General features: G+C 35.6%; 6 protein-coding genes across 6 annotated transcripts; 3 read left to right on the forward strand and 3 right to left on the reverse strand.

The window, feature by feature from the left end:
- Window positions 1-15,299: 15,299 nt before the first annotated feature.
- Window positions 15,300-17,617, reverse strand: LOC143180303 (uncharacterized). The gene is made up of 2 exons (XM_076379933.1): window positions 17,076-17,617; window positions 15,300-16,156 (listed from the first exon to the last, which is right to left on the reverse strand). Exons 1-2 carry the CDS (start codon window positions 17,531-17,533, stop codon window positions 15,742-15,744), a joined length of 873 nt encoding a protein of 290 aa, XP_076236048.1. The 5' UTR covers window positions 17,534-17,617; the 3' UTR covers window positions 15,300-15,741.
- Window positions 17,618-20,031: 2,414 nt separating this feature from the next.
- Window positions 20,032-32,283, forward strand: LOC143180065 (uncharacterized). Its single transcript, XM_076379591.1, has 6 exons — window positions 20,032-20,174; window positions 20,964-21,443; window positions 28,288-28,329; window positions 29,165-29,543; window positions 30,107-30,373; window positions 32,099-32,283. Exons 1-6 carry the CDS (start codon window positions 20,163-20,165, stop codon window positions 32,281-32,283), a joined length of 1,365 nt encoding a protein of 454 aa, XP_076235706.1. The 5' UTR covers window positions 20,032-20,162.
- A 731-nt stretch (window positions 32,284-33,014) lies between these two features.
- LOC143180066 (uncharacterized) lies at window positions 33,015-37,630 on the forward strand. The gene is made up of 4 exons (XM_076379592.1): window positions 33,015-33,046; window positions 33,636-33,679; window positions 36,614-36,942; window positions 37,340-37,630. The coding sequence occupies exons 1-4, from the start codon at window positions 33,015-33,017 to the stop codon at window positions 37,628-37,630; spliced, it is 696 nt and encodes a 231-aa protein (XP_076235707.1).
- A 5,487-nt stretch (window positions 37,631-43,117) lies between these two features.
- On the reverse strand, window positions 43,118-55,037 carry LOC143180067 (pupal cuticle protein-like). Its single transcript, XM_076379593.1, has 6 exons — window positions 54,903-55,037; window positions 47,578-48,005; window positions 45,535-45,539; window positions 44,480-44,505; window positions 43,666-43,937; window positions 43,118-43,378 (listed from the first exon to the last, which is right to left on the reverse strand). The coding sequence occupies exons 1-6, from the start codon at window positions 55,035-55,037 to the stop codon at window positions 43,177-43,179; spliced, it is 1,068 nt and encodes a 355-aa protein (XP_076235708.1). The 3' UTR covers window positions 43,118-43,176.
- Window positions 55,038-55,899: 862 nt separating this feature from the next.
- Window positions 55,900-56,880, forward strand: LOC143180069 (uncharacterized). The gene is made up of 2 exons (XM_076379594.1): window positions 55,900-56,268; window positions 56,683-56,880. The coding sequence occupies exons 1-2, from the start codon at window positions 55,900-55,902 to the stop codon at window positions 56,878-56,880; spliced, it is 567 nt and encodes a 188-aa protein (XP_076235709.1).
- A 247-nt stretch (window positions 56,881-57,127) lies between these two features.
- LOC143180300 (MYG1 exonuclease) lies at window positions 57,128-59,395 on the reverse strand. Its single transcript, XM_076379931.1, has 6 exons — window positions 58,943-59,395; window positions 58,624-58,719; window positions 58,307-58,540; window positions 58,034-58,235; window positions 57,544-57,716; window positions 57,128-57,461 (listed from the first exon to the last, which is right to left on the reverse strand). Exons 1-6 carry the CDS (start codon window positions 59,167-59,169, stop codon window positions 57,287-57,289), a joined length of 1,107 nt encoding a protein of 368 aa, XP_076236046.1. The 5' UTR covers window positions 59,170-59,395; the 3' UTR covers window positions 57,128-57,286.
- Between the last annotated feature and the right edge of the window lie 1,553 nt (window positions 59,396-60,948).

A 60,948-nucleotide genomic window follows, 5' to 3' on the forward strand; every position in this document is an offset into this window, starting at 1 on the left:
AAGTGTCGCTCTCCATACAGTCTTTGTACATTTATCTTTTTGATTTAAGTTATCTGTCCATTAATGCATCAATAGAAAAGTCTGTGATTTTCGTCTATAAGACGCAGGAGAAAAAATTTCAGAAAATTTCGAAAAAAACTGGCAGAAAATAGCACGATGTAAACGTCGTTGCATCCTCATTGGAGCATTTGAGCCTATCGCGCGCAGCTTCACTTCCAGGGCCCGCCCTCCAACGTCTTTCACGCGTCCTCCGACGCGAACGCCCTCCCCCCACCCTGATTCCTTGTTTGAACGAGCGTTCAACGTTTCATTCGTGTGTTCGTTGCGACTTCCGGTAATCTCAATCATTTACGTCGCCCTACTTTCTTAATTCTTACTTTAATGTTCTTTATTATCCTTTCATTTTTTTTTTTTCATTACTACGATTATTGCTGCTACTATTATTTACTACTTTTAATCGCCACCGTTTATCGTCTACGTTCGTTATATTATCACTCTAGCGCTAATTATTATTATTATTACTCATCATTATTCCCTAGTTTGTACCCTCTACTATTGCTACTATTACTACTATGTTTTATTTTTTATTTTTAATTTTCTAACTCCCTAGACATACGTTAAAGAACCGACGCGTTCAATTTCCGGCGAGGGGGTGCGCACCCCTGTCGCAGAGCACGAGCTTAGTTTTTAAAAAGTGAGCAAGCGCAAACGCAAGAAATAAAAAGAGACACATGCACACGTGCACTCAGATACACACACATATATACGTGAAAAATTTTGCGTAAGATGGAGCGTTTAGTAATTTTAGTTTTGGACCGTTAGTTTAGGCTCGTTATCTTTTTTATATTAATCGGCGCTACTATTATCGTTTAGAATCTACAGCTGCTCCCTTTCTATCGCCCTCACACACACGTTTCCCTACGAATTCTTCGTTTTCTTTTCTTCACCTACTCGCTTCATCTCTCGTAGCGACTATACTCTATGTCATTCTCTCTTTCTCTGTCTTTTCTCATTCTCTCTCTCTCTCTTCTCTCTCCTCTCTCTTTCTCTCTATTTCTGTCCTGTCTCTCTCTTTCTCTCAAATACGTGCATCGTATATCTTTATACTACTTCTTACTCTTATCGCTATTACTCTTACTATATCATCTCTACTATATCGTCTATCTACTATTACTGTTACTAGTAGCGCTACTATTTCCGCCTATCGACTGTGCTAATGTGAGTCGCCACGTTTCGTCGACGAAAGAAACGTTTTGGTTAAGTATTCATTAAATTATTGACACTTTCATGGCCACACTAAAAGATAATAGTAATCTTTTGCACTGGTACACACTGATAATTAGAACAGAAGATACCAATATGGGCGAATAAAGTGAGTGTAATAGTGGGAACGAGGTCAAGAGGCTATCCAAGGTCAATAAGAAACAGCTACTCCCACCATTCCACTTTTAGCTTCTGCGCACGCGCTAGCCACGCCCTCGTCTCGCGACGTAGGCACAGTTCGTCGTGGGGGCGTGGCTTCGAGCCACTACTTCACTTCGTTCCGACTATAACGTTCTATTATCGCGTCCAGTAGCCTCGAAAGTGTTCACAAAACTGTGTGAGTCCCTAATTTAAAAATTTTATTTAGAAACGTTTCTATTTCACAGTTCATTTTTAATTAACATTTTGTAACTAATTCCTCTTTCAGAATCCTTTGTAACCCTGTTTTCGTTCCACTTATCAACTTAAATTAATAACGAAGAATAATGATAACTTCGTGCCCTATATTCTTGACAAGATTTTGAAACACGATTTATGTTCCGATTAGAAAAAATCGACAGGTGGTTGCAAAGGGTGAAAGACCATCTTTCCACTCGACGAAGTCGCGGCGACTTTATTTCTCGCCACTAGCTGTAAACCATCGCGACTTTCGCAACGTTCTTTAGTTTCTCGCCTCATGCTCGCCGACGTTTATTCCCTGTCCACAAGCCTTCGCGCGTTCACACACCCCCAGGATCGCGAATCGATGTAAAACGCGAAAAATTCGAGCGACAAACCGTGTCCGAAGCTTCATGTTCTTTTTATTTTCCGAGCGTATCTGTACTTTTCTTCCCCGAGTTTCGTTCGTTTTTCTTTCACACGCTTATCCAGCATGGTAAAAAAAAAAAAGAAACAATACCCGAGTGTCGAAGGAAGGGAAGGAAACAAAGAGAAACAGAATCGAAACACGATGACCCCGAGAATCATTCGCTAGCGAGCGGGCAAACAACTATACCGTATACATATAGCCGATTTGTCAAGAAGATTAAAAAAAAGAGCAAAATGAATGGAAAGATAAATAAACCTGTCCGTTTTTTGTGTTCTTTCTGTCTGTGTGTCCAACCTAACCCAGACCTAACTCAACACCTAACCCTCACCTAAAATCCTCTGTCTATTTTTCTTCTACTGTTTGAGAATTAACGTAAGGAACTTTTTCTTTTTATTTAGTTTTTGGACGAATGACCGTAAGCTGAATGATATTTTTTTTTATAATAGATCCAAGTTCAAATATTTTTATTGACAAGTGAGGGTTTGTCGATATGCATTTTTTTTTTAAGGGTTAACGTGAACTTCTGAATTAGACATACGACGTATCAGGATTTCTCTACAATTCTTATTAAATTTTTTATTTAAAACTTCTCGCTTTCTTGAATGCTCTGTTCCTGTTCACTGTCTTTTCCGCCTACATGGGAACTAAATTTCGAAATATTCCTTTTATTCAGGATTTATAAATTTCGATTCACAAGAATTACTGTAATTTTTAGAAAGTTAGTAAGAATGTCTGCGACCTTAAATCGACCATAAATTGTAAAATAAAGTGAAAAGTTTCGCGAGGAAATTGCCATCTAACTAATAATAGAATTCTTTTGCGCTCCAGTTCGCAAAAATTGTTTCGATTCTCAAGAAATCGGAATGCAATTTTATTAAAATATTATTGACCATGTCTAAAGTCGACTGGATATTATAAAATAATAGGAAAATTATACGAATAACGTGCGAATGAGTAAAAGCTACGTTTCAGCTGATGTAAAATTTGTCGAAGAAATTCTTGCCACTATTCTATCTTATTTTTTAAAATCTTTACCTTTTTTAAACAAAACCCAGTTCTATGTTTAATCGTCAACTGAATCGACTTTTGAGAGCTTTAGAAACTTCCTTGCACATACGTTTCACCCTTTCATTGCGTTCCTCAGAACGAATATCCTCGGAGCCTCGATTTTCCAGATTCCTTCGTGAAGCTATTAAAGCGAGTCTAGTACGATTTGCAAGTTGTGAATTTTTACGAGCACAGACAGCTCGAGAGAGGAGGAGAAAGGAACTCCTCGCTTGTGAACCGTATCTAAATGGATTCGTTAAAATATGTTTGCCAAGCTTTTGGGCTTTTGATGGTTCATCGTTATGGACGAGAATTTTCAAAAGCTTATTTTCGGCAAGAAAAGCGGAAAATGTATTCAGATTTCACAATTTATTGACAGGAAACTGAAAGAAATAAACATCATTTCTTTAGAGCTTTAATACAGTTTACCTGATGGAAATTTAATTAGAGTCCAGTTTTATTCTTCTGAAAAGTAGAGGCTCTTGGAGAAGTATTGCTTTATAATTCTCAAAAAGCTTATACAGAGTTTATTTTCAAAATAAACTTGCTTGATGACAATGTTTCAAATGGTACATTTCTACTCTGATTTTTTAATCCAAATTTTTCAGCTCACATTTTTTAAAATCTAAAATATATTTAATTTTTATGTTTAAAATCTCACTGGATTCTTCAGTCTACATATATTTTTTAATACGGGTGCTGAAAAAATCAGTCAAAAAGCTGAGAAGATTATGGAGTTTTAGAAACAGAAATTTTTAGTTTTGGAATCGAATAAAATTCTAGATTAGAAAGTTCTACTTCTGAATAAAACAGCAGAGGAGAAAGTAATCCAAACATAAATATATAAAAAGAGAGTTATATCACAAGAGCAAAACATTCATTAAATTTTTTACGATATAAGGAAAAATACTTTGTGTATTAATGGATTTATTTGGTAAAAGAAACAAGTATTATTTATTAACTTCTCGAAGGATCTCGAAAATTAAAGAATCGAAGTTCTGAAATCGCAAATGAGAAGGGCGATACATTTCTCGCGCACAAGCTCGTCCAGAACAATCGTTAGGAATCGTGCCTAGATATTTAAAACGCGTATTCTATGGGATCAACATGATTAACTTTTTAGAGTCTGATGAGATTGCGAGAGAAAGAAAGAATGAAAGAGTGGGAGAGAAAGCGAGATAGAGAAGAGACATACGTGGAGAACAGTGGATTATTCAACTTGGCGACAGTGATCCACGCAGATCGAACAAACTATGATCCATCATAGATTGTGGATCGTCAAATAATTGGTAGCTCGTCAGCTTCGACAGGCAAAAATAAATCGATGTTAGCAAAAATTTGTTAGTCCATGAAACTAGTTGGGACGATTGGAAAATGAAGGTTTAAATTAACTTTAACATTATTTAGTTCATTAATTTGAGATAATGTTATGAAAGTATGTCTCATCCTACGGTCTTATTGAAAGTTATTGTTGAAGAAAACATTAGAAAAGTAAATTACTTATTGTACAATGGTGTGAGAGACCTACTTTAAAGCTGAACAAAATTTGAATTATAGCATCTCTCTGAGATTCGGCTTGTTGTTATTCCTGACGTGTGTTTCTGAAACGTCAAAAATGATTTGCATCTATTGGTAAATCAATGCACAAAGATAGTCGCGGCATAAATTACAATTTATTCGTCTGAAGGCACTAACATCTTTTATATTTCGTTTTACTTGTAACGATAGCGATGCTAATCGTGACTCTACATTTGCCTGTGTACATATATCATATACGTACTATTAGTATATACACTTATCTCGATGTACGCACATATACTGCACATATCTTCTTTTTTCTATTTAACGACGACTTTCATTCCCAGCACGAACTATCTTACAATTAGACAAAATGAAAAGACAAAATAAATCACGCGAATTTCGTGTTCCACGTGAAGCTGCATATAAGTATATCTTTAATTAATTTATTTGTCTGTCAGTTCAGACATTTTTTGGAATGATTTTCTCTTGCAGTTTCAATGTTTTTTCCAGTTTTTATTTCTCCAAAAATATGAAAAATGAACCTTATTTCTTGCAAGTAAGACTGTTAACATAAACCTTTTTTTAAATTTCAATTTAAACTAGAATCTAACTTTTTTCTCATTACTGAATGTATACTATTCCAAGCCTTTTTCGTTGTATTTTGTAGTACATTTCTCGCATTTTCTCTTTTCACTAACTTTTTTTTTCAGCTTACAATCGATCACCATCATTTCTGTACTCTACTGCCTACCATCGTCTTCCTCTTCTTCAACGTCGACTCACCAATGGCCTACTACTGCTACTGTCGATGTCTATATTTCTTATGTGATTCTTTACAACGAACTACCAATTTCCGAAACGAAAATCTTACAGAAACACTGTCATTTCTTATTCCTTAACATATTTTCTAATAATTATAATCCTACCTTCAGAAAGGAAGGAAATCAACATCTGAAAATAGTATCGAACGTTTCTCAATATTTAAAAAGTTCTTTATCAAAAATTTAGATTTCGTATTAGTAAAAGTAGAAGTTTTACTTTCTGACAAATTCTGATACTAAAGTTCCTTAAAAGCTTCTAAATATGTTGACGAAGTTAAAGATTTTCGTTTCAGAGGTAGCTCCCTGTATTCGGCAACTACTGTTAATATTCCACGATGCTTCGACCTTCTCAGCGTGTAAAACTTCACTGAAGCATTTTCCTGTAGTCGTTGATTCAATTGCGTCTCTTCCATCATCCAATTGAATAACGAATGTCACGAAGTAGAAATATTATGTACTTCCTATAAAATCAGTTAAAAAAAAACAACTTAAACGTACACACATAAAGACTTCATGATGAAGTACATCAGACGCATCATTATAACATCAAACCTGTACTAAACAGACATAGAACATCAATTGAAAATTGTACTACCGATACAGAATTGTGGATACTTTAAATCTTCACAAAATATCTAAGCGAGAAGATAAAGAAAAGAAAAAGTTAAAAAATTTCGTTTCACACAAGTAATTGCGTAACGTCAACATTGACTGTAAAGTACATGAAGCACAATGAAAAAAGAAAGTTAAAAAATTTCGTTTCACACAAGTAATTGAGTAACGTCAACTTTGACTGCAAAATACATATGGAAGCACGAAGAACTTTTCGATATATCCACATTCAGAAGATAAAGGAAGGTTTCCCCTTGATAATGCTTTTTGTTTCACGTCGATATCTCAATTAGTTCCCGAGATATGAGACTTCAAAGTTTGTGCGCGGCTGGTAAGACACCCGGAAGTCTGCTGACCTACATTTTACCAAAAACCGCTGACTCAGCGTCTGTCACTGACCAGCGCAACTGGCGCCTCGTGGGGTAGGTCAGTGCTGTGACGTGCGCGAGAGAGAGGTCCGATTGTGCGAGTGAGAGGGAGATAGACGAGCGCCAAAAATTAGGCTTCTCTTTAAAAAGCAATATCTCGGGAACAGGAAGTCGTATCGATGTGAATCAAACGGCATTTTAAAGGGGAGGCTTCCTCCTTTCTAACAGTATCAAATTTATTAAAAAATAAATGGTAGTTTTTTAATAACAATTGGATAAAGTTTTGGTAGTTTTAATCCATTTTATGTGTATCTTCGACAACATTTTTCAAATTATTTCTGTAGTTTCCTTGGATTTTGTTGTTTATTAGAAGGATTGTCGTGACTGTTATAGTATAATTGATAATAATAATGAGGAGTTTTGTTAATTAAAAATTAGAAATACGAGAATGGAAGACAGATGGTATATGTTGAATCAACGACGTGACATTGTTGATACTTTTGGTCCTGATTTCTGAGCGAGATCTTCTCTTGCATGTCGCTGCTCACTGTATGCTAACTATGCTAATTACGACGCACACATGTACAGGCATTGACAAACGTGTTTAGCGTAGCAACTTTAGGGAAGTATGGTTCTTTCACGTTTTAGAGCAAATTCTATTGTGGATGTATTGAAAGACCTTTTTAAGAGATTCTTCCAATGAAATGTTTGTTGTAATTGGAAATTACAAGAATTATAAAATAATTATTCTATTGTATGTATATTACAAGGTATTATATATTTATAGAATAATTATTTACACTGATTCGTTAGAATTTCTTCCGAAGTTTTCGTCACTTTCGTATCTTCCTCGTCTCGTTCTGAAGTCATTTTTAATTGAACAAAAAGAAGGAAGAAAAGTGGAGTATCGTCGAAGAAGACTTCTTTCAATTCAGTCTTTCAGTTTTTAGAAAGTAAAGAAAACATGCTGCGTGAATGAGTATAGACGAAGAGAGAATGATCTTTCTATTTCTACTCGATACATGGATATATAATGTCAATTGTTCGTAATTTATCGTGTAACAGAGTCGAACGACTGTCACTGACGATTAATCGGCGTAAGATTATCGATACTCACTACAGTATTGTTTAGATATACGTTAGATGAGGATAAGAGAGTCAGTGCTGGTTAATCAAAGTATCAGTATACTTTGATTTTTTTAAATAATATCGCGTTATTTTTGAAAAATCATTTACTAGTCTTATAAAACTGAAACTAAGAATCACAGACTATTTCATAATGTAAAAATTAACGGTCAAAGAAATTGTAAAAGCTGCAAGCGGTGAGCGTGTAATCAATCATTTATAATTGTCTGAACTAACCGTGTTCGAGATAACTTTATAAAATAAGAGAAAATTTTTATCTGAGGTATTAAAGTAACCAGCACTGATGAAAAGTTAAATACATTCGTGCAACTACGTACATGAACACCTACACGATAACATCAAACATGACACATATACTATAAAAATAAGAACATAGTTGTATAAAGTTTTATTGTCGCTAATGATAAGTTGACGTAGTTTGGTGATTTACCAAGAAGTAAAGAGAAAACAATTAAAGATCAAGCATATAAATAATCATGGAACCACTTTTTACGTGGGGAATAATTTGTTTCCTTTTTAATAATAGCATATAGTACAAAAAGTATTCAGTTTTCATTCTTTGGCTCCCTCTTAATTGTTAACTGAAACGAGTTAAAAAATGGAAAAAACTTTACACAGAATGTTTTCAAAATCTGGAGACAAATGTTATTTCTTCTGAGAATTTAAGATTAGAGAATTACTAAATTTTTCAACTAAACCAAAGAGCTTGCTATTGAACAGAAAAGTGGTTCAATGTTGTTTCTCTACCATCCACGTTAATTAAGCGAAAAAAGGAGACAAAGGGAAGGGCGGAAGAAGCTCACAGTGAAGGTTGATCGCGATAAAGGGAAGTTGTCGAAGCATATATCGTAGTGAAATTATCAAAGGAATTAAAAGAAGAGGAAGGGAGGAGATAAAAAGAAAAGTGCTCCTTGATACAACAAAAGTATCTATTTCCCTCTTCTTTATATTTTGTTCATTTAATTCCCTACTCGTGTACGAAAATTAATTTTACGTAAAGTAATAATAAAAACAAGAAGAAATAATAATGAATTAATACTTTGTAAACATTTTCTGTATCAATCGTACAAAAAAATTCAAAAGAAGCAGTTTACTAAAAAAAGATACATTATTAACAACTTTTGAGAAAATTTCAAGCACGTATTTTTCATGAAAAAATGAATAACAAAAATGGAGTGAGATATGAGAACAAAAATGTAGAGGGGATTAAGTGAAGAAGAGGAAAGGAGCACGAAACAGTTGCAAAAGAGATTTAATTGCAAATTAAATCGTGAAAATTTAGGACGAATATGTTATAAATGAATATGAATATTATAAATATAAATATATATATAAATATATTAATATTTAGATTTATATTATATGTATAAGGGGAATGTTGACGTGTTTGTGCAAGCAAGTGACACAGGGGACGTTTGCGTCTTTTATATTTTCCATTATAAATAATTATTCGAATTCCGTTATTGTTGTTCTCGTATAAATGTAATAATTAAAAAATTTTAACCGATAACGGACAACTGATATTCACTTCATTGCTTCGATTATTGTCGTGATAATTATCATTAATATTAAAGTATTGCTAGGAATTTCGTGGAAATCGAATAAAACTGTTAGAGTTGAACATTGTTGATCTTAAGGAAGTCTTCAGTATTAATTATAATTAAAATGGAGAAGAGTGCGTGTAAGAAAGTGTAAGGGTGATAGTGCAGTCCAACCCTTCACAATTTTTCATTTCGTCTTTCGAGTATACAGAATTTCACTTTTATTTTTTAACAAATGAAATTTTGTATACTTCATTTTTTATTAGATTTTTTACAATTTCCTTTTCGATCGAGTGTATATATTTTTAGCTTCTAATTTTGCGAAAAGATGCACAAGATTCATTTTCTCTTAATTCTAAATTTAATTTACTTTCAATTATATTCTTGGAAGGGTTGTTCTGTATTTTTAAAGAAACGTAGGCAAATTTACAGTTTTTGCATTCCAATTTCACTCAACGTTCCATTTTATTTTTCGAACATAATTTCGATGAAAATTCCACCTTTTTGCTATTTTACTTTCCACGCGAACGATGAATGAAAAACAAAGCTCATAGCCAATAGGAAGTCGAAGAGTCACAATATATCATGTAATAAATACACGAGAAGAAACCTTCTCAGTACCATCGCTTGCGATTGGTTTGCACTGTTAAAGCAGATAATTTTTTATCTGCCTCGCAACTTATTTTACAATTGTCGATATCGATTTTTGCGATGTAAATCGTTTTCTTGCAACAGTGCTGATGATTGCGCTAATTACTTCACGGTGGCTTTTGCATTAGCGAATTAACGATCGCGTTCGATTGTTTTTTATAACGCAACTTACGTGGCGACTGACGACGAATGGAATGGAGATTACAAATCAGTTTAACGATTGTTATTATTGATATCGATTGCGCGTCGATTTCCTTCGTTTCATTGTCCTACGGCAGCCAACATTATTTTGTAAAGAAGAATAAAAATAATATAAGTATAAGGAAAAGCTTGTGGCCATCCTTTCCTTGCAAATAGGTTTTCATTTTAATCAGGATTCTAAAACCGAGGTTCTATTCTGAACAAAAGTTATGTTATCAGAAAATTCTTTTTTATTTTTTTAACATGTAATTTATTCATATTAAAGTTTCATAGAATTCTTTATGATTTTTCTTTTCTATAGATAATGCTTTCTGGTTAGTAAGTACTGAAGAAAAGCTTCTAAAATTAATTAGAACTTGAATAAAGTAATATTGAAACGCATGTTAAACAGTCATCAATACTATAACACTTATCAATTTCTTTTTAATTCTATTCCATTTATAATTGCACACTATTCTAACTTAAACGTAAAACTACGTAAAATTTTTCTGTGTTATGTCACTTTAAGGTTTATCGTAAATTGTAAATAACAATGAATCGATTATAAAGACAGTAAGTATTTTATGGAAGGTGTTGTGACTTTTTATTGAGATTTTCTTTACTTGTTGAAAGCACTTATACTTTCTTGTATTTACTTCTTGAAAGCAGTTTACCCTCAGCTACTGTTGCATCCTTCTGCTGCAGTCTCACTCGGAGTTCTAGTATTTGTTTCAAAATAATCTTTATTAAAAATTAATAATATGTATGTGAATGGAGTACACAAATAGCGTAAGAAATATAATTCATAATTCTATAAAATTACTATTATCAAGGACGTAAAAAATATTTGAAGAAAAAGAAATTTCAGTAACTGTTATTTATGATATCTCTGCAACAGTCGCTTCTGCAGCCCTTTGAGTGTCCACTTCCTTCAAAGTTTTTGTTTCAATCATCTCCATCATTTCGTCCCCTGTATTTTCCGATTCCACAGGTATTTCCTTTTGTGCGTTCCTTTCTTTCAAAAATACATTGTTTTCTCCTCCCTGGAACGATTGCACAGGTATCTGTATTTCTGCACTTTCTTCTTTCAGAGATACATTATTTTCTCCTCTTTGGAACGGCTGCTCAGGTATCTTTACTTCTGCACTTCCTTCTTTTAAAAATACATTGTCTTCTCTTCTTTGGAACGGTTGCTCAGGTATCTTTATTTCTGCACTTCCTCCTTTCAAAAATATATTGTCTTCTCTTTGGGACGATTGCACAGGTATCTGTACTCCTGCATTTCCATCGCCTAACACTTTCGTCACTTCCTGAGAATGAGCTTCTTCAGCTGCAACTTTTTCTTGCACATCTTCAACCTGGTGATAAAGTAATGATTAACATAAATAGTGCCTTAATTTAAAAATAAATAGTAGTAAATAATAGAGAACTAATAATATTATATTGATAAATTTTCTTATTAAATTCTGGGACTTCTAATAAATTATTCAATAACAGTAAATAACATTAAACGAACATCTGTTACTAGTAGCTTAAAAAAAAAATTAGAAAGATATCTGTGAAAATAATCTTCCATACATTTTCCTGTGTTTTATTCTCTGTTATTACCGCTATTAAGATAAAAGTATTTACCGGAAATAACTCGATAGGAAAATTGGCAAATTTCAAACTGATTTGGCTGTCAGAGTTGTATATTATACTACTAGTAATGTTTCTGTCGTCGAGTTCACTGTAGATGTTTGATGCTATAAAGAGAGGAATTTTTAGTGATGTTATCTCCTCAGGTATGGCGTCAATACTGTATTCTTTCAAACTGTCTGACCAGTTGGTTAAGACTGTTGTTGGTTTTGTCAGGCCAGCAGAAACCAGACAGCAAATTAACAGCAAAATCTGAAAAAAATGTAATTTTCTTATTCGTGAGATTAGATAATTAAACTATATTTTTTTGAAGGTATTACTGTTGATATTCGGTAGTTATCGATCAAGGAGATACGAAGAGATTAAGAATTTGTTGGATATTGAGAATGTTGTAAATCTTAATATAACTATCACTAACCAATAATCATATCGCTCTTCCTCAAGTAGAAGATACAATTTATATAAAACTTTGAAGTGAAAGAAGTATTAGATAGCAAGGTAACATGGTTTTTCTATCAGCTTACTTAACATAATAAACTCTCAATATATTTACTTGTATGTTTTTTTCACAGACTTTTTAATACTTGGTATATAGGTACATATACATGTATAGATGATAGCCATAATGGCGATAAACAAGAACATTAATTGCAATACTGAATTTCAGGAAGAAAATGAACTTTCTTTAGCAACCTTAAGTGGAAATTACTTTCCCTTTCACAAATTTTATTACTTCTATTTTATTCACAATATGAAATATCAATATTAACCAATTACAAATGAACGAATCTACATGAAATACAGAACTATAGAATCAGGATACACAATCACTTCGAACATTCCCATTTACACTTCAACTAAAATTACTATCCACTAATTCATCAGAGGCTACAAAGTTTAAATTTATTTATTACTAAATTGACAATGAGATATAACACAGAAAAAAAATAGAAGAAAATGATCCTAAAACACAAACATAGAAATACAAAAGCTCTTACTATTCCTTATTACAAATATTTTCAAGCCAAATGACAGAATTATAAAAACAAAATTAAAAGCAATACAATTTCCAGTATTAACTTTCACACTCCTTTGAACTCTGAAATTTTCCCGAATACACCATTCCACACCCCCAGACTCTCGAAAGAAAACTTGTCGTAATCTAGACACTCAATTTCCCACACTCTATACCCAGGTCAACGAAACGAGTCAGCAGAAAACCACAAAATTTTCGTGAGGTATTCACGTGATCGACGTCGAGGCCATACATTTATTTACATCAGCAGACTGATCACATTGACCCAACTATAAGACCCAATATCCACCAAAGATCCAATTGCAATCCTCGAAATGATCAAGCTCGAACGCAATCGTGTAAAACCCCAGCTCCTTTAATGCACAATACCCATCACGCAGTGATATAAAGAGAGACAGGGCACTCGAGGTGAGAGCAAACGTCACGCCCACGCTCTCGATAACAGCACGATGCTCACTTGTAGACGCTTCATGGTGACACGATCCATGGTTGTCTTCCCAGTTCACCGCCTCTGGGATCGTTTATATAGACATGCATGGATGATGAATGCAGCATACTAGGATCCATCTAAGGATCCTCTCCTTTTCTGTTCAGAGAAGATGGTGAAAAGGGACGAAGGGAAGACGGTGGTACTGGTCATGCCTGCTTATCAAGGACGCTTCTTCCCGCGGAATCCGGCTTCGATACGCTTCTACTGGGGCTTTTTTCCCGACGACCCAGGCTGGACCAGTGTCTATGCCCTAATATGTCCGCTCCTCAGGGTCGCCTTTACCAACGAGATCCGTGAGTGTAGGTAATCGAAGAGAATTCTGGGTGCAGCGTCTCGTAGAAACCTGGAAGGCTCTTATCAGTGATATGGCTCGTATTTCGCGCTTGCTCGAAGAGAGGGAACTTTTGCTTATTGAGCTTCGAGGAGGTGACTGGAAGATGATACTTGGGGACTTTGGAGAGGGTTGGATGGAGTTTGAGATTACTGAGATGTGAATATTATTTTTGTATTTTCTATTGCGTGCTATCTGCATTTTGAAGTAAGTGTAAATGAAGTTTGCATTTCGAAAGTGTTAGGAATGAAATTTTCAAATTTCGGTGATCCTTGTTATTTGTAGAAAATTGTTATTATGGTATTGGTATCACTGTGTAGGTTAACCCTTTGCACTTGGAGGTTCTGATTCTCCATTCATTTTGTATCTTTAGGGGTAACATAATACCCTAACAATAATAATAATAGTACATTCATTATTAATATCTACTTTCTTTGGATATAATATACAGGGTATTTACGCTGAAGCAGACCACCTAAATATCTCTTCTTTTTTTAGTGATACGAAAATTGCCCTTGTCATAATTAGAATTGTTTCTAAGGAGAAATATCATGGAAGAACAATCTTCTGTCCAAGATCATTTTCTTTAGATTTTTAAAATTTCGTGTTATTAAAAACAGAATAAATATTTAGGTGCCCTGCTTCAACTTGGGCACCCTGCATAAAGTACCTCGTCAATGTCACCTTAATACATATATTCTGGTTTCTAGAACCTGAATACTGAAATAATAGCTTGAAAATACGTATCGTTAAACAAGAACAACAAATTTGTATGAGTGCGTCATAGAAATCAGCTGATTCTGTCTCATTACTGGACTCAATATGATCGTTAAATAACAGCTCTTATTATCCATACTTGTTAATAGTTTGCTTCATTTGCACATCGGAAACATATTTCACGTTAATGAAGATAACATTCTAGCTGTGCATATTTACAGACACGTTTAAGAAACACCAAACTAGTAGAACAGAATCAAATAATAGGTGAATGGTATTAAACAGCAAATGAGAATTATAAAAATTATAAGAACAGTGACCAAAGATAATTATTTTAAATTTCTGTTTAAAATAAATTTCATTTTTAACCGAATAGACAGTATAAAAAAGAATCAGCTGAAGAAATTAAGATTTTTTCTAAGCTTCCTAGTTACCAAATTTTTATCCACAAACATTCACATTTCTTTTGTACATATCCAAGCTTGTGTATAAAAAAGTAACTAATTCACGAATTTCTAGTTAATGAATAATTTCAATAAATCATTCTTGATGAAATCATATCTGGAGAAAACTAGTTCCTAAACCAACGATATAAAAGTATTACACACAAAAAAATTGATTAAAAAATTGAATTCATTTAGCTCGATAAATCGATAAACAATGAGTCACAACTGAAACGTATTACCACTGAATTGGAATTTCATGAATAACAAGAATATATTATGAATATTAAACATCTAAGCATCGAAAATAGTCTGAAGGTTTTGCATTCAGAGCAAGAACCATAATGATTCATAGTTGATTGGTTTTTCTTCCGTTTCTTCTCACGTCTCTTCCGGCACGTAGAGCAGAATCGCTCCTAGCACCTGCACAACTCTTCATCGCATTTGCATATTATCCTCGACCCGAATTTTACGCAACCGATCTTGACACACTGGTACAACTCGCTACGAAATTATGTCTGACATCAATATGTATCTGTTTCTCGATCGATCGCGTGTCAGAAATTCGAGCAGCAAATATTTTTTGCCTACTATCCTATGGATGAACTCGTGAAAAAATGTCAGCGATGAGATGGGCTATAATTCTCACGATTCTTTCGGGCACGGGGTCGAAAATCAAGGCACAATTTTCAACGAACGCAATTTTATTCTAGCGTACATTCTTAACACCTTGTGGCAGTTTTTACAAGCGTTTTCGATCCCACTGTTGCAATTTTCTCTGGATCTCAAGTCGAGGAGAGCGAAAGGTAAGTCCCTCGGACTGAAAAATACTCCAATCCCCAAAACCTGATCCACTTAAGCTATTTCCCCCAATCCAAACAGCAGAAATAGTCAAAGAGAAGGCGAGCCAATGATAAAAAAAAGGGTTCTAAAAATTTGTTACATCCGTCGTTACCTTTCATCCGCCTCAACCAAGCTGTGGACAACCAGGAAACGTGAACGCAGACATAAAGAGAAAGAAGATAGTTCCGATCGACTTGTTTATTCTAACTAGAAATAACTAATTATTATCGACTGTAAGCTATCGAGGTTCCCGCGTGAGAGTGCTTCCTTTTCGTTCCCCATTTTTTAAAGGACGAGCCTGCCCAACGCGAGTGCAGGGCCAGCAACAGCGAGAACGTCAGCCGTCTTGGTTGCCTCGGAGGCCAAGCTCAGTTTCTCGTTCACGTGGGCCGCCGCGTGAGCAGCCTTCGCCACTGCTACTTCCGGTGTGTCCTGGACTCTCCCGTCTGGCCCGATGGGAGCTCCTGGGACCACCACAGCGTTGGCCACCAATGGTACAGCCACTTGTCTAGCTGCCACCACTGCCCCTGAGGACCTAGCAGCTTCGTTCGCCAAATTGACTCTCTCGTTGAGCTGAGCATTCGCGTGGGCCGCCTTCGCCGCTGCCACTTCCGGGGTGTCCTGCACTCTTCCGTCGGGACCCACTGTTGCCGCTGCTTGGAGAACTGGGCCGACTAATCCGCTGGCTAGGACCAGTGGCCTGAGAAACGAGGAAAGGTTATTGAAATTGTGAGGAGATTAAAATAGGGGTTGAATGTTTGAGACTGAGTTGGGAGTAAGGGATGTTCATCGCAGGGTTGCCACATGAATTTCTTTCTAGGATATAATAGGGGAAATTGAAAAGTGGAGGAAGAAATGAGGGGCGTTCTATTGTTAAAGGTTTAGGCTCTAGAATTGAGCAAGACTTTAAGAACACAATACAATGGGGCATCTTTTATTCCTTCCTCTACCTCTCAAGATCCTTATTTTATTACCATATGTATGATTTCATGCTGTACGCTGTATTATCTATGCATAGTAGGGGGTTTCACCTATTTAAGATAAAATAAAATAAGAAACAAATAAAATATTCTTCACTATACCTAAAGAGGAACCTTGTGTGGCAACCCTGGTGATGATGAAACATGAGGTATTGAATCATTAGTTTATTAGAATAAGGCTTATCTAATAAAATTTACGTTTCTGAAGTGTCTATGCCACTAAGAACGATTACAACTACACAATTGCATATTAATAAAAATTAAAAAATTCAGAGGACTTCAAATACAAATTTAAAGTTACAGTAAAATCTGAACAGGAATTGGGACTCAACAGAAGAATTGCTCATACTGCTTATAATGCACGATTCGACATTAAAAATTACTGTTCTAAGCTTTGGAGGATCGGATTGGCCCAAATGTAGACCAATGCTTCGAATTTGGGCCACATCTAAAGACTATTCTCGATCTTCTAAAGGTTAAAATATTTTTTCGACAACTTCTCACTCCAAAATACAGAATCCCAAGCAGACCCTTAAACACTAAACCCCTCCGCCCCAAAAATCCTCACTCCTCAAATCTACTTCTTCCCAGATCCCCAAAACCCTTCAACACCTAACGCCCCAAAAATCGCATCCTCACCTGGCCAAATCCGCCGCCACAGACCTAGCAGCCTCGTTCGCCAGATTGATCCTCTCGTTAACCTGCGCAGCAGCGTGTGCAGCCTTGGCCACAGTCACTTCCGCCGTGTCCACGACCCTGCCATCCGGTCCAAGCGGGGCCCCTGGCACCAGCACAGTAGGCGCAGTGACCAGGAGCGTGGCCGCGTTGACAGCAGCCCGAGCCTGTGCGTTGGCATTGTCGACGGCGGCCTGAGCGTTGGACCTGGCTGCCTCCTCGGCGAGCTTGAGTCTCTCGTTCAGCTGCGCCGCAGCGTGTTCCGCCTTGGCGGCGGCTACCTCCGGGGTGTCGAGCACCCTGCCATCAGGGCCTACTGCCGCGGCAGGGGTGAGGGTGGCGAGCAGCGGGCCCGAGAGGATCCCCGGCTTGGCCAGTGCCACGGAGATCAGGCCAGCGAACACCAAGCCAAGTGGCGTCATGATTGGCGCGGCTCTGGAAGCAGCTGGAAGGGTGTCTCGACGATGAATCGATGGTGAGGTGGAGTCGTCTGGCTGACAGGAGAGGATCGACGCGGTCGACTATGAGACGACTTCGGCCTAGATCGGCTTTTATAGCCAGGCCTGGGATCGCGTAACACGATGACCCGAGGAAAAAATTGCCGCCTAGGTGACAGAAAAGTTCCCGCGCGGACACCGACGAGCACACCCGCGTTTCCGTTCCCCCTGGGGCAAGGTAAGCGTGTCTGTAAACCGAGCACGGTCTGCGGGTGGCGGTTCGCGCGGGAAAAATTCGCGGGAGGGCTCCATTTTCGTGCCTACGGGGAGGCAGGGAAGACACCCGATCCCGTTGTCATTTCTCCGACGCCGCGGCCCTGGTCGCCAAGGTCGACGCCGCCGAAGGCCGACGGTCGCGTAATCGATCGGCCAGCCCGAGATCTGGTCGCGCCTCGCCGCGCTGTTAGATCACGCCTGGCTTTTTTCGTCGCGCTCCGCGTCTTTTAGGACCGCTCGGGGATTGAATGACGATCGTTTTCGGCTGACGGAGTTTTGGTTCTGGTTCTGTGGACGTACGTAGAGGATGTTTCGTAAGATGCTTCGAGTGAGACGATTGGAGGGGGGAGTTACTGTTTTCGGAGGGTACTAAATGTTTCAGGGAAATTGAAGGTTTATTTGGTTGGGAAACGTGGTGAATTGATGAGTGCTGTTTGGTGGACCAAATTTGGTAAGTGTTTGTTGGGGGATTAGAAGGACGATTTGGAGGAAAGTGGGTGGAATGGAAAAGGTGGAGGTATATTGAAGATACCTTAAAGATATTTATTGAAGACCACAGGGAGGGAACTTGAGCAGTCCTTTTTTGTCGGTGCTCTGATTTTTATTTCATTTGGTAGCTAAACGGAAGTACTTTCGTATGTCAGAGTTGAGAAGATAAAAATCTTGACAGGTTCCAAGGTATAACTATTTGCATAATGGGTACGGGAAGATAATTGGACAAGTTCATGTGAAACAGAATAATTTGATAAATCAAGGAGAAATTCAAAGATATTAAATAGTTTCTAATAATTTTATTGAAAATCGTTGGCTACACTAATTGTGTGATTCGTTTTTTGTTATTTTGTAGCGTTTTGCTCATTTTTTAAAATTGCTCACCTGTAAAATTTAGGAAATATGACTTATCAAGTTCTCACCTTGTGATTGTTAACTGGTACTACTAAAAATATTGTATTATGATCACAGTAAAATTTGGATTTATTTTAAATTGTCTCATTCAAACTTTTCTTTAAAAGTATGAAGTACATACAGGTTCCTTATAGATTTAATTTTAAAAGACAGTTCGATCGTATTCTGTGGACCACTTCTTCAGTAGCTAATAAAATAAATGTTTTGGAAGAATTACTCCAGTGATCAAATTATTATAAAATTTGTTTACCTTTGTAAGTATTATATTTATCAATATCAAATATAATTACATAACTAAAATTTCAATTTAGAAATTAAAAATATTTGTTTGTTATTAAGAAAAATGCTGCCTTTGAAAGTAAAGATAATATTTAATACTATAGATTCGTCCAGAAAGAATATCTACCATAATGAATCATCACTTATCAGAATTGCAGATCAAGAGTAGTTTCATCAAAAACATAATACCGAGAAACATGACTGTAATAATCAATTCCATCAACATCACTTTTCTGAATGCATAAAACATAAAGAGTTATATCATTCAGTTCACTACATTTTGCATCCATTTATGGTCTTTTTTCATATAAAGAAATTAGCGTAATGATTATTTAAAAGAAGTGATAGAAAAACCAGTGAACGTTTCCTCCACGATCTTTTACTTTCAAATAGTAAAACCAAAATTAAGCTGATCAATTTCAAAAGTTGTTCATAAATTTTTGAATTGAGAACATTTACTGAAAACTATCGAACTCTTTGTAATACTTTATATTATATCACGTAGCAAGTCAAAATTTTGCATAATTATTTAATAAAACTAAATTTACATTAAGTTTACATAAAAAATGAAGAAAGTCTTAAAAAAATCCAAGAAACTAAAATTTCTCAATTAACATTAAATTCTGCTTCCTGAATTTCACAAACAGTTCAAACCAAAGAAACAAAAAAAAGCCTCAGCTTAAAATAAAAAAAAAAATTCTCTAAGATTTAAGATCGCAAGGCCATGTAAAACAGAAAAAAATATCGACTGTGCAACCGCGGCGCTAAGAAATTAATTTGCCCGAAGTCAGAAAAAAACTTGGAACGTGTCGAACTCAATCAGTGGCAATTGGCTTTGCGGCAGATTCGATCTCCTCATGGTTCCCCTCCCTCTGCTCTCCTCTCTTCGTTACCAATTGTTCCACCGTCGATGGGACGAAAAAGGCACCGCGATTGGACCAAAATGCCAATGTCAGGTGTATCGGATTTTATTGGGCAAGGCGTATCCCAGTCTCGCGTTCCCTCGACGATCCGAGATCCCATGGAGCAGAACCTTTTCGCCCAGCCACTATATAAGGACCATGAGGGAAGGTGGATGCCATAAGACCGGACCAAGGCACCTTGGCGAGTACTGTGCATCAGCTAGCGCGAAAGGAGCCCACGTCTACACGCCATGAACACATTGGTGAGTGCTGCATAATCTTCTTTTACATAATTTTACTTTGTGCGTACGTTAACGTTATATTTATTATTTATTCTGAGTCGTATGGAATTGTTATTTCATTGGATAGTAAGATGTAAAATAAGTATGTTACTTTTTGTGAAAATAGAGGTAAATGAAAGTGAACAGATACTTGATGGAAATGAATTCTTAAATAATTAGATAATAATAGATGCGTGAAATTATATGTGTTATTACGTATAATTTATTTTTGGAAGGTAAATGAAATTATTAGAACCTCAGGAATCAATGTTTTTGTGGAATTTTGAAATGAAATTATAGAATTTTGTTTTCGATTATTTTATAAAATTAAACGTTACTCATTTTAATTGTGTATTATTTAAAGTATATTATTATAACGTTATTCGCTATCTAAAGTGTAAAAGAGTAGAAATCTATTATTAATATTTAATTTATTTTGTACAGATGATAATTGATTTTGCACAGCAAACAGGCTTTCCACTTGGAAACTAAATGATATTTCATTACTCAGTCATCAAAACTAATTTAATTTTTAACGTTGCAACATATTCGTTATATTCGTCATGTTTCAAAGTCTCTTATCTCATCAACTATTCCCCAACAACCAGCTCAGAATTAAGTATATCAAAGACACCAAAAGTCCAAAGAAGTAACAAAACGAAATAAAGCTACCTACGTCTATATCAAAAAACGAAAACATTACTCCCTATCCAAGCCACCGTCTCTGGACTCCCCTCAACCCTCTAACAATAAATTCACACCCTCTTCTAGATCATTTTATCCAGCATCCTGGCAGCAGCCAGCGCGCGGCCAGGCTTACTGCTAAACAGCCCTCTAGCCGCATTGACAGCTCCACTGACCATCGCAAAACTGGTCCCAGGGGCTCCAATCGGTCTGGATGGCCGCGTGGTGGACACGCCGGAAGTGGCTCTGGCCAAAGCAGAACACGCCGCGGCGCACATCAACGAGAGGATTAATTTGGCGAACGAGGAGATAAGATCAGCTGACGAGGTGATCCTCACCGCCAACGTGCATCCACTGACCATAGCAACGAGACTCGTGCCAGCTGCTCCTCTGGGACCCGATGGCCGCGTGGTCGACACGCCGGAAGTGGCGCTGGCCAAGGCGGAACACGCGGCTGCTCACATTAACGAGAAGATCACGCTCGCCGCGGAGGCTGGGAGATCGGGCGAAATTGGAATACCTTTGCTCGTTTCGAACGGTCCTCTCGTTCATCAGAAGATTTTGATTTGAAGTGGAGGTCTCGGCAGGTGGCTCCATTGACGACGTTCGCTGCGTTACTCGTCTCCTTTTGTACATACCATGTGAGCTGAGTTAATAAATCGATGTTTAATAACCTATATTGTTTGTTATTATTTAACTTAACTGAGGGGTGTTAGTTTGCTTGTGAGTGAAATGGGAGTTACAGTGACTTGAGGCGAATTTAGGCTCTTCGCTTTGGATGATCATTGTGCATGACTCGTCCAGAGTGAAAAGCATGGAGACTTTAAACGTTTCAATTTGAATAAAGTGGAGATGAAAGTAGCCTTTATACTTTTCATTATGGATGAATCTTCCACGGTGATCACCCAAAGTGAAATGTCTAAATTCGCCTTTACTAATTTGTCTACAAAGAATAATTAAATCTACGCATACAAAAGCTTATAAATATTTTAAGTTTTTAATTGAAGATAAGGGAACTTAAATATAGAACTTGGAAACGAGGTAATATTTTTTATAATTAAGTCATTTTCAGATTATAGAGTTGATTAGAATATCATTTTGAGGAAAGAGGAAAATATATTTGGTGGATCATTGATAGTACGAGATTACACACAGGGAAGTCGATATTGCTTTGATACGAATCTATCGAGTTTAACACTTTTATTAAGAAGCAAATTTGTAGCTCAGAGTCAAAATAACCCAAGTTCTTTTTTGTTATTTTTCAGGAGAACCGAAACCATAGCATTCAAAGTAGTTTACACTATTAAATTTCTTTCATTTACAAGGTAACTTAAATAAACTCCTATTATTCTAATAAAACGAAGCGAAAGCAATAAGATCCTGAGAAAACTTAATTTTGACAAAAATGAACTTGGATTACCCTGACTCTGAAGTACAGAAATATTACCTTAAGTAACTTTGTCATTTAAAAGCATTTGAGAGAATCGTACGTGAGATATAATAGCGACTGCAGTTAGAGTTTCATAAAAATGATAAAACGAGTTTAGTGTTCAGGTACAACAGTGGGGAACCTCGAAATGTAATAGTGAGGCGTTCCCAAGTCCTGGCGTGGTGAAAATCAATAGCACTTTCAACGCGCTTACAATTAATCATTCTCTTGCAAACAGTGAGAGTAATAACATCCTTGCCTTTCTCGCCCCACCGCTGAATTATATTAAATTCGACGTTGGTCTGATTCAATTAATCAAGAAATTAATCTCCTTTGCAATCGCCTGTGCAATTATCGTAACATACTTGTCTCGAGGAAGGATTTTATAAAGACAGGTATCAAAATTTAAAATTACATGTACATTGAAATTAACATATGTAAACGTGGAGATTGCACCAGTGACTTCTTAAAAAAATTCTGTTTCATTTATAGTATCATTTTCAATAATATACGAGTAATAAATAAACCGTGTCATTGCTCCATATTATTTGTATAACAGCTAATAGAGATTTGGTAATAACTACAAACTCTCAAAATTAAACATTCAAATATATTTCTGTGTTTCTGCATATTTTAAAGAAAGGTATTAGTTCGTACCTGTTACCGCTAGATGTCTATAGTATTTCCATTTCCATGATTTAAAAATAGAACTTGGGATACTTCAATAAGGTATTGGAGTAGAAAAAAGGAATAAACATTTTTTAAATGATGTCTTATTCAGATAAGAACAAATTATAATTAATAATAAAAAAAGAAGATTTCTTTGATTTACTATCTTAATGAGAAGTTACATAGAACTATAAATATCTTAATAAGAAATTGAAATCTAAGTTCTAGGATGATCCAATATTCAGGATGATCCAAGGTCCAAGAATTCCTCCAGTGGATCTCCAGGAGGATCCTCACCAGCCAGAGGACCCACTTCGAGTGAGACACTCGAGGTACTGTAAGGGTATTTATACCCTCTCGAGTAAGATGGGGAACCAATGGAATCAGTTCTTCGTTTGGAAAGAATTACAACATCAATCGAACGAACAGAAATTTGCTAAAATTTTATTATGGTTCATAATATAATGATTATATTAACACATTCTGCTACACGTTTTATTGATAACAGTTTCAAGCACTGTCTCATAAAAATTAGTAACAATTATAATTATTAAATAACAAGATATAATGAAACTGACAGTATCTTAATTTTGGAATAACCTTCTCGTTCGGAAAAAATTGATCTTTTTTCAGTTTTTAATTGTTTGTTGTATGGATAATGATAATAAAAAGCATATATTATGTTATTTAAATATTTTGCAGCTACAAAGGTTGTTCTGAAATCATTTGCAGATATTTGTGAAAATTATTTAATTATTATTATATTCAATTCTATATTTTTATATTGTATGGACACAGTATATTTATATTTTACATATAATACACTATATTTTAGTCTATTATATATATATTTTAAATTTAAAACCTCTTCTTACGCAGTTCTCATATTGCTTTTATTGCTATTACTTCATTCGTTTTTTCTTAAGAATTTTATTATCTTCTCGCTTACGTTCCCTTCTAGTACTCCTATCCCATTTTCCAATCCTTCAATCTCTGTGCAATCCTCTATTAGATGCTGTAATATTCCTGACCTTACCTCACATAATCTACATCTCTCGTTTTCCTTCCTCCAACACTTCTTACTCTCTTCCATATTTCCACATCTAATTCTTAGCTACGAGTAAAGTGTTCTTGTACTATATTAATTTGTTCTTGTACTCTATTTCAGTATTTAGTATATGCAACACGCATTTTGTAGTACTAACACAGGATTAAACTTCCTTGGCTAGAACTCAAGTACAAATTTACTAACTTAACCAACTTTAGTAACTCAGTTATATTGATTCCCAAAGCCATCATTAAAAAGCACCAGGAAACAAATGGCTTCTCGCTAAATTCATGTTTTAATCAATGTATCACAAAATCCCATATCCTATCCCTATTCTATACCTCATTGGTATCAACACTCACGCAAACTCAGACTTCAGTCATCTGTTACTCGAAGTCATAGAAACACGAATGCAAGCTAATTGCATTCGAGATGGTGCACAAAGAGGGTGGCAATCCAACGAGTCACGCAAGCTGTGATCAAAGCTCAGGCTGGTCCAAAATGACTCCGTCGATCTGCAGTCGTTCGAAGTCGTGGAGATACGTTCGAGTGCCTTAATGTATACGAGAGTCCTAAAGCGTCCTAACTGCTCGACTTCCACCGACCGAATGACGACCTTTCGTCTCAATTCGGAAGGCGAGCGAAGTGATTGCTGGTGAATGGGAGGGGATAGGCTGGCAACCGCGGTTGTTTTGTCTTGCTTACAAGAAAATGCCAGGAACATGTAAACATTATCTGGTGCAATTTCGATGCACATTCCTCGAGGTAGGTCACGTAGAAAAACATGGGGCATAAAAGCAGAGGAATATTTCAAGCCCAAGTGACCTGCATGTCTGCGAAGGAGACATATAATATTTTATTGACGTTATCTCCATTTTAAGTGGCCATGATTCTGATTGTGAGAATTGGTTCTCGATGTAGTATAGGTACGTAATGGGGTATAAACGATCACAATGTATGAGTGTTAAATGTTACGCAGTGATAAATGAAAAAGGATACTATCGAATACCGACAGCAACTGATACTGTAATGTAATGAGTTCTCATGACTGCTATGAGGTTTTTTTTTGCAAGCCCTATGGGATAGGTACTGCTGAATGTTGTTCTTAATACTGCTTAGTCAGAAGTTGCAGGTTGCAGCATTCGATATTGTTCGAAATGAAACTGTCAATTGTATCAATGACCTAATCGATGTAACGATAGTGACTAGACCATGTCGATCTCAGATTGATAGGTCAAGACTGTACCACTTATACAAATGATACCTATTGTTTTCTTCGAAGACTAAAAGAATGAGACTTTTTGGAAAATATATAATTGAATAGTGCATTGTACTTACAAGTAATTAATTAATGATTAAGTATTAATTCAGTGACATTAAGTGAGAAAAAATATTTTTAGTTTATAATGAAGGACATATGTCCTCTTTTAAAATGATCTGCACTCCTTTCTAAAATAAGAAAAGTGTAGTTTTAATTAGTCTATATTTCCAAAAACCGCTGTGTTATGTAAATCACTTAATTGGTTAATTAACATTCTGGAAACGATTTTGTTGACTGCAGTTGTACTTCCGGTTCTAAAGGATCTTAGAAGAGCTTCTTTGTCCTTGGACAACAAGAACGCGATCACAAAATCACGATGTTCACGGTCAACAGGTTCATTTTTGAATCAGAGGCCGTGACACCAGTAAAAAACTATCACGACACTATTGTCGTCGACTGGTTTTTTCTGTAAATTGATTGGTTGCAACCGAGTTAATTTTGTAATGGGTTCAGAGTAGATGCAAAAATACTCGACGACATATGAACCAAATAATGCAAATTGAAAATCGATCGACTGAGAATAAACTGTGTTCGATATCCTTTAGCACTTTTTATGGCTAACAAATTGAATTTATATTTTGTTCTTATTATCTAAAAATAAAATAATGTATCTATTCCTGTCATGAAATTTGAACAAATATATTCAGCGTGCAATGACACAAAAAGCTTAATTTGTTACATAATCAAAGGGTTTCTCTTCAACTAAAAAACAAGACTTTTAGCTTTCTAATGTTACTCCTACACAGTCACCAAATCATTTTTACAATTGCGATTTCGTCAACTGAAAATTGTCGATGTCGATTGTGACACCTGTACCTACTATTTCGATATTTCTCAATTACACGCAACATGTAGCAGCAATGCTCACGATTGTTGCATTAGATCAAAAAATAAGAAAAAGTAGGTACAGTGGAAACGAATGTAACACAGTTATTGAAAATGAATATATCTACGAAGAGATCCAGAAATAAAAATAATTGTATTCAATAAAGTTTGAATTAATGCTACCTTTAAATAATTTCGCCGCAAAGAAATTCGTACGATCCTTGCTCCTTTCAACAAGCGACTGGACTTTATGCGCTACAACTGCACCGCGTGCTGCACAAAAATACTATGGGAATGTATTCCCAGTGCAGACTGTCCTTCACCATCGAGTCCTTCGTTCGTTCAGGGTTGGTAAGTCGTTTAACACTTGCACACGTCTTTGTTCAAAAGACGGCTGTGAATTATGTGAGAGATAAACTAAATTAAAAAATTTGTCGATACAAATATTAAAATCGATGCGTAAAATGATTGTGATTAATGTCTGAAAGCCAACCAACTGAAAGAATGAACCGAAAATGATGAATGTAACAAAGAAACGAATCTTGATGTACAAGTGCAATGGAGACAATTTCTCACACATTAAGTCTCTCCCATGTATAATTATAGAGAAAAGTGTCTCATATGTAACTTCCTCTGATGTGACGTAACACGTGTTCTTCTCACGTGGTGCACGAGTCTCACGTTTCTCTTATTTGTAACACGACAAGAATGCAATTCTAATTGTCTTCTCATTGCATTCTGTAGTATATTTTTCTGTAGAAAAGAGAATGAACACTAAAGTCGCAATCCTGTGATTTAGTAAATCGGGAGTTTAGCAATTCCTCTGTTTTGATATTTAGTAATTCGTATATTCAACCAGTCAGATATTTCAGCAGTTTAGCAATTCTCTTATACAGATGTTCAGTAATTTTCTTACACTTCTCAGTTTCTTCAAAACTGTTTCTCTGTTCTTAGGTTCAGTTCTTCGATGATCCTTATATTGAAAAAAAATTTGTAGAACATTTTTATTCAATAATCATTTAAATAATTAATACAAGTGGAAAGTGGTGAAGCAGTTGGTCTAATAAGCCTTACATAGAAGCTATTACCTCTCTAGAATAATAGGTAGTAATTGAGAAATGTTTCTATTTAGACATTTTTGAAGCAGGAATGTTACACTAATTCTACTGAGTGACATAAGAGATTTGCATTTTTTTTAATTGAATAATTGCACTAAAAGTTCTATAGCTCTACAATTTCTTAGTCTGTAAATTATAGGTATAGGTACCTACAGTTTTTAAAGATCAAAAATTCTTTTATCTCATTCTTCCGCAATTTGAATGCATCCAGAAGATGCGGCAACTTCACAGTTTCCCAATCCCACAAGCCAATAACAATAATGTTCCTCTGACCCCATGTACAATAAATCATGCAGAACAACCCCAGCTTTCCTCATCGAGCCACGAATAATCCCAGCATGAAAACCACAACACAGTCAATCCCAAGTACTACCTCGAGCAATACCAAAAAGAATCCAAACCTCACAGCATCCTCAAATTCCCCTGAAGTCCTCCTCGCCAAGCGTGTCCCTTCATCCCAAGCACCGATATACTCTCCACTCTACAGCCCATCGCCTCTATCAGCTAACGCACAACTCGCCGCTCGATTCGACTTTCCTTGGACCGAGTCCTCCACGCCTCTCGAAGTAGCCATAACCACGACACCATAAAGACACCGAGCCATAATCCAAGTATCTCCCTCGCGGTGGCCAGCACGCCCACGGAACCCCATCCTTCCGGTCCAGGGAGTACAGGGACCCCGTTCAAATGCCAAGGTCCTGCGACAGAGGAGTTGCCGCAAAGGAGGGAGTATCCTTTTTCCTGGCGCGCTTCCCAGGCGACGTGGGCTTAGCCGATCGCCTCCTTGGCTCCCTCCAGGTCGTGGCCAAGTGGTCCATGTGGGAGGGGGCGGATGATAACCGCTATAAATGGTACCAACCGGCCGTTCTCCAGGAACATAAAACGTCAGGCGGGCCAGGACACCGCGGCTGGAGCGGGAACCGAGCGAGTACTGGTCCATCAGCAGCGCTTCGACAGCCTGGAACGCAGGGGAGGATCCGTCTGAGGAACGTGGAAAATAGGAAAAGAGGTCGAGCGATCAGCCGGAGATAATGAGAGGCTTGGTGAGTCCTCGGTTCGATCTGAATTCGCTAGGCGGTCGGTGAACAAAGGAAAGTGAAAGGTTGGGGTAGGTCGGGTCGAACGAACGGCCCACGCTGGCCGACGAAAATCGAGACGACGAGGCGTGTCGAGGCGATTCTATCGGCGCTTGGGGAATTATGGGTGTATAGTTACTTTTGGTTTTGGGGCTCTGCGGTTTGAGATGTTGGTGAATCATTTTTGTACTGAGGGTCTCTTTAGTACTGTGGTTTAGTAGCATAATTGTACATGTAAGAAGTGAGAAATTGTATAGGTATTTTGTCTGGAAACTTAAGAATTTGTTTATTTAATTTCAAAATTTTGTTATTTTATATGTTAGCGAATCTGAGATTCAAGAATTTTCTTGGTTAAAAAGGCAGCAGTTTTTATATTTACTTAGATAGAAATTTAATATCTAAAAATTCAGTACTTCAGCAATTCTTATATTGAAAAGTTGAAAAATTGGATATTTTCTTTTTTACTAGTTGAGTAGTTTTTTATTCTTCCTCTGAGTAATCTTTCCATTTTATAATTCTGTAATATTGATCAGATTCCAGACTTTGGCGATTTAAAAATTCAGCATTATGTAACCCTACTCATAGTAGATACGAGATACATATGTCTGTGCATGGTTAGCTGAATCTACTAACGAGTTAATATTCAACAGCACCCGAGTAACTTGAAATTCCGTAGAACTAAGTACACTACCCAAAACTAATTTCCCCTCAAGTATGAAACTAAATTCAAGCATTCAACCCTTAACAATTTACTCCACCCTCAGTACCTAAATTAAATTTTGATATCTTAAAATCGTTTCAGATAATTGTGTTCGCCATGGCCGTGGGTTGCAGAGCAGGTTTCCTCGGCTCGCCCCCTTACTCTGAATCTCAAGTTCCCCACAATCTGCAGAACCCTCAAGCTGCACCCCAGAGGTATGCACCCCCTGCACCAGTAGGTCAAGATGGTAACGTAATCGACACGCCAGAGGTGGCTCAAGCCAAGGCTGCCCATTTCGCTGAGTTCGCGAAAGCGGCAGCCAGGGCAGCCGAGGAAAGGAAGAACCAACCCCAATCTTTGGAGTACAACCCTCAGGTGCCGCAACAGGCTTATAGTTACCCCTCGGTGCAACCTACAGCCACGTCTTATGTCAGGCAGCCGAGCTATCAGTCCCCTGCGCCCGTTTATCAATCTGCTCCAGGTAATAATAATTATATTTAATTATAAAATGTAATTATTGCACGCATAACTGATTGACTAGTGACGTGATAAAACCACAAAATGCTTAGATGTATGTGTATAGAAGGAGGTTCAGAAATAACCACTGGTTTGAAGTTTCATTTTGGAATTTGAAAATTTGAATGTTTCAATTTTAGAGGAAGTTCAAAATTTAATAGTTTGTTAGCAACAGTTTTATTGCCAGTTTGTTCTGAGTAATTTATTAATTTGTAGTTTTGGAAAAATTTACAGAAAATGGAAGATTGAAGTTTATCTAATTTTAAAGAATTTTTAGCATTGTTTTAGAGGAAATAGTAAAAATTATACTAAGCAAACTATCTTCATTATTTACTGCTTATCTCTGTAAAAATTCAGCAGAACTATCTAGTCCAAGTATTTCCTTCGAAATTGTGCGAGGACTTCAACTACCCTCCACACTAATTCCTCAACCAATTTAAACTTAAATTTCAATTTTAAATTTCAAAGAGTATTTCAGTTAACCTATCTAGATAAACAGCAATGAAAAACTATGTTTAAAAATTACAGTTCCTGCGCCTGTGTACAGTCAGCCGAGTTCCGTAGCCTATTCACAACCGCAGTACACCAACAACGCGAATTACATCGGCCAGCAAAACTACGCGCCGACTGCGAAACCCACCCCCTTCGTTCCTGCACCCCTCGCCGAAGATGGGACTGTAATTGATACACCGGAAGTGGCGGCGCTTAAGGCCGCCAGGTTGGCAGAGCTCGCCGAGGCCGAGGCGAGGGCGTACAAGTTCGCGCAGGAATACAAACCGGAAGTCCAAGGTCAAGGTACGTCCATGTTCGAGGGAGTCGCCTAAAAAATTGATCGACGTCACGATTTACATTGTGGTGGCATTACGAGGAGCTCTATTATTTAATATTAACATCGATGAATAAAATACTTGTTTTGTGATATACATTAGAATCTAACACGTAACGAAAGGGGAAAGTAGGAGTTATGTAAATGTTACTAATATTGTAGATTTAGTCATTTGAACTGTGACAGTGCATTCAAGTCTTCTTAAGTCGAAGCACTGACTTTAATCAATTTTAGGAATCTCAAGCATTGGTGATGGTAATGGTAGAACTTTGTTGTACAGTATTGATAATAGGAAACGTAAGACTGATACTGTGGCATAAACGTTAAAATTCGTAAGAGAATAAAGGCAAAGGAAATTTATGATAAACACTTTGAGTTATGCTCTGGGTATTGTCGGTTTATTTAATTTACTGTACATACTGTAGAAATGGTAATAAAATTTTTAGTATCTTGAGATTGAACGATTGCCAAATTTTGAAAGAAACGATTGTAAAATACGTATAAATAAATATGAAAGAATCAAAAGTCTAATTTTGGAATACCTAAATTTATTTTTGTTGTATTCCTGTCGAACATAATTAAACAATTTTATATTTCATGCTTAAGCATTCTTATACAATTGTATTCCTGTGTATAAAGTGCTGTACATAAAGTGTTCGAGTACTGAAATATTTGTGTGCACCAAATATTGAAGTGTGATGATTGAAAATATATGTAAATATTGGTGAAAGTCTTTCGTAGGTAGTAACATTTAGGCAATGGTAAGCCACGAATGCATAACGACCCGATGCAGCATAACAGCCACGTTCTTGCTCAACGACTTAATCGTTCGATTGTTCCTTGTGGGAATGACCCGTTGTGCGCTAATCGTTGCCAATATAATCGTGAACTAGCCATTCATCGTTCCAAATTGAACAAAGATATCATAGGTCACAGACTAGTTTTGCTTCGGAACAGAATTCACCAATTACAAAATGGTGTTTTGCATAGACTGTAAACAGCCAATGCCGAGAACACCAATTAGCAAAATTTATATGGAAGGAATAAAAGTCGATTTCTTATCTTTGAACTGATGATAATAATGTTTTTTGGAATTTTTATATTAAAAACAAAGAAACTTACATTTATGCAGATTCATGTTATCTAGTGGGACCCAATGTTATCGATGTCATTTATATTGAAATTTTAGTGGTAATTAATTAATTATATAATTAGCTTCTGATTGGTAGAAAATTAATTTTGGGTGGTAATTGATCGAATTTCAAATGGAAATGAAGTTCTTTGATGAGGAAAATAAATGCTCGGTTAGAGCCAGTATTTTCTGTTCAATGCCGACCCAGTTGCCACTCCCAAAAGAGGATTAATTCGTTTCGACACCTTCCTTATTACGTTCTATATTGAATATCAAATTGAAAGTGATAGAATTACCTATACCTGTCTGTAGTATGAGCTGAAAATTTAGATAACTACAAAAATTTTTGAACTCACCTATACCGTCAAATATTTAAATAATATTTTCCTATGTCCAAAAATTCTAGTTGAAACTCATAAATTTAAAAAGATATTATTTAATACATACAATTAATATTTTATGGTACTGCCTATTATATGTTAAAAATCTATAAAAAATTTGGCAACCCAAAAATGAAATCCTTTCATTAGAAATAATTTTATATTGCGTCTATTTTTTACAGTTTATGGTTCACCTGTACCTGCACCTGCCCCTATTTCTTATAATGCAGGGCAATATGGAGGTCCTGCTGCGCGAGTATTTCCTGCTCCAGGACCATCATCGTTTCATGCTTCTCAGTCAGCCTTTGGGAAGCCTGCCTATCAACCACAAAGTTATCAATCGCAGCAATTAATCGGCGCTTATTGATCTGGAAAAATTGGAATACTTGTACATAATTTAGGCCAATAAATTTTTCTTTTTTTTTTTAAAAAAGAATTCATTTATTTTATCTACTTATTGAAGTTTAACATTAATTTCCCTCCCCTTTCCTAAAATTGAAATCAGACTATAGAAGATCTTTAACTGAGGTAAAATAATTCAAAATGAATTATGAAATATGAAATTAGTAACAAATTTTGTGGTTTATTTGCATCATTTTTGAGTTAAAAAATGTGACAGTTTCTTTATTTTCTGCAGATTTTACAATTATTACATAAATGTAGTTTTTCTAATTATTTCTTACTGTTGTATAAAAATTTTACAATGTTTGCTACTTTTTTACTGAAGTCTTTTAATTATTTTTTATTAAAAAGAATTTATTACAAATCTCTGAAAGAGCTAAAAGTTTGTTCACTCAATTTATTGTAGTTACTTCAGAGTATTATAATAGATCATTTTATTAAATGTAAAAGAATTAGGTAACAGGTAAGATTAATAAGTAGATTATCTAAAGATTTGCTTGCAGCAAGGAGATTTTTTAATAACATGTTACTATGATACAATTTGTAGGTGGCATATTTATCAATCGTAAGTAGGTTAATGCGAAGTAAACACGTAGTTTTAAACCGAGAAGTTACCGAATCAATGCAGCACACGGACAAATTACCATCAAGTTTTGGTCGTGTGAAACCACGAGTTAACCTACATTTGATTTCGCTATGCATTGCGGTCAACGTAATCCAAGAATCAGGTATCGAATTAATTAGAGTAGCTCTTCATGGCTGTTTAGTGACAATTTCTTTAGCATACATCACATTCATACAGTCATCTCTTACACTTACTACGTTTATTACAGACTATTCCTTGTGTCTTTTTAAATTCTAAATAAAAAATAATGTAATTTCAAAAAGAAACTATTAAATCTATTTATGTACATAAGTATTTCATGGAATAATAAATCTGCAAAATTAATTTATTCCTGCATCATTCTTTCAAATTTATTCTTTAAGTCTGAAATTAATGAAGTGGTAATAAATTCACTTTTCCTTTTTTTATTCAATTTTGGGTTCTAATAATAATATTATTCACATGTCTATGATTACTAGAGCGTATTGAAGTCTAAAAAAGTTTCCTTCAGGCGTCAGAAGGCTCGGCGTCCCACAAGAAAAATTTAAATCATCGCTTAGCAGGTAGCATTGTTTGCCTATCCTCATAGCGAATTCTTTTTGCACAACGACTTCCCTCTGGGCAAAATTACTCGTGCGGAAACCGCAATCGCACGAGACAATCGTTACGATAGCGCTCATAGACACCTAACTTTCTTAATTTCTTCAAAGCAGAGTTTATTCGCCAGCTTCTCCGATTTTTCTCTCGATCTTGTTGCGTGATTTGCGCAAGCTGTCGCGTTGATTTCTTCTGCAAATTTTTCGCACTGGCGTCGCTGAAAGTAGACTGTTTCTTCTATAAAGTGAGGAAACTTTATTTTGCTCATACGATTGCGAATGATATTGTTGAAATTCTTGAATTTAACTATGATTCTGACGTTTATGAATAATGTAGAGAGTAAGTAAAAATCAGTTTCAAGGAAGCGTTTGCCTCGATTTCATGGAAGCGGAATTGCCTTTTAGTTATAAGCTATTTTCTGTCGGTGCAAATGTTGCAGCATAGGTCACCAGGCGTACGAAAGACGTGAGAAGAAACGAGCCAGAGAATGGGAGATTCGTTCCCGCCGAACGAACCCGAACATCGTGATTCGTGAGCCATTTTTACAAGCAGAAAGGTCGAGAATTGTAACTTATTCGCACTGGCATTCTTGAGCTTACATCATGCGAGAATATTAGTGCAGAATTTGATTCCTGATTATTGCATCAGTCTTCTTTGATCGTATTTTCTTTCAAAGAGACAGAAATATTACAATTTTAATACAATATTTTTATTAGAAATGTTAATACCTACACATCTGTTTCTCTTTTTTAGAAGTACCTTCAAAAAGAAGTGAAATTTAAGTGATGCAGTTTTGCAACTACGTGACATGAAAAATGTGACCTATGATACAGTATATTTATTTTAAAAAAATGGAAGAAATAATATTCAAATATTACATTAATTAAAGATTAATTATTACTAGATTTGTATGGAGTTGGAGCTAAAAATCTTGAGATATAGATTTCTATGAAAAAATCACACATTGTTTTCTAACCTGAATTGCAAATTGATCAACATCAACAATAACTTTGAATTTAATCAGCTATAAACATATAGTACACTTCATGGATTATATCTTAGAATACTTGGTTTGCGCAAAGCTTTGCGCAAGAGTTTCTGAACAAAAGTCACCGACCCAGTAGTGTTGATTACGTTGTAAACAGAGGATCTGAATTGGCGTTAATTAATCTATGTTGCTGTAGTATAGATGAACTTTGAAATATACAGAATGATATTTTTGCTACAAAATCTATAAATAATTGACTTTGACAGGCAATTTCGAAGAATGAATTCTAATAAAAAATTAAATAAATTACTTGATATCAGCTGAGTCACTAACATCTTATAACGTTATATGTTGCTTAATTTTTACTTCCACTTTCAAAGATTTTTCAGTATATTACACGGATAAAAATTAAATGAAATATTACAGAATATTACAACATCATATTTTAAATAATGAAAAATATGTAGCTGTGTTTTATCAATTGATAAAAAAATAAAATTCAAATTTATCAATTCTTTTTAAATTAGTGAGATATGAAGATTGGTTTTAGAAATGAAGATTTATGGACCTCGAAGTCAGATGGGAAAGTGATTGGCAAGGCGCTATCTGGGCCATCGTTTATAAGGGAACAAGAGCTTCATCGTAGAAAGAGGACAGCCTTGAAAGGATCATTGGATCGCATTGAAGATCTATAATCCTGTCTAGTCGTCCATGAATCGGGCGTGTTTTGAAACCGCAGAAAAAGTCTGCCGAAGTTGCAGCGCCTCCTTTGCGGTGTGGGGGTGAGATTGCAAAGCGTGAAAACTGACATCGAAAAGTCGAGACGAAACATCAGGGACATTTGAGGACAACTGTAAAATAAAACTTCTTGCTAAGGTGCGACTGGTGCCACTTACACGTGTGAAACATTTAAATCTTAACAATTTAAACAAAGAATTGTCTGTGTTTCTAAATCCTATTAAAGGTCTGATATTTTATGACCAATTCTATGACTAATAAATTGTATCACTGAAAAGAAAGTATGAATATTTCACTCTGTACACTAAAATTGGCGAGGTCTGCATCAATGATTAACAAATGTTAAATAATTTATTAGAGAAGACTTTATATAGATGAAGGAAGATATATTTGAAAAAGAGGAAATTTGAATTAGAATTCAGTGATCATTCTTTTCAGCGTTAATATTGGGAAGTGATGAAACAAGTAGTACGAGTCAATACTCATGTCCTCCATTCAGTTCATTCTACTTATTAGAAAACTGTCAATGAATTTTGAGCTTTATTTAAATGTTAGTCCCTGCCACTTGATTTTTACGTCACAGATAATTTTTGCAGGTTCAGAAGATAATTTATTTTATTAAAGAAAATATTTATTTCCTCTTGAAGCTTGTAACAAAAAATTACTATACCAACAATCTCCAGAAAGATTTCTAGAAAATTAATTTTACACATTAGGAGTGTTTATTCCACAGGGTCATGATCATAGATAAAACAATTAAGATATCGATTTCGTCTGCAGCGTGATCACAGTAACGTGGTTTCACAGGCCGAGACCACAACCCTATAAAAGCTGGATCAATCTATCTAATGTGGCACACTTGCAACCAAGACGTCCATTTCGCGGCTAGTGGTGTCTCTGCATCATGAGATCACTCGTAAGTGCCATTTTCACAATGAAAAACACGGGAAAGCAGAGATTAACAATCAATGAACTTCGAGATTCAAAGGACGCTCGTGGGGGAAAAAAGCATTGCTACATGGTGTCCTAAAAGTCAGTATGTGTTTCGAAATGCGTGCTTGGAATATGCCTAACTTCAAACGAACGACAAAATGGCGAAATTTACATTCATGGAAAATGCATTAAATCGAGAATACTTATACTGCAAAACTATGGAATTTCATTTGACAAGAATAAACAAAATCAGTTTTCAAATAAAATAAATGAACGAAACTGGTGATGAGTAGAAATAAATTTCCAACAAAATGGACTGTACTCTAAATTAGCTTGTTTCATTGTCGAAAATGAAATCTACAGGAACATTTATTCTATAAAAAGGCGTAATATCTTTACCAAACATGTGACTATTCGCTGCACTTTTTCAGACAGTCCTGGCTGCGTTGGTAGCGTCGACCGTCGCTGGAACCTACGAGGACAAGGAATATTATCAGTACAGGGGGCCACAAGCGCCACTCTCGAGCGATGGGATGGTAATGGACACACCGGAAGTGGCCCACGCGAGGGCTGCCCACTTAGCGATGCACGCAGAGGCTATGGCCAGGCTGAAGAAGGCCCAAAACGATTACGAGATGGAGGATAATGACGACATGATGTACATGCCCCAGATGATGGAGGAGCCGATGACGACGCAAAAACGCCAACGTACGAAAATGTTCGTCCCTGTGGAGCGAGAGTCTCGTGTCATGGACGCCCCTGCAGTGAGTACTATAATTATTACAACTGATTAAAAACATAATAAAATGATCATTTTAGTAATATTACTGAAGAGAATACAATTATGTAATTTTTATTTTCAAATATAAAAATCGGAAATTTTATTTAATGTCCATGAAGGTAGCATTTATTATGCTGTAAAGTAATCTGAAAATGAACTGAAATTTTATTTAATGTTTATAAGGTACCATTTATTATACTGTAAAGTAAATGAATTCATATCATATCAAGATATTCATCACACAAAGTCTATTTAAAAGTTAATTACTCTAAGTTGATCTTGTTTGTCGAAGTTCGTCAAATTTTGTGCAACATTTGGAAAGGTACATTTCTTCACGATAAATTACATACAGGTTCAATTTTCTATATTCTTTATTCAAGATGACAGATGCGAAGATTAGTCGCATGGGGACACACGCACGCGCTGCATCAAAGGCGTCTGAATTTTATGAATTCGATGTGTTCGATGGTCGAAAAAATCTAATTTATCTTACCCCCATTCGCGTTACTTACAAACGTGCACCAGTGATGGGATATCGAGGACCATTTGCGCCACTGGGTCCCGATGGCCGCGTCGTCGACACACCGGAAGTGGTTAGGGCGCGTGAGGCACACATGAAGGCCCACGCTCGTGCTCTTGCACTTTCTACACAGAATGATCTGTATTATTGAAGGGATCAAATTTTTTCAAATTTAATTCAATGATTTCCGGGTATGATAAATAGGTACGTAATAATATTTGTATATTTTTATTTAAATTTCTCCATTTTGAAACAGAACAATTTATTTTAAGATTTTCGTACTGTTATTGGAATCTGAATTTTTAAGAGTTTTGATTTCTTTGACTTCACTGAATTTTTTACACAAATATAGTTATAAATGAAATCTTTAGTTGTAATTGATTTTTCTGCAATTTCTCGTGACAGTAAAAAGCATACTGTAATTTTTACCTTATAAATAATTATAAGGAGACAGTTTTTATTGTACCTGATTTTCTATACATTTCATGAGATATTGATTTTCGTTTACAACAATTTAACGAAACTCGAATCATAAAATTATAATGTGAAGAGTATACATGTTTGTATATATTATAGTTTAACTCATGTAATGTTAATGTTATTTCAGTTATTTTATATACATAAGTATTAAGAAAAGAACATACTACTGTTTTGGATTAACGATGTTAGGGTTCGAATTTTATTCTTAGATGATAAGAATTAATAATAAGAAGTAAGAAAAATTAGATATTAGAAGACCTGCCGAAAAGTAGTAAAAATTTGTTTCGTACCACCGAATTGTATTCTATGTTTTGTATTGTATGTTTATAGCGAAGTAAAATGCGAATGTGGTTCTGTTCCTCTCATTTGTATTCTTCTTCCCTGCATTTTAGAAAACTTTTCATTCGAAAGTATCTTTCACTACTTATTATCGAAGGTTCCCAATACTAACTCAAACTGTTATCTATAAAATTTTCTATTATACTGCCCACTTGTTGCTCATTTACATGTTTTATAATGTACTGCACCACTTGCCTATTCATTAACTTATCTCATCTACTTATCTACCTACTCATCCATTATATTTACGACGCTCTATTTATTATACGTATTGTATTTTTCTTTACCATTACATAAAACTATGATGACATCACAGAATGTATTTCTTCTGTACAAAGTTGCTCCAAAGAAAGAAGCGTTGAACAGGCGTGAGTAGACCAGAATGTTTCAAACGTGACTAAAGTCACGTGGGCCCACCATGCACTTATTCTGTCATCCTACACTGTGCCAGATTGCTCACATACAAATGTAGGTAAATAAGCAAGCAGGTACAGTGGGCGTCGTCCAATGAGAAATCGAAAGGAAGAGTACTCCCAGCTTGCACTGGGCCTTGCGTAATGCTATAAGAACTCTCTGACATTAACCAGAATTCATGGTTGATGAACTTTGAACGGGTGGAGTCCATTGTATAACTCATATCAGCATATAATTTCATATTTGAAGGGAAAGATGAAATAGTACATTATTCGTAGGTAGAGTTTACTCACTCATCCATTATTGATATCTACATTAAAATTCCTTTGCAACATCATTTGAATTACAGTAATTTTTATTTAATGGTCGATTACGTATTTACCTACAGCACTGACAATTTTTCTTTTTGAAATATGAACCATTATATAATCCCTCGCCTAAACTAAGATTCTTCTCTAGAATTAAAGAAATTTTTAATATTAAACTAAAAACTCTTCTTTAAAATAAGACGAATAAAAAATAAAGAAATCTCTAAATAACTCTGCTTAAAAATTCCAGAAAAATTCAGAATATTTATAAGGACCATCACAACCCACAAAAATGGCTACTAATGATCTATGCAGCCTAATTTTCTCTCTCCATATCTTCCCAGTCGCAGTCACCACCTGCTGACCCAGGAAGCAAAAAATGCGATCGACGTATCAGCCACCAACTTTCGAGCTCTCGGTTGCCCACGAAGACAAGTGCTAATTTCAATATTCACCGCGCTTAAATAGTCAATTACGAGAGATCGAGGCGATAAGGATCACGAGAAATGGCTCACGATCGAGCAAATGATCCGTGAGTCGTGTCTGCTACCGGTAGGTCCACCAGGTCGAAGCCTTGCACTTATCCAACCACCAAACGCCGTCGACAGAACCGGTTTCTGGTCCGCTGCTAGGACAACGACAAGCAGCAACGGCTGCTCGAGCGTGCTAGACGGCAATTGGTGTTACTGGCAAGGACATGGTTGACCGTGCTTGACGAGGAATGCGACGGTCTAAGGGCCCGAAAGCTCGTGACCGACCATTGCTGCTTGTTAATAGGAGCTGCATGGATAGCGTACAGCTATCAAAGACATTTCCATGCCTGGTAAGGATTGAGTGTCTGGACTGAGCTCTGCTACATTACAGCCATTATTTATGACGCGAATTTCACGGTTCATAGATTCCCCTGTTTACCATTTTCAATACATGGGTCTAGAATGGGTAAAAATTTATTGTATTGGAGTAATTTAGTGAACTAGCTTTCTGCTTCCTTCAATTTAAGAGGTTGTTGGTTTCTATTTATACAGGGTGTCCACGCTGAAGCAAACTACCTAAATATCTGTTTTTAGTGACATGAAAATCGTTCAGGTAATAGTTTGAATGGTTTTGAAGGAGAAATATCGTGGAAGAACAATCTTTTGTGTAGGATCATATTTTATATTTTTTTTTAAATTTCGTGTTATTAAAAACAGAGGACGTATATAGATGATCTGCTTAAGCTTGGACACCCTGTTTATAGGAAATTGGTAGTTTGACGTGTACACTATATGGATTGTATATGTTTGTTTGCAGTTTTTTTAATAAAAAATTTAACCCTCTGTAAACACACTTTGATTTTTAAACATTTCCTCAGCACAAGCTTTCAAGAAATTCTAAAAAAATTCTAGGATACTTACTGAAGTCTGTATTTTAGCGCACCATCACTATTTGAGTCAAATGTCTTTAATGAGGAAAGATAAAAATTCGGAAGAAATTCACAAAAAAGATTGGAATTCACTGTGGACAAAATGGACTCAGCATGTCCACAAAGGGTTAAGTTCACTTGCGTGACGTGGAATACCTCTAGATGCATAGGAAAGTATATGATAATGTACCGTTCCTTTTACTCACACATACACTAACGTTAGTCGGGAACAAAGTTCTTTTTGTACATGGTACCATTTCTTATGGTAAGTTGACGTAACTGATGTTTTGAAGCGCCGCGCTGGACCGACACAAGCGGAGCATATTTTCATATTTTTAGAATACTCGTGTGATGAAATATTGCTTCTTCTATGTACATGTCCTCTTCCTGTTGTCGATCCAATAAGGCTAAAGTTCTTTCTAGTATCAATAAATGTTCTTATGGCCAGTTGACGTAACAAATTCCTTGAAACACTTTTTCAGGAATTACATATACGAATACTTTGATTACAGGATGAAGTAACTTTAAAATAACAGTAATGTGTGATTTAATTAGTCCATTTCGTTTCGATTTAATTTGATATGTATCGCATTTATGTTTCTTGCTGTTTACGTAAACTAGACCCTGAAGAAACCGTTCAGTGCCGTTTTCACGCCTATGTACACGTGTCTCGTCGCTCTCATGCACTCGGATTCCGCTGCATAATCAGATTTACATGCACCAGTTTAAACTCTCCACGCTGTTTTCACTACCGTGTTTTCCGAGCACGAATTGATCTGATTCGTGTCACGGGCATGTAAGTCGACCACAAGCGCTTGTTAGCTTATTACGCGATCGGTTAGAGCAGCGGTGCGCAACTCTCGTGGACCGTGAAAGCTTATCATCGTTTGAATCTTTTAAAAAGTTTCAAGAAATTTAGTTTATTATCGAATGAAGTAACAGTATTGTTTAATGTCGCTTACAGTGCGATGTGAAACATTTTCTGATGAAATACAGATATTTAGATGGGAAGGGTTATTTCAATTTTCTCTGAAATAATTTTTTAAATGTTCGTTAATACTTGGAGGGTTTCACAAGACGTGATAGAAATTTTAAGGAGTGATTCTATATGCTAAAATAAGATAGAAGTATTAATTGTTGAAAAATCGCCTAAAATCGTGTGTCTGACTTGGGACTCATTCTACTGTCAACGTATATTAGCCAGGTCAGACCCAGCGCTGTCAGGACAATCAATCAGTAGATTAAGTCAGGCCAGACGTACGAGCATTTCAACACTCTCACTCTAGGTACATGTATCTGTAACGATTAATAACTTGGTATTCTTATATTATCATTTATTATTATATTATATGATTTATTACTTATTATTATAATATTATATTATGACTATGATTTCTTTCCCATAATTTAGAACGTCATTCATATCATTCTTAACATAGTATAACATAGTTTTCTATAGCAGAATTGTATCAAAATATGTAAAATAAAAATGAAAGACTTATAATAAAATATGAAAACAGAAGATTAAAGTGCTTTTAATGAAAGCTGCTTTGTTTAAGGGAAAAATCTTTTATACAACTATGAATGCTTTAATAATTAATTATTTTTATTTCATTGCTTACTAAAATTCCGTACAGAACTTTTATGTAGAAAATAATCTCAATGATACAAAAATTCTCTCAGAATCTTTAATTACAATTTCCTTCTAATTTTTATATATACATATGATAATTTACAAATATACATACTAGGATAATAGCGAAAAAAAAAGAAAGAATAGTAACATTGTTAATTCTTAAATATAGACCTTCCTTGACTAACGAACGCGAAAGCGATAAAGAGATCACCTTGGAGGGGAATGTGATAAGACTTTTACAGAACACTCGATAATATCTGTAACGGTACATTTCATTTGCATTTCGTTTGCATTCTCCAACAAACAACCCACCAGTTCCAGTTTCACTTTCTATGTATGTGACACGTCGTTGATACAATGCCGCGATTGTCAATTAAAAAAATGATTTCACGGTAAATCCACGGTACAATGATTATAATAGACTCTATTGCATGTGTGTTCTTAATGTTTTTCGCTTGGAATTTAATAGTCTACAATGTAGTGATAAAATTGGGTAAAACTTGCAAAATCTATTATTTAACTGCTTTGTTGATAGCTCTGCCAAAAAACAAAAAACAAAAATAAATATTGTGACAGTTTTTATAAAACTGAATTGTAAAATTCATTGTTTCAAGGTAGATTTATCGACCCTTTTTTCTGTATTTTCATCAAATCTGACGGCTAGTAAAATTAAGAACTACTCTTAATTTCATATCAAACATAGATAGCAACGAAACTGCTGAGGCAAATGAAAGAATAATTCACAAAGCAAAATGACGTCATATAAATCTGACAAGAGGTAGCTAGACTGCAATGAGAAATCACAAGGAACAATCTTAAAAACAAGGACAATATGCATCAAGCAACGAAACTAAAGACAAATACAATAATCGCTACAAAATGGCGGGAAACAGACAGTGCGATGAAAGAATCTTTTAGGAAAAGAGAAGTGAAGGAATCGTCGCCATTTTGGAGAAAGGAGGAGGTAGAGAAGTCATTGAGAAGACTTAGCGTGCAGAGGTAGATCGAACTCGATGATTCGAAAGGATTTCTATCGATCCTCACGAACCATCGATTGCAATGAAGGAATGGAGAGTATTTCGTTAGTTCATTTGCGATTATCTCGAACGATTGAACGTCTAATAATGGTTCCAATTGTTTGGTTGACCCCAGGACGGATTATAGGCGCCAGAGTTCCATGAAGGGTTGGGAGCAGGGCCAGCTGGGCCAGCTGGGCGTTGAGCTTCGGCATTGTACAAAGAGAAGTGGACAGCCTTGGCTTGTTGCACTTCTGGTGTGTCTACCACTCGACCATCTGGTCCCAGAGGAGCTGGTGGTCCACTGAAAATAAATAAAAATAAATACATAGTACATAAAACAAATTAATAGAAATAAATTAGTAAAAAAAGATTAAAGAAAATTATTTTACTGAGAATTTGTCAACGTTACATTAGGAATTTAATTTATATTTCTAAATAAAAAGTAAAACAAATTAACCACTTTTCAGTCGAGCAGATAAATTCTTTCATAATATAGATATATTTTATTCTACATGTTATATATCATGTTATATATCTAGGAACTCATTAAATGCAGACATTTCTCCAGAGTGAGACAATATATCAAACCTGTAATGTGCTCCGTAACCAGCAGGTGCGTAGGCACCAGCAGGGCCGGGGTAGGGGCCAGCTGGGCCTGGGCCTCTGGGTGCTCTAGCGTTGGCGTCAGCCAGGGCTGCCAAATGAGCTGCCTTCAGTTGCGCCACTTCCGGTGTGTCCACGACTCTACCATCGGGACCCAAAGGTGCAGGAGCTGCATGGCCACCATAGGCTCCTGGGTGACCACCTCCGTACCATTGTGGTGCACAGAGGGCCACGTTCAATATTGTCGAAAGAAGAATCTGGAGAGCAGGAAAAGAAAGTTTGTATTTCTCAAAAAAAATTAAATTTAATGGAAGAAAATATTTTGTTATATATATTCTGTTTGGAAATAGAATAAATTTTCTAAGGAGTTTAAAAAATTAATATTTGTTCTAGGAATTTAGAAGTCTTTGTTTCGTGTCTCTTAGAACATTCAGTACTTAGAAGATGTGATTAATTCATAGACATAGACTTATTAGAAATTACAGCTTCATTTAACACATAAAATACTAATCAAAACTAAAATACACTTTAACTGACATAAAATTTACAAAATAATAAATAGATAATTTTAATTACAAAATAAACTCATAGGAATCTACTAACTTCTGAAATTCCTATAGAAAAAGCTATAAAAAGAGCCAAGAGCTACCTAATTATCTTCACAAATGAAAGAATAAAGTAAAACAAACGTTAAAATATTCATAAAACAATCCAGAAAAGTACAAAATGGCGTCACTGATGTTCGTCATTAAACCTGCCTAAATGGAAAGTGAAAGAAAGTAAAATACAAAGTACTCACGAGGTAGTGCATCATCTCGTCGGAACCTCAGGGTGCGTCGATCCAGCGACTACTGATAGAGGTTTAGATCTGCATTATGACTTCCACTATCGTCGATCGTTCAATTTATAGGGGTACAGCCGCGACAGTGGCCAATGCCCCACCCCTAGTAAGGCAGCCACCAGCGAGACGGGGTATAACCACACCCAAGAAAATGCTCTCCTTAAAGCTGGCTGCCCTGCCCCGTAACATTTACCAGGCTTCAACAATGACACCGTGTCCCGTAACCTCGCGAGGAATAAAACTCACCTCCCAGCGGAGCTATGCGACGTGTGGACGTCATCGCGGATGCAATTCCGACGTCCTCGGTATTTATCGGGAGTGACTTGGATGTGGAGACTTCAATGGCGGTATGACAAAAGGTTGGAGACTTCGACACACGCATAGGAAAGCTCACTAAATGCTGGAGGCTCTAGGTCTGCGAGAAACACTTAATGTAAATTGAGTAATCTCGTTTTACTTTGATGCAATTCGTTGATTCTGTTACTTCGGTCGGAAGTAATGAAGTAAACTATATTATTTTTATGATCTTTATTATTGTAAGAGTATTATACTAAATGTACTATAAAATATATGAAGATGTAAAGTTAGTGACAGAGTGATCTATATTATTTTTGTAATTTTTATTATTTTGGGAGTATTATATTAAATGTACTGTAGGAAGTTTGAAAATGTAAACTTATCATTTGTATTCCATAATATAAATTTGGAATATAGTAAAAGACTATGTTGTATATACGAGATGTATACATATAAGTATCTAATAAAATAAAGTTCATTCATTAATCACTTTATTCAAATTACTGGATTATAATTAATTAGCTAGTATTGTAAGTATCTACCTATTAAGAATTAACATTGCTTATTTAAAGAGATATTATTTTTGAATAATATTTATTATTATCCCCAAAAATAATTATATTCACAATTATTTTGCAATACATAGCGTGAAACCAAAAGACGCCCCCGATACTAAACTAGCAAATATATTTTATGACTAGTTAACATTTAATTACTTCGCCTAGAATAATTAAAGTTCCTAATTTCCAACTTCAATTACATTAAACCTGTTCTCTGTACCTATAACTCATGATAAATTCATTCAACTATGAACGCATTCCAACAGCATGCAATGACTCTAATGCTAAATAGTCTAGGAAGTCGCTCACGACATCGACCTTGAAACAGTGAAATAACGCTAGAATATTAATCAATCAAGTGGCAAATTAATCTCTAATTAACATAAGGAAATGATTCAATTCAGTTTTCAAGATTCCATTGTCAAATTTCCAGTTTTCATGTTTTTTCATTATACAAAATTACAATTTAAGAAACAAATTCATGCAAATAATATCTAATATTGTTCATAAACCAGGTGAGCGCATTCTTCTCATTCCTTCTTAAAAAGAGACGTTACAAGAATTTATTTCTGATTCAGGTTCCTATTGTCAGTAATATTTCAATGTTACGATCGCTACCGTCATACAGACAGAAAGTAAAAAATCCAAAATGTATATTTTAACATTCGATAAACGTTTTGATCGACAGCTCAACGAAGAATGTTCCATTCAGTCCCAGCGAATTTCTTTGAATGTCTCAGTCGAGCTGCGCCCGAGCTCCGTTTTCACCCACCTCTGTTGGCAGCGTGTTGTCACGTGGTGACACAAGTGGTGCATTCAAGATTTTTTTTCAAATAACGATCGTTGCGACAGTTTATCCTGGTTCAAAGACCACGTCGCGCATTGTTCGCGTGCTGGCCTGAACTGGGACTGCGAGTTTGTCGCCAACGCTTCGATAACGAGACAGAAGTCCGAGATTCCGAGTATCGAGTCGAATGGAAACTCGCTGCATTGTGGGACTGATATGCAACCTTACGTTTCGACACGTATTATCGTTATATAAATATCTATAATATTGAATATCAATGTGTGTTTCGTTATCCTGAAATCCCTTGCGTGTGTGTTTTTGTGAATTTTATTAAAAAGACAAAGTAAGAGAAAAATAAATTTAATCATCAATGTGATTTTATGGTGTATTTCAATTTTTATCAGGACTTTGTGAACTGGTTAGTACTTAGTTTAAACAATTTCATGTTTAATAATTGTTGCTATGAACATTTTTGTAACACCTAAAACTGTATTTCCATTTTTCTTTAATTTTCTTTCATTACTCTTTGATAGTTTACATAAAATAATTGATTCATAATTTAACAAATATCTTCTATGTATTTGAATGAATTACCAAATATTCATATAAATATGAACAAAAAATTTTCTCTAAAACTTTAATGTAGATATATGTTTGAATCCCACTTCTATTTTTCTTAATTTTCATTATTATCTACCTATAAAATATGTAGGAATTTGTAAGAATCATATGTAACAATGAATTTCAATATATTCATTATAATATTAAACATTGATGAGACATTAAAAAATGTCTCCTATGAAAATAAGGATGAAATCGCATGGGTGTATTCAAGAAAATTCAGTAAATAATTGCAATCATTTTAATATTAAATCGTAACAAACAGATCTCCCTCTCCCTACAAATTTATCTACAATATTCAACGATAAAGTAGATTTTTTGAGCCACTCATGCTACACAATTCTACGTTCTAAAAATTTCAATAATTGATCTAATTACACTACATCAAGCAGTATTAAAATTCATTTTTGCATCGAACTTTAACGCTACAATTCAAAGTAGTAAATTGTCGAGTACAAGCTAAAAGTATTCAAAATTAATTTTTATTACATATGCGAACCACGATAAAAGGATTCAGCAGGATCTCAAAAAAAAAAAAAAAAGAAAATCACTGAATTCAGTAATCAAAAAGCATCGACTATAATTCTCCTTTTTCTATATTTCTGTTATACTGACACTAACATACAATAATCTCGTAATAACATTATTACAATATACATTAGCACACCGTTCGCAAAACAAACAACATTGACTCAAATTTTTACATCGATCACCATCCCTCTCGAAGACCTTTAAAAAAATTCCTGGTTCTAGAATCGATCTGTAGCGACCTGTCCCGCTAAATCCTTCACCATTGGGGCTGGGCATAAGGCTCAGGGTAGGCCAGGTGAGAGATCTTCGAAATCTGCTCAGCGTGCGCTGCCAAGTGGGCTGCCTTCGCGTGTGCCACTTCTGGCGTGTCGATCACCCTTCCATCGTGGGCCAGCGGCGCTGGGGGCCCGTGGTACACGTTGTGCACTGGCGCAACGTAAGGCCCACTGTAGTCGTCGTATTTGCCATCGACGTAATCGCCAGAGTAGCCCAAGGGAGACGCCTTGGCTGCCTCCGCCGCGTGAGCTGCTAGATGCGCTGCCTTAGCATGCGCCACTTCCGGTGTGTCGATCACTCTACCGTCGTGGGCCAGCGGGGCTGGGGGCCCGTGGTACCCTGCACCGTACGCTGGGTAAGGGGCATAGCCAGGGGCTGCTGCCACGGAGAGGACGAGACACGAGAGGAGACACTGAAAAATTGAAACGTTGAGGTGATGTTTGTAGATGATTGGGGAGAGTGATAGAGGGTGGTTGAGGCCTGGTGCTTGAGAATGTTTTAGAATAATTGAGAGATATAAGATGATGAGGAAAAGTTTGCTCTTCGAGAGTGACACAATTCAAAGAACGTAAGTTTTTCATTTCAGCTATATATTAGTTTGATAAATGCACCTCTATTCATTGTGAAAAGTTGACTAGTTAAAGATCAGAATTATAGAAAAGATTAAAGACACATTGTTAAAGACGATTTCAGATTAAATGACGACTGAATGAGGAATATAAAGTGAAGTGAAGAATATTAGGTATTTGTTATAGGGTGAAAATAGTTTGCAAAAGGAGGCTGGGAGCTGGGAATATTTTGTTATATTAAAAATGTCTTGATTTTGATATATTAGTGGAGTTATGGTTTCACTTGTAATTATTTGAAAGAATATTATATACTGATCTTTCATATTTTGAGTTAAGCAGACTAAGAATACTAAAGATACTCGACACTGAAAAAATACAAAATACAACATTTCAAAATATGCAAATAATTCAGCAATAGATACACCAATTCTTATGATTTCTCAATTTCAAAGAACTAATAAAAAAAGACAAAACATCAATCATTCAAAATCTCAAATTCAAAATCTCAAGCTAATTGTCTATTATTTCCACCATCATTATTCCATTATAAACCAACGCAATGTATATTTAAAGTTACATTAATTTCGAAATATAACCAGCAAAGTATTCAAACACAAAATTAATACCCACTATTGAGGCCCTAAAAATGTCAAAAAGCTATAAATAAAGATACCTCGAAATCAGACCTCATAATACTTCAACCACACCGAAAGCAGGACTATTCGAAACGAAACAATAGTCAATAATTCCCCATTGACCCCGTGCAACCACACCGCGAGCTTGCGATAGAAGCGCAAATTACAGAACCGGAAACCAGCGTGTCTAATCGACCAACTGTATCGTTACTCACAAGGGACCTCATGTTTGCCAGGATCCACGAGCTGATGGTTCTCTGCCGGTCGAATGGACCGAGTACACCTTATATAGTCGTGGAACAATACAAGCGCCCACTTTGCTGGTGGTAAACAACCAGCAGCCTGGTTGTACGTGAAATATTTTGCACGCACACAGGGGCAGCCCTGCTTGATTTTCACATAATAAGGCACCAACACGGTGAACAGGTTAGAGGCGGTCCTGTTCGGCAGTGGAGAACCGAGGGCCTAGGATGGGGAGGGTCGATAGCGAGGGGAGGGAAAACGGTGAAAGAAACGGGGGGAAATAAGGCTGAAGCGAAACGACCCGCGTTGCGTCAATGATGGAAACGCGGGCATTGTAATCCTCGCGCGATCGAGCAAAAACGATTAAATCCTTTGGCGTCGGCCAGGTTATTCTGATTCAGATCGATTCGGTTGAAATCGATCGTTGGAGGCTGTTACTGAAGAATCTGGAAAATAAACAGGGGGAAAGTATACACCAAATAGAATTTTACCCTTGTTTAATGACTAGGTATTTCCTTGTTATCTCTTGATAGATCTGTTAGTAGATGTTACTTCTTTTTAGTGAACTTCTGAGTACTTCCAATAAAATAGAGGGAATGTATTAATTATGGCTTTGAAAAGAAGAAGAGCTTTCTAAAAGTATCTGTTAGAAATTTTTTTAAATTTATTTCGATGAATTAAGATGTGTTATATTGTAAAAGTTATAGTTACTATAATATATAATTTAATATAAGACATCGGTATGTTGAACCAATATATCAAATAAAAAATTCAGGAAAATAATTTTGCCGAAATTATTATCTAAAAATATTGTTTAACAAATATTATGATTATTGCAGTCTGGCTATATTAGTCTTAGAAGAGTTTCATACAAGATTCTCAGCTGAAAATCATAATTCTTTTGCAACCAGAAAGTGTAACTTCACCATTTTTCAGATAAAAATTCTCTGACTTCATGATTCACACGCTTCACATATGGCAATGACTCTAAAGATTCTCCATGTTTATCTTCAATGCAAATTCCAACGGATTCCGTCACGTATCGCTACGCCCGAGTTCTTAATAAGCTTTGAAGCAATTACATTTTGCGAAACACCGCGAACAATGACACCCAGCGTCTAAACAATCATTTCTAACGAGCGCAGTCTGCCTAATTGGGACAAGTTCATTATAGTGTAATTCGAGGTCTGATCGTCATCCAGGCAAACCAATAAACGTGTATTCCGTAGAACACATATTTTATGTATGTGTTCGTGTTTTTCAATATCCATAAAAAGAATTTTCTTATTGTTGTAGGTACATATTGCTTGTAATAAATAAATGAAAGTAAAAGCGTCTGTTTTTACATTGGGGCATATGGAGAATATTAAAATGAAAGAAATGAATGGTTTTGGCAATTGAGTGATAAAAACGAGTTAAATTATTGCAAATGATGGCATTCGTTGGATGAAATATGTAGAGAAACCTCGTTGAGTAATTGATCCTGAGATTTTATGTAAATCGTACATTTCATGCACGAATGCTTGGAACGTGAAAGAATTCGGGGGACCATGACGATGGAATTTCTAGCGACATTTCTTGAGTAATCAGATCGTAAAACTTCAACACAACCCTGACAAATAAAATATAGTAAATAACAGAATCTTGATAATGTCTTTATTAAGTCATCTCAGAAAGCTGTGCACCTCTCGTAAATAGTATTTATAAATTACTTTTCTTTTATATATTTCTTTCAGAGATTTAATTAAAATTCTATCAGCACTGTGCAGGAACTATTTAATGAGTTTAGTGTCAGTATCAAATTATCTTTACCTAATTAACGAATTAACTAACTAATTAGTATTTTATTAAATAGAGATATTCTGTGATATCCTAGAGAATTAATCAATTATCAGAGATTTAAGAATCATTAAACCTTTCGAGGAAATTAGACAAATTTCATGTATTCTGAATTGTATTATCATAGTAGATATTAACAGCAATTATATTATTGTCGATATGACCTGATTGATATCACCAAGCCACTTTTATTTAAAGATCAAAAAAGACTTACATCATTTCTTTACCATACAATCAACCATTATTTTGTACAACCCTTTACTAATAGCAAAAATTGACTTATGCAATCCAAACCAATACCACTGACTTTGCATTCAATTTCTAGATCCAGGTCGAGCAACCAGTCTCTCAAGTGTCCTGCAAATGTCAGTCAAAAGAAGTGTTGCCCGTCTTTCATGACATCCGCTACTGGTGGTACACAGCGACGTAAATAATCGACAAGATGCCAATGGTCGACATAGGTACCTTACAATACGCATTCCCTGTCGATAACCGTCCCTGGCCTCGTCTAAGGCAACGTGTACCGGGTTAGTGACACGCCTAATCGCCCTATAATGTTCGAGAACGATCCTGAACGAGGAAGGAGGAACTCAGCCTCTTGGTTGCTTAGCTACATCTAGAACGATTTCATTAAACGAGATTATCTGAACCCTCGTTTTCTGGTTTATTAAATTCTTTTACCCGAATGTCTTTTTTAATAGAATATTACATACAAGGTGATCACTAAGTTGTGTAACTAATGAGATGATTCTATGGAAAAGAAAGTAATCAAGCGACTATGTTGTTGTTTCGTATAAAACATCTTTTTATAAAAAATCACCTTCCTCTTGGCTATGTAATTACATCCCACATTTCGTTTCACTGTCATTTATAAATTCCATGATTCTACTCTTTAGTTTTTGTCACGTATTGATGAGCAGCTTTCTAGTGATTTTTAAGCTTCCCTTTTGGTGCTCGGTGCATCCAGGAATGGCGCCATCGCCCACACAATGAAAGAGCACAGTGCCAATTAATAGTGCGGCTTGATGATCGTTTAGCACGACTCTAAGTTGTCCATGTTGGATCCAGCTAACCAGCGTAAAGACAATGCTGCATCGGGCGTGTCGAGATCAAATGGAATTCTGTGGAAACAGCTTTCGTTAGACAGCCTATCGCGCGATCTGAGCATTATTAAGACACCCACGCGATTGGAGCGATGCACAACACGTGACACTGTTTTCTGGCCATTCTTGGAACGTCTGGAATTCCCTAGAATCCTCTGCGAATAATGACGATGATGTATTTACTAATTACTGGAGAAATACCTGTTACATGGATAATATGTAACTCTTTATGAGTCACTGTGTGTAAACTGAAGCATGTAGACTTTTAAATCAATTATTCTTGATTTTTTTTATCACAATTGATCTTAGTTTATCATCCTTGCATCTCTTAACATTCTCAAGAATCGAGTTCAAATATTTATACAGGTCGTTCAACAAGAGATATCTGAAATTTCAAGGAATAATTCTACATGCTAAAATAAGATAAAAATGAAGATAGTCGAAATTATTTCAGATTTCGTTCTCAACTTTTTAGTTGCTGAGGAAACGCCTAAAATGTCTGTGTAATGTATCTGACCACACACATCTGACTTATTCTACTGATTTTGTCATACTTGGCCTAACATAACGTTGCTAATGCATAACATAACATTGGCAGTAGAGTAAGTCCCAAGTCAGACACATGTCAGACAGTTTTAGGCGTTTTTTGTTGTCTTGGGTTTTCGAACTTTGGGTTTAAAAACAGCTTTTTTCAATATTTTGTATTCAGATGTATACAATAATCATTTTTTACAATTTCAGTGTACTTTAAAATCGGAATTTTTTAAAAACATTATTACAAATTCAAATGATATATTTTGTATCATGTTGGTTTCACTACACTCTCAAATTTTTTGTGCACTATCCTGGAATGAAATTATTGAAAAATGAAAGAGTTTTGTAATTTTTCAGAATTTTATCTAGAGATGCTAAAAGACAGTAGACGGTAGACAAGAAGTTACAGGTTTAGTTACAAGCATACATGCGTGACGTCTAACCTTCTTTATTGTGCAAAATGGAATTGTTCGTTGTATAATCTCACAAGAAACACGCAATCACACCAGGCTTTTTTGATCGAGCAGTTTGCAGTTAATCTCGTTGACACTAGTCCGCTCGATGTCTACATAACTTTCTGCACGCTTGCGGTTTTGTCGGAGAAAATCTGTGATCGAAGCAACGCAACCAAAAAGCTATAATTTATTTCTCTGAATTTTTATGTATTTTTGTGCAAATGTTTCTATATTTACGTACATGAACACTTAAAGAAAATCAACTGTGCTTAATAAATCTTAAAGATATTCTTTTTTGATGGATGGCCGAGTACAGCAAAAAGGTGTTCCATTCTCTGTAAGGTAAGTATTAATGAATAAATTAACGAAATAACCAGCTTCGTTTTGTTATGCTTTCTTTTCAACTGATCCCATTCAGACGCAAATCAGAAGCGTTTGATTTTTCCAAGGACACTCAATGGCCTTCATTTGGATCGGTGTACCAATGCTTCGCTGTTTTTATGGCAAGTCGTTCGTTCACTTAATTGCATTTCGTCTGCTTTTTATCTCTGACTCCTCAACTCTGCTCACAATTCACGAAGGTCGCTTTCTCAGAAAGATTATTCCCTGCACTTTCGGTATATTTTCAGACAATTTAGATTCAATTAAATAGATCATTTTTATTCGCTATAATGAGGAACAATTTATTAAATGAGTGATCAATTGAGATTAGGATAATTCTTCACGCTTCAGGCGTTACTTCATTAAAGAACATAATGAACTTTGAAAATAATTTCTAACAACTTTGGAATAATGAAAATTTTTGACAATTTTTTAGCACATGTCTAGGAATAGCAATGAAATTAAAATTAAGCACATATGAAATTTTAAATAAGATAGTACTGTCTTGTTTTTTTTTTTTTTTTTTTTTTGAGTAGTTTTTACTTATCCTACCTCACTAGCTATAAGCCTCTCTTATAACTTGTTTCTTCACAGGATTAAAGGATATGAGGATCTAGCAATAAAAAGTAACTTCCCGTCAGTCCTACTATACACGCTGTTACATTTTTAGTGGGCGTTACTTCAAAGCAGAATTCAATAAATTAGAATAATAAAAGGACTTAGAATAATGAATTTTAATGGACTTGTAATCAACTTAGGGATATTTCTGTCTATCCTTTAAAAAAATCCATTAAGAGAAAAGAATTATCCAAAATGACTACATGCAATTCACAAACACAAATATACTGACATAACTAACCATTTTATTTCTAAAATAAAGTCCATAAAATTTCAAGCTACTTTGAAAACACAGTTATTTACAGTTTTGTCTATTTCAATCTTCTTCCTTCATATCAAAAGTAATACCAAATATGAAAAAAGATACATCTACTAAAAACACAAGTTTCTTCTCAATTACCTACCTCTGAAAAATATAAAACATGCAGAAACAATTTGAGAGGAAAGATAGATCATATATCTTCATGCATCTACTAAATTCACCCCTAAACTCGCGTCCATCGCAAAAGGAACGCGCTATAGAACACTCTAACAACCGTTCAAAAGCTCTCAACACTCCGTAACGAAACGACCACTCATCAAAGGCATCTCCAGCATCAGTTTTTGCCCACCTGAGACCATTCCCGGATCATCAACGAGTTTTTCATCAATCGCAGTGAATGATGATCGACCAGGAAGTCAGCGACGCGCACCTGACCTCGACCATGCGGGAACCTTTTCAGAGAGGAGTCCCGTCAAGCGTAATGTCAATGTCAACGCTTCAGGTGTAGTTGTTGCTTCAGGGTGTGGTCCCCTCCTACGGGTCGACGACTCCCTACCAGGTTCGCGCATATAAAAGGGGAACCGTGGCAAGACGGGGTATAATATAGTAAGTTGTACCTTAGGGCGAGTACTGGTTAATCATCCAGCAGTGCTCTTTGGACAGGATTGACCATGAAATTCATGGTAAGTGTACCCCTCTGTGGCGTGGATGTTGGGTTGGGATCAATTGGTTGACGATTAGTGATGGCAGCTAATGGTTTAATTGGTTGACGATTAGTGATGGTAGTTAATGGTACTTGCGACATTTCATTTGCGACAAAAATGTAATTTCGAGTCTCTTTGGGATTATTTTGAGATTGACGTTAAGAACTTCAGAAACAGGATATTATGAAAGTGTTTTATACCCAAATATCTTTGAAAATCTTACTTTTTTAGATAGAAATTGGGAGACATGAATAGTGGTCACATATGTATCTCAAAACTCTTTTAGTCTGCGCTGTGGTAGAAATGCACTTTATTTAGATTTTTAATCACTTGATGTTATATTATTTGTTTTATAATATTTAAGAACTTCCATGATTTCTTAAATTTCACTTTTCAAGTCAAGATGTCTTGAGCTACTGTAGGAGGTCTTAGGAAAAATTTCCTGAACTTTTCATTATTACTGCTACTAATTACTACTACCTTTATTTGAGTACTCTTGTTAAGTAAAATATACTATCTAATGTTAAAAATATTTTATAATGAAAGTTCTCATTTTACAGTCTTTTGCTCTATTGCAATTTAAAACTAAAGTTTGTGAGAAACTTATATCATGAAATTACTGAATATTAAGTTATTAACTCTATGTGTATTAAAATCAATTTTGGAAAATCTAGGGTAATGTCATTTCTATTTTCAATGCCATCAAAGTAGAACTGCACCAGTTAACTAAAAATAAACGGAGGAATCTATAATTATCATTTGCTGTCGTTTGATCGAGCCTTTTAAGATATAGATCCTCCATCGTCATTGACACACTAACGCCCACAATTCTGCACTTCTGTAACTTTTGTCGCGTGGGCCCTACGAATATGCAACATTACGTTTCCATATTATGACCTCCGACCAAGCAAACTCGTAATCAGACATTTCATTTATTCCCTTCGTAGCCTGAGGACTGTAATAATGATTCCGCCACAAGAGAGATATTTTTTCGTCTTGCAGATTATCTTCAGCATATTCTGCGGTTTGACGCTTGCAGAATCAAAGTACCTAGTCCCAGCAGTGTCTTACAGTAATTACGGTCTGCCGATTGCTTACGATGGTAGGGTTTTGGACACACCAGAGGTGGCACATGCGAAAGCAACGCACTTAGCGATACAGGCCTACGAAGCAGCCAGAAACACGCTTGGTTATGCACGTTTGCCCATTCTGACCCGCGTTTATGCACCTGCAATTACTTATGGAGGCGCACCCATCGGGCCTGATGGCAGGGTCGTCGATACACCTGAGGTCGCGGAAGCGAAGGCTGCTCATCTCGCTGCGCTGCAAATTGTAAGATAACATTCTTACATAGAACGAGGATACCTAAAATGTGACCATCTTTTTTTTATTTTTTTGAAACCATTAAATCTAATGGAAACGTGTTCTATGTTTTCTTTCATGGGTAGGAATAAATTTTAATTTCAAGAGAAAGTAAATGTTTGTTTTTTAATTATTATTTTCATGGTTTTTTTTTTAACTTTAGTCACATTAGGGATTCCTAAAGAATCAAGATATATTTTATAGTACATTTTTCGTCTCGGACTGTGATGTATTTGACGTAATTTTTTTTTACTTTTTTGAAGTTTTTTTATTAGAATAAATTTGAATTTCAATGTCTGGAAAATTCATTAACATTTTTCAAATATTAGTATTTTTATAATAAATATAGGATTCATATAATGTTATCTATCTTCTGTGATGCAGGAATCTGCGAAGAAAGTAGGATTGTATCCATATGGAGCTCTGGCCTACCATTCAGTGCCTTATGCGTATGGATATGGATATGGTGCTCCTCTTGGTCCCGATGGTAACGTGATAGACACCCCCGAAGTGGCAGCAGCAAAAGCTGCTCATTTAGAAGCACATGCTCAAGAAGCTGCCAAGATTGCTGGAAGACTCTGAACATCTTTAATCGATATGATCGACGCATTTTTGATCAATGATATATTGCATCATAGAATTAGCCGTTTACTGTTTGCGTAACAGCATGCTAGTTTTATCAGTTTGTCATTCGTTTCGAATTATTTTGTCAATTAAATATTGGTGTAAAACAAGGATGATAATTAGTTGAAAATAAAGTGGGAGAATGTGCCATTATTATTTCAAAACGATGTAAATGATTTTAATAATAAATAACTCCATTTTAAAATAAGTATTCTTTTATTTTATTTTCTGTTTCCAATTCACATTTTCATTTTTAATTATGCATGATCATAATGTATATGTATAAAAATAATCAATAAGTGACCTGAAATACTGTATTATTATAAATAATAAATTTTCTAATTGAAGAGAGTTAATTGATATGTTAGTGAGAATCCCTTCCTATTTCAAGGGATTTACGTGCCATCATTATTGCACCCTCTCTGGTGTCATTTCCGCCAATAAATCGTATAGAATGAACAAAAACAGCACCTTCAATCCCACATTTGGATACTAGTGCTTCCCTTCCCAGACCCGCCCAAGCTTCAGGTAGAAATATTCTACGAAACCACATCGTGCGTTTAAAATTGCAAGGTTTACATTTTACGTGTATCTTAAATAAATTTTCGAAGCTACAGGTACCTGCACACAAAGCTGCCGTGTTGGACAGGAACACATCGAACTCTGTAGCAGTCATCTTTAAAAATTACATACTTTAGGGATGGCTCTAGATTTAATTCTTTCTCTATTGCAAAAAGATGCTCAGACCATGGTATACATTGAGATAATTCTATAATCTCACCACTTGGATCAACCTGGAAATACATACTGTCACTTCTTCAAATTGAAACTGCTACTTATAAAAGTCAATGATTATATGTATAGTATAGTAGATTGTAAAACAGAAGAAACTACTCTTGTGTAATATTGCATTGCGAGAAACATGTTTGTTACATTTTTACATATCTAACAATGGCTATATTGTTACAATGCTTGCACTCTACTTGAGTCTTGTATCATTATATTCAAATCCATGCAAATGTCACCTCAAAGATACGCCCTAAATGAAGGTGTTAGTATTAATAGCAGTTCTGCCATTAACTATAACACGTAAAATTTTTATTTTCTTCACCTCAAACCGTTTTTCAATAGCTTCCTGCATAATAGTTCTAGCTGGTAGCCAAACATTTGCTGTGTAGTTTAAGTGCTGTGTAAATTCTTGACCTGTTAATTCCATTGCCTTCAAGAATTGTGCATCAATATCAACATCTTTACTATTCCAAGTAGGGTTCAAGAATTGTACACGAGAAGCTAAATCAGTTACAATTCGATACCTGTAAAGGATATCTGACTGTGTTATAAAAATCTACTTTAAATCTATTCCTGTATAATATTTATTACTTACAAAGGTTCTTCTTTATACATTGGAATTCCATTATCTATACCATCAATTTCTTTAATAAAGGTGTTATATATTTTCTTAAAAATTCTTTCTATATCGTTCTCACTTACATCTGGGAGTATTTGTTTGATAACTTTATGACCGAAGTGACAATAAATTAAACCAGCACTACTTAATTTTATTTGGCAGTCGTAACCTGGTTTCTTTATCACTGTGCTTACTGATTCCTTGAACTCTCTAATTTATAAATTGCACAGATATGAATAAAGGTACACGATCATTAATGATACTACGAATTAATATACAACTTTAAAATGTACCTCATGTGGTGATCGTAACGATGCTTGGAAGGATTATATTCCCCACCAACATCGACTACAATATCACATGTATCCAAAATGCTCTTGTCACGTGATCTATAAGTAAATTTAATATTCCATACCCGTTTACATTATTTAAGAACATGAACTTTAATAAACTTAACAACATTCTATAATTATATGACTACTAAGTGAAAAGATATTTTTAATTAATCAACCACTATTAATGCAAAGGATGTTAAAGATTTTTAGTTCTGCTTCTTCATCATTAAATTCTATTTATGCATCTATAATTTTGGAGTAACATGAAATGTCATACCTCACAATAACTGCATCCTTGTACTGCGGCAGAGTTTTCAGCATAAAACAAGCGAGTGCTTCATCACAATGAAAAGAACCATCGTGGGTTCCAATTTTTATATTTTGTGACATGGTTATTAAATACCGCAGTTGGGTACACGTATAGGTTAGGAATTGTAACGATGCGAAAGAATTTGAAAAACGCGAAAAGACTGTGCTAGAAATTCTTCTACCGTAAGCAAACATCAAATGCAGTAATAATTAAATTACACTTTCATCAGAAAGCTCGCGAACTTGCATAAACAGGCGAAAACTTTATCACGTCTTACCACGCTTCTTAAAACTACACGTGACTGACCACACAATGTAGGAACCTCAATTTTCTCAGCCAATCAGGATTTACACGTCGATTGGTCGACCAATCAGAAGTTACACACGTTACGTTCGTTCATGGAGACGTACGCTTGCGTACGTTACGTTACTATTTGTTTACTAGCAATTCATTAAAGACCATATGTTACTCCAAAATTGATATTAAAAATGAATGCTAAACGAAAATGATTTAAGAATTGTTTTAAAAATGTTGTTATCTATTAGTTAGCGACTTTTTACATATAAAAAATTCAGAAAAGGTGTGTTAAAATATTTAATTAGTACCAAATGTTTAAAAATTATTTTAAATATTCTTAACTATGGTAAAGTGTGAAAAGTTTTCACATGATAATTAAGAAATATTCATATCGAGCATATAGTCGTGATATTCAAAATTATTTTATTGTAAAATTAAAAATTACTATACTATTTTTTAAAATAATTATCTGTCACGCAGATATAAATAAAATTATTTTGGATTACTTTTGCGGATTTCGATTGCTCAATTATTTTTATATACGGGAATGATCGTTATTAAATTGAACAAATAATTAACCAATAAATATCTTATTTATAAAATCCAATAGATCTCGAATGTAATATACTTTGCAGTTCCATCACATCGGAAAGCAAGATATAAAAAACGAATGTTGCCGACTGAAACTCGTATTAGAAATTACATTTTCGGTTGGAGAAAAATTCGCACGTATCTTGTCCAAGAATTACTTTCTCTACGGTTTACTGCGTACTCCTGTGCACTCGCGCGTTACCAGCTTAGAAAATAATGTTTCCACGATCATTTCTCGAACGATCGATATAAATATAGAGAAACGAAAGAGTACAGGAAGTATGTAAATAAATAAATCGACGTTCGAGGGTTGTCGCTATCGCGAAAACAAAACGATAGGGGATTGCACGTACACAATTATTATTAATACAATACAGATCCTTACATCTTCGAATGTAACGTACGTGTAACGTCGTTGCAGAAGGGATATACATAGATATTTACAGAAATGACCGAGATACACGCAAGCCATAAAGACACTTATCACATTACCTATCTAAACATCACTAAATGGAGCGGAATAAGTTCAGATGTAAAAATATATATATATATATGTATATGCATGTACACATATCTCTATACACGTTACATTATCGATAGGACTTCGACTTAAGGGGCCACTTTACCGCTAGAAATCAAATATCGATCAGGGAAGGTAGGAAGGACAAGAACAGTTGCCACGTCGATCGTTCCATGGCGAAATATCCTTGCGAATCGTTCGATCGACGTGGAAATCAAAACGATCGTTATAACGACACATATTACATCTTACTATACACTCTCTGCGATCTACATACGCGTGTAACCTAAATGTACATGGACACGGTTCTATCAAGCCGAAGAATCCGCTCGTTGAATCGAATTCCGTGTTCGTACGCGCGTGTATCGTTGAGCAATGCGAGATTTATTGCTGGAGCAGCTGGATCTACGGCGAACGTCCCCCAAGAGGATCGCTACTTAACGTTTACACATAAATACGAAGCAAGGTTTCCTCGTCGAACATCGATCCTTCACGTTGAGACCCAGTGGAGGCCATCGTATTAGCAACATAGGAACCGACATAATTCGTTTTTTTATCCTAAAGT

Source organism: Calliopsis andreniformis, chromosome 6 (assembly GCF_051401765.1).
Source record: "Calliopsis andreniformis isolate RMS-2024a chromosome 6, iyCalAndr_principal, whole genome shotgun sequence".
NCBI lineage: Eukaryota > Metazoa > Arthropoda > Insecta > Hymenoptera > Andrenidae > Calliopsis > Calliopsis andreniformis.

Bases quoted from the DNA above. Each gene is read 5' to 3' on its own strand.
- LOC143180300 (XM_076379931.1), bottom strand. From the start codon at position 59,169: ATGTTTGCTTACGGTAGAAGAATTTCTAGCACAGTCTTTTCGCGTTTT. The intron at 58,720-58,942 runs GTATGACATTTC...ATTTACTTATAG, and splicing joins AAGGATGCAGTTATTGTGAG to ATCACGTGACAAGAGCATTT. The intron at 58,236-58,306 runs GTAAGTAATAAA...TATCCTTTACAG, and splicing joins ATGTATAAAGAAGAACCTTT to GTATCGAATTGTAACTGATT.
- LOC143180066 (XM_076379592.1), top strand. From the start codon at position 33,015: ATGCATTGCGGTCAACGTAATCCAAGAATCAG. The intron at 33,047-33,635 runs GTATCGAATTAA...TCTTCAAAGCAG, and splicing joins CAACGTAATCCAAGAATCAG to AGTTTATTCGCCAGCTTCTC. The intron at 33,680-36,613 runs GTGATTTGCGCA...TTTTTCAGACAG, and splicing joins TTTTCTCTCGATCTTGTTGC to TCCTGGCTGCGTTGGTAGCG.
- LOC143180303 (XM_076379933.1), bottom strand. From the start codon at position 17,533: ATGACGCCACTTGGCTTGGTGTTCGCTGGCCTGATCTCCGTGGCACTG. The intron at 16,157-17,075 runs GTGAGGATGCGA...CTCGTTTCTCAG, and splicing joins GTGGCGGCGGATTTGGCCAG to GCCACTGGTCCTAGCCAGCG.
- LOC143180069 (XM_076379594.1), top strand. From the start codon at position 55,900: ATGATTCCGCCACAAGAGAGATATTTTTTCGTCTTGCAGATTATCTTC. The intron at 56,269-56,682 runs GTAAGATAACAT...TCTGTGATGCAG, and splicing joins ATCTCGCTGCGCTGCAAATT to GAATCTGCGAAGAAAGTAGG.
- LOC143180065 (XM_076379591.1), top strand. The intron at 21,444-28,287 runs TGAAGTGGAGGT...CGTGGAAAATAG, and splicing joins TTCATCAGAAGATTTTGATT to GAAAAGAGGTCGAGCGATCA. The intron at 29,544-30,106 runs GTAATAATAATT...TAAAAATTACAG, and splicing joins CGTTTATCAATCTGCTCCAG to TTCCTGCGCCTGTGTACAGT.
- LOC143180067 (XM_076379593.1), bottom strand. From the start codon at position 55,037: ATGTCGCAAGTACCATTAACTACCATCACTAATCGTCAACCAATTAAA. The intron at 43,938-44,479 runs GTGAGTACTTTG...CCTGCTCTCCAG, and splicing joins ACGAGATGATGCACTACCTC to ATTCTTCTTTCGACAATATT. The intron at 43,379-43,665 runs GTTTGATATATT...ATTTATTTTCAG, and splicing joins GGTTACGGAGCACATTACAG to TGGACCACCAGCTCCTCTGG.